This window comes from Eulemur rufifrons, chromosome 16 (genome assembly GCF_041146395.1).
Source record: "Eulemur rufifrons isolate Redbay chromosome 16, OSU_ERuf_1, whole genome shotgun sequence".
NCBI classification, from domain to species: domain Eukaryota; kingdom Metazoa; phylum Chordata; class Mammalia; order Primates; family Lemuridae; genus Eulemur; species Eulemur rufifrons.
The window spans coordinates 43,263,113-43,335,201 of record NC_090998.1 but is presented as its reverse complement, the minus strand read 5'-3'; the positions used below and the strand labels follow the sequence as shown (position 1 = coordinate 43,335,201).

General features: G+C 32.7%; 8 protein-coding genes across 8 annotated transcripts; 1 reads left to right on the top strand and 7 right to left on the bottom strand.

Annotated features, from left to right (window-relative positions):
* Positions 1–460: 460 nt before the first annotated feature.
* LOC138396996 (olfactory receptor 6C3-like) lies at positions 461–1,399 on the bottom strand. The gene has a single exon (XM_069490843.1). The coding sequence runs from the start codon at positions 1,397–1,399 to the stop codon at positions 461–463; it is 939 nt and encodes a 312-aa protein (XP_069346944.1).
* Positions 1,400–10,168: 8,769 nt separating this feature from the next.
* On the bottom strand, positions 10,169–11,104 carry LOC138396924 (olfactory receptor 6C3). The gene has a single exon (XM_069490710.1). It carries the CDS (start codon positions 11,102–11,104, stop codon positions 10,169–10,171), a length of 936 nt encoding a protein of 311 aa, XP_069346811.1.
* A 7,644-nt stretch (positions 11,105–18,748) lies between these two features.
* Positions 18,749–19,693, bottom strand: LOC138396965 (olfactory receptor 6C1). Its single transcript, XM_069490788.1, has one exon. The coding sequence runs from the start codon at positions 19,691–19,693 to the stop codon at positions 18,749–18,751; it is 945 nt and encodes a 314-aa protein (XP_069346889.1).
* Positions 19,694–27,033: 7,340 nt separating this feature from the next.
* LOC138397101 (olfactory receptor 6C3-like) lies at positions 27,034–27,972 on the bottom strand. Its single transcript, XM_069491014.1, has one exon. It carries the CDS (start codon positions 27,970–27,972, stop codon positions 27,034–27,036), a length of 939 nt encoding a protein of 312 aa, XP_069347115.1.
* Positions 27,973–35,682: 7,710 nt separating this feature from the next.
* Positions 35,683–36,627, bottom strand: LOC138396966 (olfactory receptor 6C1). Its single transcript, XM_069490789.1, has one exon. It carries the CDS (start codon positions 36,625–36,627, stop codon positions 35,683–35,685), a length of 945 nt encoding a protein of 314 aa, XP_069346890.1.
* A 7,963-nt stretch (positions 36,628–44,590) lies between these two features.
* On the bottom strand, positions 44,591–45,529 carry LOC138397034 (olfactory receptor 6C3-like). The gene has a single exon (XM_069490886.1). The coding sequence runs from the start codon at positions 45,527–45,529 to the stop codon at positions 44,591–44,593; it is 939 nt and encodes a 312-aa protein (XP_069346987.1).
* A 10,890-nt stretch (positions 45,530–56,419) lies between these two features.
* Positions 56,420–57,397, bottom strand: LOC138397292 (olfactory receptor 6C6-like). Its single transcript, XM_069491237.1, has one exon. The coding sequence runs from the start codon at positions 57,395–57,397 to the stop codon at positions 56,420–56,422; it is 978 nt and encodes a 325-aa protein (XP_069347338.1).
* Positions 57,398–64,039: 6,642 nt separating this feature from the next.
* On the top strand, positions 64,040–64,987 carry LOC138397291 (olfactory receptor 6C6). The gene has a single exon (XM_069491235.1). The coding sequence runs from the start codon at positions 64,040–64,042 to the stop codon at positions 64,985–64,987; it is 948 nt and encodes a 315-aa protein (XP_069347336.1).
* The last annotated feature ends 7,102 nt before the right edge of the window (positions 64,988–72,089 follow it).

The window sequence follows — 72,089 nt, the reverse complement described above, 5'->3', positions numbered from 1 at the left end:
TTTTCAAATATTGAAGTGGATATTTGTATTTTATTCCCACCCACTAGTGATTGTGGTTATTTGTTTTCACAGAAATGCCAAATAGAATGGAATTTCCTAAAAACATTCATTTCTATTACCTGGTAAGAATGAAAAGTTCCAAAGTCCGTATCTATTGTGATATTCTCTCCATCAAACTAAATACCCTGTCTCTTCCAAGGCAGACCACTCCTATTCAAAACCATAATCATTAACTAGGATTTTTCACTTCATACAAATACATGTGAATAGAACAGTTTAATGTTCATAAAATTATGAAGAAATATTCAGCTTTATCAAATTTATTGAATGCAATGTGGGGAAAATTTTAATATGAAAATGGCAAAAACCATGTATAACTATACTGAAGCAAAGACTGTTTTGAGAGGGTATGCATAATAATAGAAAGCTTTTACAAGAATCTTATTCTTTTAACATTCTTTCATTTACTAGAAGAAAACAGAACCTTTTGGATGGTGTCCTTAAAGGCTTGCTTTACTTGCTGGTTTCGCAGGGTATATATAAATGGATTCATCATAGGAGCAACAGAAGTATTGAGAATAGCTACTCCTTTGGTCAAGGACGCTTTTTCTTTTGCAGAGGGATTAGCATACATGAATATGCAGCTTCCATAAGAAATGGAAATGACAATCATGTGAGAGGAGCATGTAGAAAATGCCTTTTTTCTCTGACTAGCAGAAGGAAGTTTCAAAATTGTGCTAATGATGAACATGTAGGATAGAATGATTAATGCCAAAGTGAAAAGCAGAATCACTATTGCAGAGTAAAAGCCAATCACTTCTAGGAGCCATGTGTCTGAGCAGGATAATTGTAATAGGGGGAAATAGTCACAGGCAAAGTGATCAATGACATTGGAGCCACAGTAATCTAACTGGAGAAAAAGAATAACTGGTGGAAAGATATTTAAGAATCCTGCCAACCAAGCACAAAAGACAAGCAATATGCAGACTCTCTTGTTCATGATGGTTGTGTAGTGCAGGGGTTTGCAGATGGCTACGTAACGATCATAGGACATAGCAGTTAGAAGGTAAAATTCAGTTATACCCATGAAGATGAAGAAAAACAACTGAGCTGTACAATTATTATAGGAAATAGTTTTGTCTCTGGTGATAATTGTGCCCAGAAATCTAGGGATGCAGACAGTTGTAAAGGTTACTTCTAATACAGAGAAGTTCCTGAGGAAGAAATACATAGGAGTCTGTAGATGGGAGTCCACCAAGGTGAGAGTGATGATGGTCAAGTTTCCAGTGATGCTTAATATATACATGATAATTAAAAAGAGAAAAATCACAATCTGGAGCTCCGGGTCATCTGACAGCCCTAGAAGAATGAATTCTGTGGGTACTGTGTGGTTTTTCATTGCTGATCTTTATTTTTCCACTTTTAGAATAGAAAATGTGTGTTCCTCCTATAGAATTAAAACAAAAAGTAAAACACTATTGAGGATAGGATATAACATTTTAAAAGTGTGTATAATTATGAACAATCTATGAAATATTAAAAAAAAACTCATGTGCTTTCTATCAGCACCTCTCTTCAATTCCCACTCTACCTTTCATTCAAGTAAAAAATATTATCTGACGTTAAAAATCAATCTGTCTCCATTGAAAATACACTACTACAGGCCATGGATAAAAAATTCTGGTGTTAGCATTTATACAGAAGCTAGTTCTAATGTTTTTTTCAAAATTGAGCTTCTAATTGTTTTTAAAAATATTTAAAACATATGAAAGTATTCCAATTGATTTTTTCCCTTTCCTCAATATGATAAAAAGGAACCTATAATGTAGCATAATCTAAATACAGAATTTGAAAATTTACAGAGCTTATTTAGACCGACTGTAAAATGTGATATTTTGAGAAACTGAGTCCACAAAGTTTAGAAAACTTTCACAAGGTTAAAAAACCAGTCACCATAGTTATCATCTTTTTTGAAAATGAACGTTATCCATGTCTATGTTTTGTTGGCATTCTCTCCTAGATTACTGAAGGGTTTGATTGATGCTATTATCTTCCATGCCTCATTTTATTGCCTCTTCTAGCAAAAAAAGCTAGAAGAACAAGAAAGGGAAATTTCTGTTGCTAAAACAAATCAGTGTCTAGAAACATTTGAATTCATACAAAGCGCAATTCAGCTTTTTATCTGCGATATTGCTATAGCAAATGAACAAGTAGACTGTTGAAATAACATATACTGGGAATAACATTTTCTTAATAATAAACAGTTATTTAATTTTTAATATTATAAGAGTTGTAAGCCCACAATCATGTGCAAATAGTATTTTAAAACATAAAAATAAAGTACAATAATATGTATTATATTTAAGAGTAACAAATTTACTTACTTCCTGATTCTTCTTGATAATTTATTCTGTAATTCTACCATCTGGCTTTCTTAAATAGTCATATAATTTCAGAGCTGGCAAATCGATTTGGTAATTTATTTGGTTTTCTTTGTACTTTCAAAACAAGTGTGGTGATTTAACTTTTTCATGGCCTTCAGAAATTATAGCTCTTCTTATTTCTATAATATTGGACCCACAATATCCTTAATTTCTGATATTGTAAAATTGTTGAAACATTTTATTATATTACAATTCTTGCTTTTCCTCTCTCATGCAAGATCCTTTCTCATATAAACACAGTTATATCCAGATTAACTAGTAAAGTACTCTACCATTTTCTGTTTTCCATGTAATGAACAGTTGTTAAAACATTTACCTTTGCATTTATGCAAACATTTTAAACAAATATTTTGTAACCCTATATATACATAAAATCTAAGTAATACTTCTCTTAGCCTTCAGAGAATGTTACATTTTCCTGAAAATGCTAATTTGAACGATAGAAAATAAGGAATGTGCCTGTCTATGTATGTTATATAAATGGAACTGGACTTATTTTATCTATGTCTTTCTTGTTGGCTCATGGGAATTCATTAAGTAAACAGAGAGTGCCAAGGTGAGGCATCATTAAAAGATACAGATAAATCATTGACATTGGTCTTTTTATAAATATTGATAAAGAAAGTATAAAAACATAATTATTGATATAAATGAGGCATATAGACAACATATGACATTGAGTGTATAAAAGTTTGATTTAGAATTTGATTCCTCTATAATTGTACAAGTCCATGTTTTTCTCTTAGAAATTCAGGAGAATTAGTATGTTTATATCCTTTAAATTTTGGCAACTCAGAAAAGAGATCTTTATCATACCACAAAGAGATGGTAGAAAACACTGCTTTGGATTTCTAGTACGACTTAATAGTCTTCTGAAATGGACTATATTAAGAACCTATGTAGAGTTTTATACCCTATATTGCTTCTTTGATTTTAGAGAAACCCTTCCCATACCGTATGACTAATGTCATAGCAATATTTGATAAAAATCACATTTATTGCCTTCTCACTACTTCCCTTCACTGTATCATTTACTGTTGTTAAATCTTTGTTTATAGTTGTATATATGACATCTTCTCATTGAAAAAATATTTATGAACCAAAAAAATAAATATTTGAAAATCTAGGATTAAATATTTTTAACATATTCATTTCTAAGTATTCTGCATTGAAGATGCAAGTTTCATGAGTAGAAAAATATATACTCATTTACTATATATATCATATATATGTAATATAAATTTGATATTTAATAATTTCTCCTTATTTTCTTTAAAAGTGTAAATATGGACATACAGCATGTAGCATTTAATCCCAGAAGAGCTGATCACTAATAGAATTGAAAGTTGAGAATATTTGAAAGAGCAAAGGAAAGGAAATAGGAAATAATGAATAAACCACTAGTTAACACATAAAACAATACAGAGGCGTTAAGATGTGGTGAGTTTATAACTGATGCATTTTGAGATAGGCATTGAAATTATAATTTCAACATATTTATGTAGAAATGGCGAAAAGTATTGAGTACTTATGAAAATTTTACTCCTTTGCTTTTGTTTTTTATCCAAATAATGATCATTTTCATATTTTCTTTCATAAACTCTTTAACAGTAAAACATATAGCAATTATTTTTTGAGATTGATTGACTACAAGGCATTGACTAAACATTTAACTTATTTCATTTTTCCAAACAGACAACAAAAAATCTATGAGGTAACCTATATTCATATAAAGAGCTGGATGAAGAAGAAAATGAGTTGTATTGTCTCCATCATCACAGCTGTATTTGTGAGCAATGTAGTCTTTACTGATTTTTTAGAGGCAAAACGCCAGCATTATTTAAAGATTTAACTTTAAAAGAGACTTCCCTGAATGTGTTCTTCCCACTGGGAAACTCTTCATTTCTTCGACTCCAGTAAAACATTTCATTTCTTAATTTCTGTCACCTTCATTATTATTTACAAGTACAATATAAGAAAGCCAAATGAGTCAGGAAAAAACTCCCTGAAATGGGAACACCTCCAAAATTTGAGTCATTGGAGTTAAATCTGACAGATTTCTGAGTTTCCTCCCTGGCTCACGTTCATGCTTTCCAACCTACTACTTCTCTTCTGAAGCCACAGATAATAGACTCTTTGCCATGTCCATTCTTAGATATTAGAGATTACAGAGGACGCAGAGTAGGAATTCAGTAGACTGGAATTATATTATGGGTTATGGAAGCCAAATTGTATGAATATCTAAAATAAAACATTTTTTTCCCACAAAACATTTTTTCCTTGAATATTTCTCCTATCTAAATCTGCTTGTTATTCTTTCTATATTCTGCTTTTTTACCCATACTGTGTTTTTATATTTTTCCTTTTATCTACGTCTTGTCATTTGCTACAAAAATGGGTGAACCTTGAGAACATTTTATGTGAAATAAGACAGTCACAGAAGGACAAATACTGTTTGATTCTACTTACATGAGATATATAAAGAAGTCAAACTTAATTGAAGCAGAAAGTACAATGTTGGTTGTCAGAGACTGGGGGAGGGAAAAATGAGGACTTGCTCTTTATTGGGTATAAAGTTTAAGTTATGCATAGCAAAAAAGTTTGAGAGATCTGTTGTACAACATTACCCTTACAGCTAATAGTACTGTTCTGTTCATTTTAAAAATTTTAAGTGCGATCTCATGTTATTCATTTTTTACCACAATAAAAATGTGAAAAAAAACCCAACTCTCTCATAGAAAATATGAAAAATTAAAAAAAGTATTATCAGATATTCATTATTTCCTGTTCTGTGTGTGTGTATGCATATTGAGATTGGAGTTCTATTTTCCCAACAATTTTAAGCACTTATACAGCTTTCCTTAGCACCTCATCTATAGTTTTGAAAAGTGCCCCCTCTTAATTATCCTTTAGGTTTCAACTCAAACAGAACTTCTGAGCAAACTTGATTCCTAGTCACAGTGAGCCAATCCATATGTACTCACAGTACTATTAATAACTAAATATTTATATTATAAAACTCCATCTATGTATTTATATATTTATGTATTTGTTTTGGGATTAAAGGAGTGAAGGATGTGCCATCCTAAAATATGCCAGACTGTTATATTAATTAGAGTTAAAAGCAATGGAGAAATTTTAGTTTTAGTTTTAGTTTAGCGAGCTGACCTCTCTCTTCCTACATGCAGCTAGCCATAAAGATTCCTGTGGGAGGGAACTCCTGCCATAGCAGGGCAAGAAGATAGCCTGATCACCAGAGACTGGGAATTGGAGACTGCAATGGACCTAAATAAATATACTTAATGGAGTAACCCTTATCTTCCACTAGTTTTACACCTCCCATATATCTCCTAGTAACTTGTCTAGAAAATTTACTGTCCCTAGGCAGATTTTCTTTGTCCTGTCATTTCTTCTGAAATTTATCATTCTTTGCCTAAAAAACATAAAGGTATCTTGCTTTGGCCACTTCTTTGTACTTCACTCTCTTGTGAAGACACCAAGTACATGTAAAACTAATAAAATTTATGTTCCTTTCTCTTATTAATCTGCCTGGTGTCAATTTGGTTTCTAGATCCAGCCGAAGAACCAACATAAGAGTTTAAGGGGGGTTAGATATGATCTCTGACTCCTCTGCAGGATTATAATCCTGATCAGAAATTAATCTCCTTTAGGGAAAACTGTGGCATAGTTTGGGATCTGCACCATTGCCTAGCACAGTCACACCACCAGGTGGATATTCAATAAATGTTTTATGAGTCAATGACTGAATTAAATAACTATAGTCTTATAAAATGAAAAATAGGGTCAATTGGTCAAAATTTCCAGGAAAAACATATGTAAACTGAGATACTAGAAACAATTATATTTGTTGACATCCATAGACAAAACAGAAAAAAACAATTTTATAATATTATAAATTCCTAAATTTCTGGAATTTTCAGAATTTGTAAGAAGTTTTTAAACCTCATGTGTATAGTTAATTTGCAGAAAATGTCTCAGTGCTTAATGAGTGTAAAAGTGGGAACAATTAAAGTTGTTTAGTATCATCTAAAATAATCAGAAAAGATCTTTTAAAATAAATCTTAAAAATTAATATAAAATATGACTGAAAAAATACGTCAACTTAATTCAGTGGAAGAACAGGTGTAAGATATGGCATAAATCAATCTAATGGAGGAGAAGAACATAGCAACAGGAGCTCTGAAGGAATTTGAATCCCTGAGAGAGGACCACTCTATTTTCAATGAGAGTTTTTGCTTTGTGAATAATGACCCTTTTGATATCTACAAAATAATAATAGATAACAGTTAATAAGCAATTACCTGCCAGCCATTTGAGTTCTCTAGAGTAGTTCCCCCTTATTTGTGTGGGACATGTTCCAAGACCCCTAGTGGATGGCTGAAACCCACAGATATACTGTGCACAAATTTCTTTTCCTTTCTTCACAATTTCACAGATAGGAGACTTGTTTTTACCGTAGATCTTAGCAACCTCAGCAAACAATTTTCTTCTTTACTTATTGAGAACTTTTTCACCTTTTCACTTAAAGGCAGCACTTTACAGCTTGTCTGTGGCATATTTGAATTGCCAGCATCACTACTCTTGACCTTTGAGGCCTTATTAAGTAAATACTACAATAGTGCAACAGTTGATCTGAGGGCAAAGGCATGATTCATGTCCTTGGGACGGAGCTGAACAGCACAGGCTTTGATCATGTTATTTACAATGATGTGCAATTTAAAACTTAAGAATTATTTGTTTCTGGAATTTCCCTTTAATATTTTCATACTGCAGTGGCTGTAACCATGGAAAGCGAAACTATGGTTAAGTGGGAACTACTGTATATGTATTAGGTCATCAGATGTACATAAGTTTATGAGAAAAACAAGGCTCAAGAAAATGATTTCCTCAAGGACACAGTTTATCCTAACAGCCAAAGTTCTTGTCACAGCACTAATTCGCCATGCCGAGATAAAAAACTCCTCACCATGAGAGTGAAACTATAGTGACAATAGTGAGTCCATCCAGTCTTGATTCCTTGTTGAATAGCAAATTACATTGGTCTGTACCCAAATAAATAGGGAAGAAGACATATTGTTTCAACATGTATTTAATTAGCACAATTCTCCTTGCTGTTAATATTTATTTTATTCACAAATTTTTTAATTATTTTTTATTTCAGCATATTATGGGGGTACAAATATTTAGGTTACATATATTGCCTTTGCCCCACCCCAGTCAGAGCTTCAAGTGAGTCCATTCCCCAGACAGTGCGCACTGCCCCCATTAAGTGTAAATATACCCGTCTCCTCCTCCCCCCTCCCATCTGCTCGACAGCTGATGAATGTTACTACTATATGTGCACATAAGTGTTGATCAGTTAATATCAATTTGATGGTGAGTACATGTGGTGCTTGTTTATGCATTCTTATGATAATTCACTTAGTAGAATGGGCTCCAGGTCTATCCAGGATAATACAAGAGGTGCTAGATCACCATTGTTTTTTGTGGCTGAGTAGAACTCCATGGTATATATATACCACATTTTATTAATCCACTCATGTATTGATGGACGCTTGGGTTGTTTCCACATCTTTGCAATTGTGAATTGTGCTGCTATAAACATTCTAGTGCAGATGTCTTTTTAATTTTATTGGCTTTATTGATGGCTGCTTGCAAGGATGACTGCCTCTGCCTGTTGGGATGGCAGTTGTTCCAAGCTCCTGATAGCCAGATAAAGCCATGGGTTCGCAACAAAATATAAGCCGTTCATACCATAGGCTTTGCAGACACTAATGTTGCTTTTGAATAACATTTCTTACTTACACAATACTATCCATGTAGTTTATAATTGATCTCTCAGTAAACAAATAATATCAAAACTCAAGTTTCAGCTTCAAAGGCTAGCGTGTCTAATTTTCTTAGGTTCTTACTGATGGTAAGTTGAAGGTCAAGTGTTATAACTCAAAAATTCAACAAACAGTCCTCAACTCATTTAACTGAAGATTATGTATCTTATTTGTTTGCTAATTATTGATATGAATGTGCAAAATTGAAACAATATTTTGATGTACACCCAAATGCACATAGATGGATAATACTTTTTGCTACAGTTACAGAGATGAACTTTATACTTAAGAAAAATATTTTAATTTAATAAGTTTGATCAGAATCACAGCTTTTGTCCAGACATAACAGTTTAAACGCATAAAATCTAGTCATATTATTTGTGTGACAGCATTGATCAATTCCTTTAGCAACTAGAAAAATTATTACTGTGTATTTCATAGAGAGTATAAGGAAATAAATGAGTTTATGTACTTAGTAATATGTTTGACATTTTTAAGTGCTAACTAAATGTTAGATATTAGCAGTGTGTCTATTTATCTCAAGCTTTGTTATACTGTATTTTTTTTACCTGTTATTCTATCATGGCTATTATCCTGGTATAAGAAATAAAAATAACAATCTATCTTCTTTATTGCTATGATTTTGTAAACTACTAATGAAGTTAACAAGCCTATTATTATTTAGATCTTAATATATTTATGCATCTGTGAAATATATTTTTTCATAGAGATATAACACATAGTCCATTTACTTCTTTTTTTCTCTCTTACTAGATCTACGTGACAGTAAGAACAAATCTTTTCAATCACTGAATCATTTCTTTAGTAGAAATTCACATTTATGAATAGATAAATAAGTAAATAAATGACATATATGTATTTGAAACTATTTAAAACATAGGCATATGTTAATCCTTAAAATATCATGAAGATTAAGTTCCTCAGAAATTTATTCACATGTTAATTTCTTGTATTGGAATTATTTGATTTCCATATTGTAGCAGCAGATAGTTGAGAACAAAAGATTAAAATTCTTTGACTATATTAAAATCTGTATAATTAAACTTTCCATTATTTCATAAACATTTAATTGTTTTACATTTTACTTTGTAAGTTATAGTAGTATACAACTTTAGAAATAAAGTGTGTTAGACAAAGTTTACAAAGATAATATCATTTGGAAGATCATGAGAGAAAAGTGAACATTTGAAGTTTAAATACTACCACAGTACAGCCAGTAATCAGTGACTTATACCTCAAGCCAAATGATTAATTATTGAATTGATGTTTGTATAATTAAAATAATTACAATGCATCCTAAATTTATTTTTATATTTACAATGAGAAATTGACTTTACAAAGAAATATTAATAGTAGTGGCATGCACTAAATGTCACAAAGTGTAAAAGTCTACATGTAAAGTACAATGCAATAGAACATACTGCCTCTAGGGACTGAATTTAATGGGTAGTGATACAGAACATGTAGGGTTTAAAAACTTGTTATATCATTGTCAATATTAATCTTGAAAATACAGAAAAAATTAAAGTTTGAGACTCTATGTTTGAAGTACAACATGATAACATATGTGCCATTTAGCAACTGATAGAATTAAAACAATTTTACTATTTCAGACATTTTGAGAAAATCTATAGAGTAAATAAATTTTACTATGTCTCTAAGTAAATCAATAAACAATGCAGTTGAGAAATGGGTGTGGAAGTGGAAGGAATGGACTGGGAAAACTATCAAATGAACTATAATGTGGCATATAAAGAAACTACAAGAAAGCAAGGATACTGATGCAGATACTCAGAAATTTCAAGATTGTACTTAATTGCTTTTTAATAGTATACTTTAGTTTTGACAAAAAAATCATTTCTTTGCATAAAACACAACTTTATGGACCACTTCTTTGAAGGCTTGTTTTACTTGCTGGTTCCTCAGGGTATAAATGAAGGGATTCAGCATGGGAGCAACAGAGGTATTGAGAATAGCTACTCCTTTTGTCAGTGATGCCTTTTCTTTTGCAGAGGGATTAGCATACATGAATATACAGCTTCCATAAGAAATGGAAATGACAATCATGTGAGAGGAGCAGGTGGAGAAAGCCTTTTTTCTCTGACTGGCAGATGGAATTCTCAAAATAGTCCTGATAATGTACATGTAAGATAAAATTACTAATGCCAAAGTGAATAGCAAAGTAACCAAAGCAAAGTAAAAACCAATTATTTCTAGGAGCCATGTATCTGAGCAAGATAGTTGTAAGAGGGGAAAATAGTCACATGCAAAGTGGTCAATGACATTGGAAGCGCAGTAATCCAGCTGGAGGAGAAGCATAAGGGGTGGGAAAATGGTCAGAAACCCACCCAACCAGGCACACAGCACAAGCAGGGTGCAGAGTTTCCTGTTCATGATGGTTGTGTAATGAAGGGGCTTGCAGATGGCAACATAGCGGTCGTAGGACATGGCAGTTAGAATGTAAAATTCAGTCACTCCCATGAAGATAAAGAAAAAGAGTTGGGCTGCACAGTTGTTAAAGGAAATGGTCTTATCCCTGGTGATAATTGCCCCCAGAAATCTAGGGATACATACAGTTGTGAAGGAGATTTCTAAGAAAGCAAAGTTCCGGAGGAAGAAATACATAGGCGTCTGTAGATGGGAGTCCACCAAGGTTAGGGTGATGATAGTCAGGTTTCCAGTGACACTTAATAGATATGTGATAAATAAAAAAAGGAAAATCACAGTCTGAAGGTCAGGGTCATCAGAAAGGCCTAGGAGGACAAACTCTGTGATTACTGTATGGTTCATGTCTTTCTCTGACCCTCTGTCTCTCTATTTGTTGTTCTCTCTCTCTCTCCTTTTTTCTTCTTTTAAAGATATTTAGGTAGAAAGAGAAATAAAGGGAAGAGATGAAAGATATAATTCATCCTGATTGAATATCATCATCTCATCATCATTGATATAGTTCTAAAATATCTTCTATAATCTATGGCAATTTTATTTTGACTATCTTGTTTGCATTAGGTTTTAATATGTATTTCTGGGTCCAGTTTATATACTAGTTCTTTTATTTTAAATCTAGCAGGAGAAGTTAGGAAATCTTCATAAAGTAAGCCACATTATTGAGAGATGGTGAATAAAATCCTTAAATCTTGCATTGGGCTCAATTTATGCAAAATATCATCACCTTTTTTGTTGAAACAATCACATGAAATCCATGTTTTTCTTTCTTTTTCCATTACACATATATTAAAGGATACCACCACCTAAAAACAAAATGGTAAAAGTGAAAATTAGAAGACTAAAGGAACAAACCTTTACTCTTTTTATAAGAAACTAAATATTTTTAGCAAATAAAATACTTTTATTTTAATAATCATTTATATAATTTATTAATTTTATTTTAAATATTAATATTTTGTTCTAATTGTCAAGATAATATAAGAAAACTCTATATATTATATATATTTACTATAAGATAGAGTAAAAAGGTAATTGTTTTATCTAACAAATAGGAAGATACTTATTCATTTGTTGGATTGTCTTATATTTCCATCAGAATCTTTGATGTGTTCTATGACTTACAAGAAGTGTGTGTGTGCGTGTGTGTGCGCGCGCGCGTCTATGTGTATATATAGAGAGAGAGGGAGAGAGAGAGAGAGCAAGATGCATTTTTATTTTTGAGCTTAAAGGGACATGCAATATTAATCTATTTTTCATTTTTCTCTGATGCACAAATTAGAAAAATAACTACTTGCCTTAGATCTTAGCAGCAATGTCACTCGGATTGTAGCACAGTACATTTTCCATTTGAACATCCTCCCTCCTGAGCAGTTAAGTTTTATGGAAAAATGTTTTATTCCCTAGTAATTTTGCCCACATGAGATCCACTCATCTTTTTGAATCCACTCATCCATAAGGATATCCAGAAATGTATAGGAAAACCTTTCACATTCATCCTAACATGTTCAGTGAAACCCCAGCTATTCAAACACTGTGCGGATATACTATTCTGTAGATTTGGTTGCTAAAATCCTGACCACTATCTCCTCTATATTTTAGATGGTAAAATTTCTGCTATTAAGGATGGAATGTAAAATCATTGCTTCTCCTCCAGATACTACCAACATTCACACTAATCAAATTTGATTTATTTTTTCTCTATTTTATAATGAGTAATATTTCAGGAAATAAAAACAGAACATTAACATCTTCAGAAGATGTGGAAATACACTATATTCCTCTTCAATGATGTTGATCTAGATGTTCAACAAAGTAATATTTAAAGAGAGAACAGAGAATGATATGACAATATTGGGTATTATGACTATAGATTTTTTAAACTAGGATCTGGCTTCCCTCTGGTTTATTTAGATCTAAAATACTTCAAGCATATTTATTTTGACCTCGAAAGATTTGATCTCCTAGGAACAAGGCAAAGTCCAGGCCACAACTCTGCCATATTATAAACCATGAGGGATTTCTGGAAGCCATTCTTAGATTTCCCAGTAGCCTCCTAACTCTTCTCCATGGTCACTCTCCCTTGAGGATGGTTACATGCATATTTTTATCCTACAGACGGCCTAAAATGTTGCCTTCTATAAAATATTTATTTATAGTAATTACCTAATATTTTATAATTATATAATATTTCATGAGTAATAAAAATAGCCAAGAAATCTACTTTCTTACAACTAGAACTCTTAATGTAATTGATATTTAACCATCTTTTGAAATACAAAAGTTTTCTACATATGCCTTCTTTGTTGTTTATCCTTAGGCTTTGTTGGGTGTTGGGGCATCAAGAAACAAAAGATTATTCCATATAATAAGTTAAAGAATAACTATTATAATGCATATACTGTGCTCACAATTTTTGAAATACTATTACATAGTTTAATTAATTTAATTTTCATTACAAATTGGAACATTTAACTGCAATGTCCCTTTTGCCCACTGTATTGTTCATCTTGGCCTTTACATTTATTTATCACCTCTTTAACATTCTAATGAGAAACACCACAAAATGACAAACTTTTATTTCTGTGAAATTCTGGTTAGTAGATTATAACTAATTATTTTCCTTAATGTTGTTCTTTATGTTTCCCAAAGTTTTGGCAGTAAAATATATGTAATCAGATAAGCCATGTATTTGATATATTATTATATAAATTAATAAAACTTATTAAGAACTACTTTATACAAAAAGTGTTATACACTTAATAAAATAATAAACATGTATTTAAGATAAAAATATGATTATGAATTTATATAATCAAATATTTTATTTTTTCAACTTTATTGAGGTATATTTGATGGACAGAAATTTTTGTATATTTAAGGTGTAAAATGTGATGTTTTGATATAAATACACCTTGTCCATCATCTAATAAAACAGTTATTAATACAGAACTATGTCATGGCTGGGGTGCAAGTTTATGAATTGCTTTGTTGCTAAATAAGCACTTAGTAAAAGGGGTATTTTGTCAGATGTGTCTCTACATCACAGGGAGTGTTATCCTTACCCACTTAGTTCTTATGGATCGGTTTTGTGGAAATAGTAGAAATGATGCTATGTTTTTATGATAAAATCCCAATTAATAGCAGCAAGAAATTCTATCACTATTCATGGAGAGCAAATGTGCAGTGGTGTCTCACTTGATGGGATCCTCACTCTATTAATTTCTGTAGCTGCTATTTAGATTTTAGAGGCTTAATCCAGGTTTAGGTTTAGGGTTTTTTTTCCGAAACTACTCCAGAAAGGAAATTTACAAAATAAATGAGCAGTTATTGGTGATCAATGGCTGGATCCATTTGTTTATAATGTGCTACAAAATGGTTATATTCTAAATCTATCATTTGCCATTTGTTTATTCATTGTTACAGATCACATAGAAAAGCCCAGAGGAATGCTACTTTATTCAGTATTCCAAGTTGGTTCTCTAGTATCTTTTTGTACATACTATTATAAACACATGGATTTATAATTTTTGTTTTAGTTCATGTTAGTGTTTGGCATACATATTTCAGGGAAGATTTAAATTGACATTCCTACCTGTTTGGGTGGCTTAGCCAGGGGAAATTCCTCAAATTGGCTTCTGACTCTTGTGGACATTATGCTTTTACTTTTTGATTGCTTCCTTCTTATCTAGCATAAGTTACTCCAGGCTCATGTTGCACTCTCCTACGTTAGCCCTAGAATCAATCATTTCTCCAAAGAGTCCTCCTTACATTGATTGGGAAATGTTGAATCAAGATAAGAATCTGGGCACTAGTCATGATGATTTTTATGAGGTCAATCATTTGTTCTAGGTATTTTCAGTAGATAGTACCAGCAAACATGTATTTTTTATTATAAAATATTTTATGAGTGCATACTAAAACATATAATTGAAATTTTGAACTGCAGGATTTTTATATACTTCCTTTTATCTTTCCATTTATATTTCTTTTCTCTGATATTAGAACCCAGGCTAGAACATTAATTTTCATTTCTCTTTTTTCCACATTGTGCATGCAACAGTATTAGAATAACACTGAGGGCACTACCACCCACAATATCATTCCTGATAACAGTTTAAGATTTTTTTAACTATTCTGTTTGTGCTTAGATCACATCCCACATTGATGTACAGCCCAATTACTGTATTTTAAATCAGTTGAATAATTCTGTTCATGTGGTTACCTTACCAACTAAATAGATACTTAATTATATTTAATTCACTTAAGTTTTATTTTTTCAAGGATTCTTTTTTAAAAATTTAATATACCTGTAATTATTAAATCTTAACATGGGTCCAAAGTCGAATATTCAAAACTAGTTATATTCCAAAAAGTCTATCTTCAAACGTTGATCCTTCAGACCTATTTCCTTGACTGTAGAAAAAAGTTTAAATATTATGTCATACTGTTCCTTATTTTTTTATTTTTAATCATAAACAATTACATGTGCAAATTACTGTTTCCCTTTCTTAGGGAAATATTTTTCCCATTTTCTTTAATCAACATATTTAATATATCCTGAAGACCATGATACAAGTGTATAAATATACCTCTTATTCCTTTTACAGCTGCAGTGTATGGATATACTGTAGTGTATTCAAAAAGTCCACTAAAGATGAAAATGTTTTTTCTTTCTAGTCTTGCTATTACAAATAGTCATATAACAAATAGACTTGTGAATTTGCATTTAGTATTTTTTTGCCATTGTTTCCTTAAAATAATTTCCTAGAAGTGGGTTTTCTTGTCAATTAATAAAGGCATATGTGATTTTACTAAATATTATCAAATCCCCCCATCAAGTGACTACTCCTCCACAGCTTCACCAACAGAGAATTTTGCCACATTTTGATGTTTTTGCCAATAAATCAAAAATAATTGATAGATCAATGCAGTTCTCATATGGTGAGATAGAGACAGTTTTTTCAAAAAAATTAAGCTTTATTTGTGTTTGTCATTTTAAAAAATATTTCATTATGACTCTGATCCAATTTTTTATATTTTTTATGCTTTCTTTATGTTTAGAAGGGAGATAAAATATTGTTTCTAAACAAAGTTGAAAGTTATGTTCTGACACAGAATTATGTTTTTATTTGCCTTTGGGTATAACATTAAAAAATATTTTATTGTGTTAAGAACATTTAACATGAGCTCTACCCACTTAGCAAATTTTAAGAGTGTAATGCAGTATTTCTAATTATAGGAACAATGTGCAACAGATCTCTAGAACTTATTCATCTTGCATAGCTGAAATATTATTCTCATTAATTAGCTATTCCCCATTTCCCCTCACCCCAGCACTTGGTAACCATAGTTGTTTCTTCTGGTATATAAGTTTGACTCTTTTAGATGCCTCATATGAGTGGAGTCATCCTTCTGTGACTAATTTATTTATTTAGTATAGTGTCTTCAAGTTTCATCTGGCCGAAAGGCAGAGGGAGATGCTTCAGGTCAGAGGGGGGTGAGCAACCTGAATCTCGCTTCTGTCTGCTTGACTGTGGATTCCAAAATGCCCATCTTCCATGAGCAGGCTCTTTGGCATGGTGGGACATCTGCACTGCCCCCACCCCAGGCTTCCCCAGCAGCCTGGGAAATGACCACTGACTCCTCTTGTGATGGTGCTTGTGCCAGCCTTTGGGGGGCCTGGATGCAGGCTTGCCTGACCCAGTCCTACCTGGCTTTGCCTCTGCCCCCATCAACTATGGTGGTGGCAGATCACAAAAAGGGGACCCTTGGGAGGTCCAGGGGCCTTTTCCAGCAGCTTGGACATCTGATAGACTAGGGCTGGGCATAGCTCCCACAAAGAGCACCATATCTAGCTCTCTCCTGCCAGCACCATCTACTGGCAGGGAGGTCAACAAGTACAGCCAAATTCATTATTTGCTGATTCAGTTGTACAGAGCTCCACCAACTCTAAGCCACAATTACCAGATACTGGTATGGAAACAAAACTGAATGTCCCAACATAATTCTCACTGTTGAAGGCACAATTTGGGGAAAGAGGCAAGATTCCAGAGACTCCCATGCCTCTTTCTCAGCAGGAGGCAGAAAACCTGTCCACACATATGGCATATTACCAGTACAACCTACAAATAAGTAACATTTGAGTAAACCACCACACTGAAACTCTCTATTACTAAGGAATTTATTCAGAGCCTTGACCATATGAAAGTACACACCAGCAAAGCCAAAGGTCCTTACCTAATATACACTATAGTCTCACCCTTAAGAGGGGGAAAAAGTCCCATCTAAACAAAAGTAAAGTCAAAAACAAGAAGTGACAGCTTCTCCACATGAAAAGGAACCAATGTAAGAACTCTGGCAGTATTCAAAAACAGAGTGTAACAAACCCCCCAAAGGATCACACTAGCTCTCCAGCAATGGAATCCAACCAAAAAGGAATTTTTGAAATGTTAGATAATCAATTCAAAATATGTATCACAAGTAAGCTCAAAGAGATCAAATAGTAAGTTGAAAACCAACACAAAGAAATAAAAAATGATAATTTAGGACATGAATGAAAAATTTACTAAAGAGATTAATATTTTCTAAAAAAGGAATGGAACTTCTGGAAATGAAAGACTCATCTAGGGAATTAAAAAATATAGTTCAAAGCTTTAACAACAGAGTAAAGCGAGCAGAATAAAGAATTTCAGAGATTGAATATAAGGCATTTGAATTAATGTAGTCAAAAATAAATTTAAAAAAATCAAAAGAATAAAATATTCAAGAAACATGCAATTATGTAAACTGCCCAAACATAAGAATTATAGGTATCCCTCAGGGAGAAGGAATAGCAAAAAGCATGAAAAACCTATTTGAGGGGATAAGGAAGGAAAACCTCCCGAGTCTTGCTAGAGATTTAGACATCCTGATGCAGGTCAAACTCCTAAAAGATTCGTTGGAGGAACTGAAAGTAGAGCATTCAATCCTTTGGATTCATGGAACACACACACGTTTTGCCTAAATACCCTATGCACTTATTAATGTGTTATGTAGAATGTGGCAAGATTTGGGGATAAATAATAATATTATATATATGTACTGAAAAAATTTGCTGTGTTGTGAAGCTTTTATTTGCTACAAAATTTAACCTTAAATGATTTTGTTCAGGTATAAAATGGTTTGGATATGTGTACTGTTTCAAAGTAGTCCAAAATTTGAAAAAGAGATTTATGGATTATTTTTTTAGCTAATGATAGACAGAAAGGAACTTATTTCCTACTCAATTACAGGTAATAAACTTTCCTTAGATATTTGAAGTGTATTTGCTATGTTTAATGAAATCTACATATGTATATATGCAACGTATCTATCAATCTATCATCTACCACTCTATATAGAGAGATGTTATGGGATTCAGAAATATGAATATCTATTTAGATTTATACCTAGAAAGGTGTATACTGATAATGGCATATATTTCTTTACTAATAGGTTAATTCTGTGAACAAACTCAATTCAATAATAATTAAACATATTTCTTGTTTTTCAAATAATTGCATTTACCTTTTTGTTAAATTGGGTGGCATCTTTTCACCTATTTCCTAGAACATCTATAACATAGAGAAAGAAATTTCCATAAAAATAGTTGAAAATTATAAAACCATAATTTCTTTGTATGGCACATGAAATACCAATATTTATAAGCCATTCCAACATGTATGGGTATCACTTTATTTCCTGAATAAAATGAATACATAATTTTAATTTTAAAAACATTATTGAAGAGTTTGTGATTTAAAAAAGTATTCAAAAGAGGGGAGTCAGAATGACACAAGAACAGTGTTTTAAATGGAACGTGACATATATAAACAAATAGGAATGCAAAATATGAGAAAAAAAGAGATGAACAAGGAGGTAGAGAGGCCAGTTTGATTAGAAGAAGCTGTTTAAAACTCATATTTATGTTTTAAATTGGCCCTTAGTGTGCCCCTAATCCATCACAGTGCATCATTTTATGTACTTGTGAAAAAATCCAGTCTTCCCTGCCATGTTGATGATGGCTTGCTTGACTTGCTGATTCCTTAGGCTGTAAATAAAGGGGTTCAGCATGGGAGCTATTGAGGTGTTTAGCACAGCCACTGCCTTGCTCAAAGATACTCTATCCTTTGCTGAGGATTTAATGTACATAAAAATGCAGCTGCCATAAGAGATGGAGATGACAATCATGTGGGAAGAACATGTAGAAAAGGCCTTTGTCCTCTGACTGGTGGAAGGAATTCTCAAAATCGTTCTCACGATGTGCGTGTAGGACAGAAATATTAATGCCAAAGTGAACATTAGAGTAAACACAGCACAGGAAAACCCCATTATCTCCAAGAATTTTGTATCTGAACAGGAAAGCTGCAGCAGGGGAAAATAATCACAGGTAAAATGGTCAATAATATTAGAGCCACAGTAATCAAGCTTTAAGAGCAACATGAGTGCTGGGAATATGATTAAGAATGAAACCAGCCAAGAAGCAAAGACGAGCAGTGTGCAGACGCTTCGATTCATGATGACCCTGTAATGCAGGGGCTTACAGATGGCAACATAGCGGTCGTAAGACATGGCAGCCAGAAGGTAAAATTCAGTGACGCCCAAGAGAATGAGAAAAAATAACTGAGCTATGCAATTATTAAAGGAAATGGTTTTATCTCCTGAAATAATGGTACCCAGAAACTTGGGTATACTGACAGTAGTGAAGGAAACTTCTAATAAGGAGAAATTCCTGAGGAAGAAATACATGGGGGTCTGGAGGTGAGAATCCAGCAGGGTGAGAGTGATGATGGTCAGATTCCCAGTGATGCTGAGCAAGTAGGTGATGAGCAGAAAGACAAAGATCACAGCCTGCAGCTTTGGGTCATCTGACAATCCCAGGAGAATAAACTCTGCTATTTCTGTGTGGTTTCTCATTCTTCAGTTGCTTATTTGTTTTCACCTGCCAGACCTATAGGAAAAAGCAAAAAGAACAAACTTGAAGAGTTGTGGATTAACAAATATCCAAGTATGGGGCTAGAATTTGGCTGAAATAGTGTGTCACATTCATCTTAAGGGAAAGTTAACAGCTCTTCAGGGATAATTACAGTGATCCTTTAATTTCCTCTCTTTTACAGGCAAAAAATTCTTTGGTTAAGTCAGGTTAAAAAAAAGTTCAGTATCACACACCTTGAAGTGGTAGGGCGGTGATTTCTCATCAGAATTTTCTGACTCCAAATCCTCCCTGTTACTTTTCAGAGACTTGTCTACAAGGTCCTTTCCTAATGAGAACCACAATTGTGTCATTGCACCAATCAGTATACAAATTTCCCGTTTATATAAAAGCCTAATTTTCAAAAATGGGAAAGATACTTAGTTGATTGTTTTTACAGTGACTATTTCATCCTTAGCTATGTATCAACGTGTGCTACACTTAGCTTTTTCAATGGCTACTACTACTTCATTCGAAGGCAGCAATACTAAAGCCATTGCTATGAGCAACCTCAGATATTAGGGGTAGAAGAGAGAAAGAAGTAGAGAACAATATAAGCTAGAAAGACTTAAAACTGAAGTTTATTGCATGTGAATTCCTTGCAATATTTAATGATCTTTCAGCCTACCTATGTATCATTTTTATGACCTTTATTTTTATACAATCTATTTTGCCATCTACTTAAAATTATTATTATTAATGTTTCAGAAGAATGCCCTCAGTTAAAGAGATAGATAAGGGCTCACCAAAAAGCTTGTTTAATACTTTATTTATTTGCACTTTTAAATGGTAAGTTTTATTTTTCTGAATAAAGTTTAAGTGATATTGGCATAGATATTTGCATAGGAAAGAGTGAGGATATCTAGTTTTGAATTTACTTACTAAGAATGAAAATTATTTAACATATCTGTGCCTCAGTATCCTCATCCATAAATACATGCTTTCTTCCTGTGTACACAAGTCTATTTTATAAGGTTGCTCTGAGCATTAAAACTGTTAATATTTATGTGGAGCATTTAGAAAACTGCTTAATATTTAATCAAAGCGGGGTGAGGGGGAGAAAAAAAATATTTAATGAAAGCTATATGAAGCTTTGTTCTATTGGAAAAATGTTCCCTAACCCCTAATCTGAAAATCTTTGGATTAGAATGGTATCCTACTTAAAAAGCTGTGTCTTAGATAAATGATAATAAATATATTTTGCACCAAGAGACTCACATAAGAGCAACAATAACAACAAAAAATAGGGAAGAAGTCACTGGGTTGTACAGTATCTGTCAGGCATTCTAGATGAATGAATCTTACCTTTGTCCTTCTTCCTTGTGTATATGGTGCTGACCTCTCCCTCCATGGTGTATCTGCCTCTTCCACATCATCAGCATCACCAAATACACACACACACACACACACTCCCCTTAGTATTGTGGGTAGCACATTGTAATGACATCCCAAATCACCTACCTTCTTATTCTCACAACACCAGGTTTAAGACCCATTGTATGCATTCCATAAGAACCTTATTCTCATTTTTCCCAACCCATCACCCTTGTACTATAGTGAAATCTCCTGTGAACTTCTCCATTACTCTGTGCATTTTTGAGGGTTAGTACAGGATCTTATCTTCAATCTATTTCAACATAATCCCATGCTAGTATTATTATAGTAGCTTTAAAAGGAACACTCACTTAATTGATTAACTAATTAATTAATGTTGAGTTTGTTGTTGAATCACATGTTGACATCAGTTAAAGTTCTATATTTCCTGCTAATATTCTAGACTAGATATTACTTAGATTTTTATCTTTGTTTTACAAGATATATTTTCCTACATTACATATTATATGAGATGTGTTTACACACTTGGGCCAAATTCCTTGTGTAGTGTAAATTTAAAACAAAGGCTAATGTCTTTTGTAACAACCTGAATGGAACTGAAGACCATTCTTCTGAGAGAAGTATCACAAGAATGGAAAAACAAATACCACGTATACTCACTATTAAATTGGAACTAATTGATCAATACCCACATGCACATATTGTAGTAAAACTCAGTGGAAACCAAGCAGGTGGGAGGGTGGAGGAAAGGACAGATAAATTCAAACCCAATGGGTACAATGCACCCTATCTTGGTGATGGGCACACATGAAACATTGACTCAAACTGCACAAAAGCAAATCATGTAACCAAATGTGTGTACCCCCATACTATTCTGAAATAAAAAAAGAAAAAAAACCCAAAGGATATGTAAAGGATACCACATTTTATTTATAAATAAAAGTAGAAAAAACTTCATAAAATATTATTTCTAAATTACTTCCCTTAAATTTCTTTACAGTTCATACCTTCAATTCACTTTACTCCTGCTCCAGTAACATCACTCTTATTACATTAGGGTTTATTTTTCATTAAAAGCACAAGTTTTTATAGCACCTTGAAGTCACAACATACATTTTTATCATATAGATAAGATTTGTTTTCAATCTCAGGATAAATTTCTGCAATAACTTACTAACCTTGAAGTCTCAGGTTTTTAAGAATATGTATTATATTATTTCATTTTTTTTATTTTTGAGACTGGTCTTGCTCTGTCACCTGGGCTAGAGTGTCGTGGCATCAGCCTAGCTCACAGCAACCTCAAATTCCTGGGCTCAAGCAATCCTACTGCCTCTGCCTCCCAAGTAGCTGGGACTACAGGTATGTGCCACCACATCTGGCTAATTTTTTTTTCTATTTTTAATTGCCTGGCTAATTTTTTCTGTTTTTTTTTAGTAGAGATGGTGTCTGGCTCTTGCTCAGGTTGGTCTTGAACTCCTGACCTCAAGTAATTCTCCCACCTTGGCCTCCCAGAGTCCTAGGATTACTGGTGTGAGCCACCATTCCTGGCCATATTATATTATTTCTGTTCCATAGTGAATAATGTACCAATGCACTGTATTACTAATCTTATTTCACCTTTTTTGCATATCTGTTTTTCTCTCAAATTTCCTGTGAGTTTTAACACTTTTCTAAATAATAATGCCATGACTCACTCTTTTTGCTCCTGATTGCAGCTCTGATGGAATGTGGAAAGAGCTGTGAGGAAAGGTATAACTAGGTATTGGAGGGGTTCATGAGAGTATCCCCAAAATGAACACTTCTACAGCCTGCATTCAAAATCCAAGAAATCCCAATATCAACAATTGGGGATATACTATACTTTTATATAAAAATGTTTATGAAAATCCATTGGATTGTATTCATATATCAATATAAAATAAACTTGGTAAAATTTATCAGCACGTACAGTCCTATGAGGAAATTAAACTTCAACATGTAACATGGTGTACATGCTTTCTAGAGCCTCAAAAGATCCCAAGGATATATTCGTGTAGAGAACTAAGAATGTCTCCAAGCATTTAATTCATTATCTCCGATTTTTATTTTTGAACACAGGTCCGTATTTTCTCCTGGAACAACATTGCTTAGGTTATTAAGCTTTCATTTCCTTCCACTTATTTCATCCAAATTACTTCTTACTTGCTTTCTAAGGATTCTTGGGACATATTCTTTGAGGCATTCAAAATGAAAATTAACAGTGATATTTAGTATTTGTTAATTAAGATGGCCATGAAACATCTTCAGGGCTTTCATTCTCAAGACATTCCCATATACTGCCCTTCGCAAATCTCTATCATCAATAAATATTAACAATGACCTTCTAAATAAACTACATAAAATATTGGCAATTTTGTTGATGCCTAGGTAATGAAGGGTCATCATATTAAAGGGTTTGTTAAGTATGGAGAATCTAGATACAGTGCTTTGAGAGCCTGAGATAGAGACTTTAACTGGTTCCATTTTCTTTCTAGGGGTGTGTGTGTGTGTGTGTGTGTGTTTGTGCTTTGTATTTAATTATTTTTTTTTTTTATGTTTCAGTGTGTGAAACCTCCCTTAGTAATGCAATTGCTTTGAAGGTCTAATTTTTTTCCACTCTTTCTATGTTTACTCAATTCTTTTTCTTCAGTTAAACCTTATTAGAGGTCATTAGAAAAATTTCACAGATCATCTTTCAAAAAAGTGTATTTTGTTTATCTCACATTACCTTGTTTTTTTATTTTTTATGAATTTAAAAACATTGAGAGTTTAAGTTAATACATCAGAGAAAATAAAAATTATTTAGTTCAGTATTATAGGCAATATGTAGCTCAGCTTCATAATCACACTAAAATACACTTCTGGCTCTGCTCAATCTAGTAGACCGTGGGGCATGGCACAGGGATTGCTTTGAAACCTTCTGCTGGCCTGAGTAAACAAAGACTCCTCAGGAGAACCACTGAATGGCTGGAAGAATTTTTTTTTGTTTTAAAATTGTTTTGACCATTTTTATAATGATTTTTGATGACTCTTTCCCTGGAGAAATAACGAATAATTAATATTTCTTAATTTCAATAATGGAAGTTTCAATTCTCAGCATTCTTATTGGTACATATAGAAACAAATTAAGGGAATAGAGAAATCATCAAATCACACTTAATGAATATTTCATAAATAGTAACATGGTGAATATCTACTCATTATAGCATGTTTTCAGTTCTTTAATTATCCATTTACAATTTAAACAAGGAAGAAAAAGGAAATAAATTAATAATAAAATTATGCTACCACAACACTATTTCTTATTTATGACATTATAAAGTTGATTTATATATCATAAAAAGCATACAGAATTTGCCCTTAGAAAGACATGAATTAAAAATATAAATGGTCCGCTTAATGGATTTATGAGTTTGGATGTGTTGTTTAATCTCTTTAAGATTTTCTGTGTTTAAAATGGACTCCAAATTTCAAGAGTGTTCTTGAGAATTGATATAAAGTAAATATGTTTTTAAAAAACAACATGGCACTTAATAGGCTCTAAGAATAGCTGTATTATTTATTTTATTTTTTCTTTTAGTTGGAATTAATTCCCAACTCTGGGATGGATATTCATAGTAGTTGTGATTTATTAAAGGCATTATCTATTCTAATGACAAATGACTTTCATATTTCATTTCGTTTAGCCCTTATAACATACTTATGAAACTTTCATCGTTACACTCAAATGAAAAACTGAGATTCAGAGAGATTATGCAACTTAATTCACACAGCTAGGAAATGTCAAATACAATCTCAGACTAAAAATCAAAGGCTCTTCTCTTCAACATGGTACTACAAAGCCCGTATTCAATTAAAAACACAGAGACACAGAGAAAATAATGTCCTGCTTTTAATTAACAGGTAATGAATAAATTGATATAATAAAACACTGATCCTTTTTATATATTTTTAATATGTCATTTCAAAGTATAACCCCAATATATCCTATTTAATTTGATTAAAAGTTGAGCTGTGAATGATGAAACAATGGTAAGATTTGTGAGACTTCCATTGCCTTCTATGTGTCTAACTTACCTCTGACTTTCATAGAGTTTCAATAATACTCAGAATGACTGGAAATTTAAAAAGTTTAGCAAATGTCATTGTTGTAATCCAGGGAAACCGGCATTTCTGAAAACATTATTTCTGTTTCCTGTTGAACAAGTTTGCTTCCTGTTGTCAATGTTTTTGTCTTAATTTTCTCATTCTATCCACAGTTTCTATATTTCTCTGACTAGAGAGTGAGAAAGGAGCAAAAATGTAAAGTAGGAAAAAGGTATCAGAAGGTATTTTAAGGCTGTCTGGCATGGTTTCTATATAGATTTGAAGTAGCACAAGCTACTTAATGTTCTATCTATTCTCTCTGCCTCTGGCTCAAGGGGACTAATGAATCAAAATTGCCAGAATAAAAATGTACACAAAACACTAAGGAATATAAAATGTAATACACATTAGTATTTAAATTGAAAAAGGCAGCTTGGAGGACAGTGTCCAATGAGACAGAAAAGGAAATAACAACAAACAGTAAAACTAAATGTGAAGGTTTTTTTCCATTGACATCATTTTCCAGGTAGAAATAATAACCAAATATCTTAATTCATAATGCAGATCGCTAATAACATGATATTATAAAAACTGCGAATCTACTACACTGTACTAAATATGTCGATTTTTCCTTTATTTTTAATCTGCCTTCTAATAACTTTTACTACCACAGAACTTCTAACTATATATATATGTAATATATATATTATTATTTCCCTACTCATTCTATTTCTCACCAGCAATGGCAGTTGAAGATTTCTTGATCTGATTGATTAATGTTATAATTTATATGCCAAATATAATTTTAGGAGTTAATACCTTCCCTGACTAGGCTATACTAGTATAATCATGCCAGATGAGATAGTGTCACTGAAAAAAAGCCTGTAAAATTGTGCAGGTCTTTAGTAAAAGCTATACAAAATCTGAAGGTCCTCACAGAGTTTTCCCATTGTATAAAAATAGAGCAAAGACTAGTTTTTGGGTTTTTTTTAATTTAGAGTATCATACTGGTTACTATAGCTCAATGACCTTAGGCAAGTTACCAATATTTCTCAGCATCAATTTACACAAAAGAGATAACCACGTCTATGTTGCCATATAGCTATAGAGATTAAATAAGATACAGTAGCAACCATATGTATTCCAGCATATGGCATAGAATAAGTCCTCTCTCTAGAAGAGCTAATATTTTGGAAATTCCTTTCAGATTTTCAGGTTACAAAAGAATACTGGTGACTGCCTACATATTTATCTTTTTTATTTCCAAAAAGAACTACTGATGAATAAGGAGAACACATAAAACTAGACATAGCACATGCCTTCAGCACAACTAGGAAACAGAGAATATTATGAACTTCAAATTACTTGTAAGTAGGGAAATAAATGCCCAAGTCCATGAGACGAGTGGGAATAATCAGACAGATATGACAAGAATATGTTTGTTGTAGATATTTATTTCTTATACTGTAGAACTTTTAAAAAGAAACTGTTATATTAGCAACACAGAAGAGAAATTTTAAGATTAAGTATATTGAAATTGTTTACTCTTTTAAACAATTATGATGTAAATCATTCTTATTATTCAGAATAACCAGCAAAGTGGTTTATGTTCTAGAATCAATGGTTTTCCATTCAAAATTATAAGTCAATGATTACATTGAACCTTCAGATAATTTTAAAGGAAGACACAATTTAGTCACTTTCAGGTTACAAAGAAAGCTGAAGCAAATGAGCTCAGTACTGCAGGTAACTGTGAGAGGGATGTGTAGGATGGTGGAGGAGGTAAAATTTCGTTTTTCCTTTCTTAAACCTTCACAGTGGCATTCATTCATGTGAATATATATTTTCATTTGTTTCTATGAAACACTATTTTATGAACCAAGGCTTTGAAAGCTTCTTTTACTTGCTGGTTTCTCAGGGTGTAAATAAAAGGGTTCAACATGGGGGCTATTGAAGTATTGAGAACAGCTACACCTTTGGTCAATGATGCTCTTTCTTTTGCTGAAGGCTTGACATATATGAATATGCAGCTTCCATAAGAGATGGAGATGACAATCATGTGAGAGGAGCAAGTGGAGAAAGCCTTTTTCCTTTGACTGGCAGATGGAATTCTCAGAATGGTGCAGATGATGCATATGTAGGACAGAACCACTAACGCTAATGTGAACAGTAGAGTAACAATAGCAAAGTAAAAGCCAATCATCTCTAAAAGCCACGTGTCTGAGCATGAGAGTTGTAACATGGGGAAATAGTCACAAGAGAAGTGATCGATGACATTGGAAGCACAAAAATCTAACTTGAGGATAAGCATAAGTAGTGGGAAAATGGTCAGAAATCCTCCCAGCCATGAACTAAGGACAAGCAAGGTGCAAATTTTCTTGTTCATGATGGTGTTGTAACGAAGAGGCTTGCAGATGGCAACATAGCAGTCATAAGACATGGCAGTCAGAAGAAAAAATTCAGACACACCCATGAAGATAAAGAAAAACAATTGAGCTAAACAGCTGTTATAGGAAATGGTCTTGACTTTAGTAATGAGCGTCCCCAAAAATCTGGGAGTGGAAACACTGGTGAATATAATTTCTAAGAAGGAGAAATTCCGGAGGAAGTAATACATAGGGGTCTTTAGATGAGAATCTGTTAAGGTAAGGATGATGATGGTTAGGTTTCCAGCAACACTTAATATATAAGTTATAAATAAAAATATAAAGATTACAACCTGAAGCTCTGGGCGATCTGATATGCCCAGGAGTACAAATTCTGTGATCATCGTGTGGTTCCTCATAATTTTTTTTTCTTTCAACAAAATCTATTGGTGAAAAATAAGAAAAAAGAATAAGTGAAATGTGAAGGAACTGAAATTTTAAATGTTGCAATTACCAGCTACAATGTAAGAAAGCAATGGATCTTTATCCTTGTAGGAATTTCTGCAATATCTTACTCATTCCCATTAAATCAGAAAAATTGTATGCATCCTCTATTGAAAGGAAACATGTATTCATAGATCTATGGTAAAAGTCTTCTCATCAATTATTTTACATAAAGCCTCTACATGTAATCAAATTTTCTATATGTGCTTGTATTTATGCATTATAGATCTCTGCAACAATATTTTTCAATTATGTCTGTAGTTTGGATAATAAGACATTGTTTTTCAGCACATGAAGATTGTGTGCTTTTAGGACTGAATATCCAATTTTTAGTTTGAATTCTGATGTCATTTGCAAACTTATATATTTTATTGGTGGAAATTGATGACTTAATCACAATTCCTGAGATTACTAGTAACTATGATTATTTTTATTCTGAATATATATGTTTTTAATATGACTGACAGAAATAAATGTGTTTGAAATAAAAGAATATAGTAGTACAGTTTCTGTGACTGTAAACAAGAGTAGAATTCTTAATTTATAGAAAAGAAAGCAGAAGCCAGACAAATTAAATTATACGTAAAGCTCAATAATATGGTTCTACAACATACAAATCAATTTATATCATTTTTATGTTTGTTATTTAAATTAAAAATGGACTATTTTTTAACTAAATTCACTTAGTCATTTTACTCTTAAAAATACCTGAGGACAAGAAGGAACTCATGGGGAGTTTTTTGATACCAAAATATTGCATTGACTCCTTTCTCGAAGACTAAATAATTAGAATAAATAAAAATTTTCTTTGGGGTGTACTTTATAGAAACCACAACTCTCTAAAATGTAATCTATGTGAGCTTTATCTGTCTTGTTCTTTTTCATCCTTAGCAAACAGCATTCTGCCTGTGATATAAGTTTTCAGTATTTGTTGTATTACTTTCTTTCCATATCATGAACTCGGACACTCAGGAGGTGATAAGGATCAGAGCAGTTAGTGTACATTGTTTCTCCTTTTTATTTTTCTGACAATCAGCAATCTCTTCTTTTAGGAATATACACAGTTTTGTCATTAACATATGAGCAAAACTGGCAGAAAGAACAAAAAGCAGAGATTGTTACTATGGTTTCAACAATGGCTGAAACATATTAATATGTAAAATTAATAATAATAAATATGTTAGTGATAAATTGGGGAGCCCTGCAATTTATTCCAACAAAATAAACTTTTGGCTGGGAGAAAGACAAAAATTTATCCATTTGTCAATTTATTGACAAATATTGAACATACATTCTGATATGTCTGATGATACCAATCAGAAATATATTTGTAGATTTAATCATTGATTTACTTAAAATATGAAATTTATTGCTTTTGTAACAGGCTTCAGGAGACTTTTTTGGTCATTTAGTTTACCCTTGCCTCTGTCTATTACATGAAAGCCTCTCATATTGAGAATATTGGTTGAATTGCATATAAGATTTTTAACAGCCTCTATTTTCACTAATGTGAAAAATCAATTTCTCTTTTATATTTTCATACAAACATAAATATTGCTCTGTCCTGAACTCCAAGAAGCTACTATTATAATCCTGAAAGTTGTTTTCAGTTAATTTCTAGGGAATACTTATTTAAGAAGTAGGAATGTAAAACATTTCAAAGCTCTCTGGATAAGGTAAAGATTGAACACTACACAGAGATAACACAAATTTTACCTTCTCTGGTCACCATATAAATCCCTGAGAAACTAAAGTGAAGAAAGGCAGGATGCAAAGAGAGATCAGTTCAAGAGTTGTAGTGATGTCACGGCATTCCTTTCTGGAAAGCCAAACAATAGAGCAAGATAAACGCAAAGTGCACCAATGAGCTTACACAGTCAACCTGGTTTCCTTTGGCTATACTTAATTTTCTTAATATGCACATGGCACTCAGTCTACACTCAGAAGATAATTTATTATCAATTCCTTTGGGGTTGGTTTAATCCAGGGCTGAACTACTCCACAGTGGCCTTTTCTTTGAGGGTAGTACCAGTGTTTTTTTTATTTATACATCTCCACCAGCACAGGCCAGAATGAATAACTAAACAAAACACTTTAGTGGCTTCAAAAATCAGAAAAGTACTTGAAAATTTAGCTTTTTGTTTTTTAATTTTAAAATTAATATCTGCTTAAGGTATGAGAATCAAGTGTCACAGTATTATATAGTGACATATGGAATGGCCCTATGTTTCCGACCCATCTCCATTTTCCCTCAAATTTTCAAATATACCAGTATTAGATATTTATAATGTATTCCACCAGATATTTTTTCTATGTATTCACCCACAAATACAGTCACATTTACACACTCAAAGAGAAGTGTTTTCTTGTACAGCAATGCAATTTTACTACACAAAATATTCTGCAATTATTTTTTTTTCCCTTAGTTAACAACACATAATCGGTATCATTCCTTGTCAATCTATCCAAACAGAAATCATGCTCTTGTAACAATTGCATAGAATATCGGGGGGACTTATATATACTTTAAGAATTTCATTATAGATTAAGTCTTACGGAATTATGTTGTTGTCATTTTCACATCACTAGTTACAATGCTACAGTGCATTCTTATTCGTTTGCACATGCACAAGTATTGGTATAACATTTATGTGAGCACTACATTTTGATAGATACTTCAATATTTCTTCCCTAAAGAATGAACTCTTTGTTGTTGTTTCAAATATTGTTCATTCTTTCTATATTTTTGCACCCATTAACTGTCCCCACTTCATAATAAATAAAATAATTAAATTAAATTAAAAAAAATTTTTTAAAAAGAATGAACCCTTTTCATTGCATCCTAAGCAACACTGGGTATTATAAATTACTTAAAAGTTTTAGAAACAGAGATATAAAAATTATGTCACAATTAATTTAATAATGAAAACCAGATAACAGTGTCTGGGGTTTGAGGTTAAAGAAATCTAATTTCTTTCAAGCTTGCAAAATTTATTTAATCCTTATGAGGATCAGTTTCCCTTCTCAGAAATAGTCCTAACTGATAGAGTAGTGTAAACATGGAATGAGATAATGTGTAAAAGTGCTTAGCAGAGTAGTTCAGGTATAATAAATGCTTAGTTTATAAATGTTACGTATTTTTTAAATTTCATATTTACCAATGAATAGAAAGATTGAACTTTTTAAATATTTGATATTCTTGCCCACAAATTACCTATCAATAAGCTTTGTTTACTTTCCATTGGATTTACTGTTTTATTCATTTGTAGGAGATAGGAATATAAACCTTTGGTGTGTCTTACCTGTTGCAACATGTTTTCAGAACCTATCCTTATTTTTTAGCTTTTTTGTGAGGTGCCTTAACACTGAAAGATTGGACAGCTTATCATGAGTCCTTGGTAGCCTCTTTTTCTTAGGACATCCTTTCCCACTATCTCAGATTTGCATAAATATGCTTTTGCTTTTTGCATTTACTTCTTTAGTCCATCCAGAATGTATTCTTATGTGAGATATAGGTTTCTTTTTGTTGCTTTTTGATGGATAGCCAACTTCCTCAACACCGTTAGGCTAGAGACGATTTGGGAGTGGAGAGTGAGTTACTAAGAGCACCAATGCTGTGTTATCCTGTGTTAATACCATTTCTAGCCCAGAGTTCTCACTAATAAGATCTACATGAAGTCTTTTGGCTGGGAATGAAACAGAATCTATTGAAATATAACCTTGATTTGAGATACTCCTCACTTTTTAGTTTTCTGAGACCTCAACATAAAGTATATAATTTTAACAGGGCCAAGATCCTATAAGATTTGACTCCCTCTTACTATTTCACAGTCACTTTATACCATCTACTCTCACCTCTCACTTTCTCTATTTCAAGGCACCTGTAGTTTTTATTTGTTTTGATAAACTGACACTTTCTCTTCTCCTTCAGGACATTCACATATGTTCTTCTGGCTGCTGGAAGTGCTTCCTCAGTTCAGTTCTACTCATCCATTAATTCTACTTTAATTTTGCTCTCTTTATAGCTGTGTTCTTTGATTTTTCTCAAATTCTCATGTTTCCATAATCCCTTATGTTTTATCATTGTAATAGTAATCCTATTTTAATTGCTAAGCAGATGTCATCCTTGCTCAGTTGTAAATTATACAGTGTAAGTTACACATGTGAATATTTAAATTTAAACATGACTTAATTACAATTAAATAAGATTGAAAGTCAGTTCTTCATTTTCACTAATTATAATGCAAGTTCTCAATAGTCAAATGTGGCTAGTGGCTAATGCATTGAACAGCATAGATTACAGGACATTTCCCTTAATGCAAAAAATTCTTTTAGACAGTTCTGGGGAAGCAGTTATTTCTCCTTTTATTACTCTTAGAGAATTAGCTAGGTACATGACATCTTTTGCAGACCCTAGCCCATGTGCAACCTTTGCTCTGACCACATCAAATTGTTCACCATTGTAATTGCTAGTCATTCTCTCTTCTCTCTCTCTCTTTCATGCGCGCACACACACACTCTTAAGGTTTCATCTAAATATCAGGTAATCTATGAAATCTTCCATGTTTTCAAAGCCAGAATTATCCATTCCAACCATCTATACTTTTAAGTGGGGCATTTAGTCTGTTTATAGTGAATCTTAATATTAATATGGTAGATACTGTTTCAGTCATTATGTTGACTGTCACCTAGTTGCTTTGTATTCTCCCTTATGTTACTGTTTTATAAGAATTGTGAGTTTTTGCTTTTGGGTGTTGTTACTCTGGTGAGTATCAACCTTTTTTTTTTTTTTTTTTTAGTATTTGGAGCTCTTTTCAGCAACCAAAAAGGAATTTTTGAAATGTTAGATAATAAATTCAAAATATGTATCACAAGTAAGCTCAAAGAGATCAAATAGTAAGTTGAAAACCAACACAAAGAAGTAAAAAATGATAATTTAGGACATGAATGAAAAATTTACTAAAGAGATTAATATTTTTTAAAAAAGCAATGGAACTTCTGGAAATGAAAGACTCATCTAGGGAATTAAAAAATGTAGTTCAAAGCTTTAACAACAGAGTAGAGCAAGCAGAATAAAGAATTTCAGAGATTGAAAGAATTTATGAAGGAGACCCCTAAGGCAATCACAGCAACAACAAAAATAAATAAATGGGACCTGATCAAATTAAAAAGCTTCTGCACAGCCAAAGAAACAGTCACGAGAGTAAACAGACAACCTACAGAATGGGAAAAAATTTTCGCATACTACACATCAGATAAAGGACTGATAACAAGAATCTATTTAGAACTCAGGAAAATCAGTAAGAAAAAATCAAACAACCCTATCAAAAAGTGGGCAAAGGACATGAATAGAAATTTTTCAAAAGAAGATATAAAAATGGCTAACAAACATGAAAAATTGTTCAATATCTCTAATCATCAGGGAAATGCAAATCAAAACCACAATGAGATATCATTTAACTCCAGTGAGAATGGCCTTTATCAAAAAATCCCAAAACTATGCATGTTGTCGTGGGTGTGGAGAGATAGGTACACTCATACACTGCTGGTGGGACTGTAAACTAGTGCAGCCCTTGTGGAAAGCAATGTGGAGATACCTTAAACAGATTCAAGTAGACCTACCATTCGATCCAGCAATCCCATTATTGGGCATCTACCCAGAAGAAGAAAAGTCATTCTATAAAAAAGACACCTGCACCCGAATGTTTATAGCAGCACAATTCACAATCGCAAAGATGTGGAAACAACCCAAATGCCCATCAATTTATGAATGGATTAGCAAAATGTGGTATATGTATACCATGGATTATTACTCAGCTATTAGAAATAATGGCGATATGGCATCTCTTTGGTTCTCCTGGAGAGAGCTGGAACCCATTCTATTAAGTGAAGTATCCCAAGAATGGAAAAAGAAGCACCACATGTACTCACCAGCAAACTGGTTTCCCTGAGTGCACATTTGGGATTAACACCAATTGGGTATCGGACAGAGGTCGGGGCTGGGTGGAAGGGATGGGTGTATACCTACTTGATGAGTGCGATGCGCACTGCCTGGGGAATGGACACGCTTGAAGTTCTGACTGGGGGGGATGGGGTGGGGGGAGGGGATGGATGCACACCTACATGATGAATGTGATGTGCACTGTCTAGGGAATGGACACAATTGAAGCTCAGACTCGGGGGGATGGGAAGGCATGGGCAATGTATATAGCCTGATCTTTTGTACCCCCATAATGAGCTGAAAAACAAACAAAAAATAAAAATAAAAATAAATCAAAAGTAATGAATAAAACATTCAAGAAATATGCGATTATGTAAAATGCCCCAACATAAGAATTATAGGTATTCCTGAGGGAGAAGAAGGAATAGCAAAAAGCATGAAAAACCTATTTGAGGGAATAAGGAAGGAAAACCTTCTGAGTCTTGCTAGAGATCTAGACATCCAGATATAAGTCAAACTCCTAAAAGATTCGTTGGAGGAACTGAAAGCAGAGCATTCAATCCTTTGGATTCATGGGAACACACACACATTTTGCCTAAGTACTCTAGAGACTTATTAATGTGTTATGTAGAATGTGGCAAGATTTGGGGATAAAATAATAATTTTATTCAGTATATATATTTAGTGTATATCTATATATTTCTTCAGTAAATCTATGTATTTTATTCTGTGTGTATATATGTATACTGAAAAAAATTGCTTTGTTTTGAAGCTTTTATTTCCTACAAAATTTAACCTTTAATGATTTTGGTCAGGTATAAAATTATTTGGATACATGCTCTGTTTCAAAGTAGTCCAAATTTTGAAAAAGAGATTTATGGATTATTTTTTTAGCTAATGATAGACAGAAAGGAACTTATTTCCTACTCAATTACAGCTAATGAACTTTCATTAAATATTTGAAGTGTATTTGCTATGTCTAATGAAATATACATATGTATGTATGCAGGTATCTATCAATCTGTCAATCCATCATCCACCACTCTATATAGAGAGATGATATGGGATTCAGAAATATGAATATCTATTTAGATTTATACCTGAAAAGGTGTATACTGATAATGGCATATATTTCTTTACTAATTTAATTAGTTAATTTAACTAATTTAATTAGGTTAATTCCGGGAACATACTCAATTCAATAATAATCAAACATATTTCTTGTTTTTCAAATAAATGCATTTACCTTTTTGTTAGATGGCATCTTTTCACATATTTCCTAGAACATCTATAACATAGAGAAAGAAATTTCCATAAAAATAGATGAAAATTATAAAACCATAATTTCTTTGTATGGCACATGAAATACCAATATTTATAAGCCATTCCAACATGTATGGGTATCACTTTATTTCCTGAATAAAATGAATACATAATTTTAATTTTAAAAACATTATTGAAGAGTTTGTGATTTAAAAAAGTATTCAAAAGAGGGGAGTCAGAATGACACAAGAACAGTGTTTTAAATGGAACGTGACATATATAAACAAATAGGAATGCAAAATATGAGAAAAAAGAGATGAACAAGGAGGTAGAGAGGCCAGTTTGATTAGAAGAAGCTGTTTAAAACTCATATTTATGTTTTAAATTGGCCCTTAGTGTGCCCCTAATCCATCACAGTGCATCATTTTATGTACTTGTGAAAAAATCCAGTCTTCCCTGCCATGTTGATGATGGCTTGCTTGACTTGCTGATTCCTTAGGCTGTAAATAAAGGGGTTCAGCATGGGAGCTATTGAGGTGTTTAGCACAGCCACTGCCTTGCTCAAAGATACTCTATCCTTTGCTGAGGATTTAATGTACATAAAAATGCAGCTGCCATAAGAGATGGAGATGACAATCATGTGGGAAGAACATGTAGAAAAGGCCTTTGTCCTCTGACTGGTGGAAGGAATTCTCAAAATCGTTCTCACGATGTGCGTGTAGGACAGAAATATTAATGCCAAAGTGAACATTAGAGTAAACACAGCACAGGAAAACCCCATTATCTCCAAGAATTTTGTATCTGAACAGGAAAGCTGCAGCAGGGGAAAATAATCACAGGTAAAATGGTCAATAATATTAGAGCCACAGTAATCAAGCTTTAAGAGCAACATGAGTGCTGGGAATATGATTAAGAATGAAACCAGCCAAGAAGCAAAGACGAGCAGTGTGCAGACGCTTCGATTCATGATGACCCTGTAATGCAGGGGCTTACAGATGGCAACATAGCGGTCGTAAGACATGGCAGCCAGAAGGTAAAATTCAGTGACGCCCAAGAGAATGAGAAAAAATAACTGAGCTATGCAATTATTAAAGGAAATGGTTTTATCTCCTGAAATAATGGTACCCAGAAACTTGGGTATACTGACAGTAGTGAAGGAAACTTCTAATAAGGAGAAATTCCTGAGGAAGAAATACATGGGGGTCTGGAGGTGAGAATCCAGCAGGGTGAGAGTGATGATGGTCAGATTCCCAGTGATGCTGAGCAAGTAGGTGATGAGCAGAAAGACAAAGATCACAGCCTGCAGCTTTGGGTCATCTGACAATCCCAGGAGAATAAACTCTGCTATTTCTGTGTGGTTTCTCATTCTTCAGTTGCTTATTTGTTTTCACCTGCCAGACCTATAGGAGAAAGCAAAAAGAACAAACTTGAAGAGTTGTGGATTAACAAATATCCAAGTATGGGGCTAGAATTTGGCTGAAATAGTGTGTCACATTCATCTTAAGGGAAAGTTAACAGCTCTTCAGGGATAATTACAGTGATCCTTTAATTTCCTCTCTTTTACAGGCAAAAAATTCTTTGGTTAAGTCAGGTTAAAAAAAAGTTCAGTATCACACACCTTGAAGTGGTAGGGCGGTGATTTCTCATCAGAATTTTCTGACTCCAAATCCTCCCTGTTACTTTTCAGAGACTTGTCTACAAGGTCCTTTCCTAATGAGAACCACATTTGTGTCATTGTACCAACCACTGTATAAATTTCCCCTTTATATAAAAACCTAATTCTCAAAAATGGGAAAGATACTTGATTTTTTTTACAGTGACTATTTCATCCTTAGCTATATCAATTTGTGCTACACTTGACTTTTTCAACTGCTACTACTACTTCATTCGAAGGCAGCAATACTGAAGCCATTGCTATGAGCAACCTCAGATGTTAGGGATAGAAGAGAGAAAGTAGAGAACAATGTAAGCTAGAAGGACTTAAAACTGAAGTTTATTGCATGTGAATTACTTGCAATATTTGGTGATCTTTCAGCCTACCTATGTATCATTTTTATGACCTTTATTCTTATACAATCTATTTTGCTATCTGGTTAAAACAATAAATATTATTAGTAGTGTTTGAGAAAAATGCCCCCAATTAAAGAGATAGATAAATGCTCACCAAGAAAGCTTGTTTAATAGTTTAATTTATTTATTTGTACTTTTAAATGGTAAGTTTTATTTTTCCAAATAAAGTTTAAGTGATATTGGCATAGATATTTCTATAGGAAAGAGTGAGCATATCTACTTTTGAATCCAGTCCACTTACTAGGCATGAAAATTATTTAACATATCTGTGCCTCAGTATCCTCATCTATAAATGCATGCTTTCTTCCTCTGTATACAAGTCTATATTATAAGGTTGCTGTGAGCATTAAAAATGTTACTATTTGTGAAGCATTTAGAAAAATCCTTGATATTTAATGAAGGCCATATGAAGATTTGTTCTATGGAGAAAATGTTCCCTAACGCCTAATCTGAAAATCTTTAGATTAGAATGGTGTCCTACATAAAAGGCTATGTCTTAGATAAATAGTAATAAATATATTTTGCACCAGGAGAATCACATAAGAACAACAATAACAACACAAAAATAGGGAAGAAGTCACTGGGTTGTACAGTACCTGTCGGGCATTCTAGGTGAGTGAATCTTACCTTTGTCTTTCTTCCTTGTGTTCATAGTGCTGACCTCTCCCACTATGATGTATCTACTGCTTCCACCTCATCAGCACCCCCAAACACACACACACACACACACACACACACACACACCCTAGTACTGTGATAGGACACTGTAATAACATTCTAAATCACCTACTTTCTTATTTTCAGAGGACTGTGTTTGGGACCCATTGTATGAATTCCATAAGAACCTTATACTCGTTCTTCCCAACTCGTCCCCCTTGTACTGTACTGAAATCTCCTGTGAACTCCTCCATTACTCTGTGCATTTTTGAGGGTTAGAACAGGATCATATCTTGTAAGCTACTTCAATATAATCCCGTGCTTAGTACTATTATAGTAGGTTTAAAAGGAACACTCATTTAATTGATTAATTGTTAGTCAATTTATGTTGAGTTTGTCATGTTGCCATCAGTTAAAGTTGTATATTTCCTGCTAATATTCTAGACTAGATATTACTTAGGTTTTTACCTTTGTTTTACAAGATATTTTATCCTGCATTACATGTTTTACGAAATGTGTTTACACAAGTGGCTCAAATTCCTTGTATAGAGTAAATTTAAAACAAAGGCTAATGCCTTTTGTGACAACATGGATGGAACTGGATACCATTCTCTAAGTGAAGTATCACAACAATAGAAAAACAAACATCACATGTACTCACTATTAAATTGGAACTAATTGATCAACATGCACGTGCACGTATAGTAGTAAAACTCAATGGAAACCAAGCAGGTGGGAGGGCAGAGAAAGGGACAGGTAAATTCATACCTAATGGGTACAGTGCACGCCATCTTGGTGATGGGCACACATACAATGTTGACTCAAACTGCACAAAAGCAAATCAATTAACCAAACTTTTGTACCCCTGTAATATTCTGAAATTAAAAAAACACAAAGCATATGTAAAGGAAACCACATTTTATTTATAAATAAAAGTAGAAAAAACTTCATAAAATATTATTTCTAAATTACTTCCCTTAAATTTCTTTACAGTTCATCCTTTCAATTCACTTCACCCCTTCTCCATTAACATCACTCTTACTACATCAGGGTTTATTTTTCATTAAAAGCACAAGTTTTTGTAACACCTTGAAGTCACAAGATACATTTTCATCATATAGATAAGATTTGGTTTCAATCTCAATATGAAATTTCTGCAATAACTTACTGATATTGGAGATTCAGGTTTTTAAAAATATGTATTATATTCTTTCTTTCTTTCTTTCTTTGTTTTTTTGAGACAGAGTCTCACTCTGGCGCCTGGGGCTAGAGTGTCCTGGCGTTAGCCTAGCTCACAGCAACCTCAAACTCCTGGGGTCAAGCAATTCTCTTGCCTCAGCATCCCAAGTAGTTGGGACTACAAGCGTGTGCCACCGCACCTGGCCATATTATATTATTTCTGTTCTATAGTGAACAATGTACCAGTGCTCTGTATAACTAACCTTATTTCACTGTTTTTGCATATCTGTTTTTCTCTCAAATTTCCTGTTAGTTTTAACACTTTTCTGAGTGACTCACTCTTTTTGCTCCTGATTGCAGCTCTGATGGAATGTGGAAAGAGCTGTGAGGAAAGGTATAACTAGGTATTGGAGGGGTTCGTGAGAGTATCCCCAAAATGAACACTTCTATAGCCTATATTCAAAATCCAAGAAACTTTAGCAGTAGGTCATCCAATATCAAGAATTGGGGGTGATAAATAGTATACTTTTATATAAAAATGTTTATGAAAATCCATTGGATTGTATCTATATATCAATGTAAAAATAAACTTGGTAAAATTTATCAGCATATATAGTCCTATGAGAGAATTAAACTTCAATATTTAACACAGTGTACATGCTTTCTAGAGCCTCAAAGGATGCCAAGGATATATTGATATCAAGAACCAAGAATATTTCCAAGCATTTAATTCATCATCTCACATTTTGATTTTTGAATACAGATCCATATTTTCTCCCAGAACAACATTGCTTAGGTTATTAAGCTTTCATTTCCTTCCACTTATTTCATCCAAATTACTTCTTACTTGCTTTCTAAGGATTCTTGGGACATATTCTTTGAGGCATTCAAAATGAAAATTAACAGTGATATTTAATATTTGTTAATTAAGATGGCCATGAAACATCTTCAGGGCTTTCATTCTAAAACATTTCCATATGCTGTCCTTCCCAAATCTCTATCATCAATAAATATTAACAATGACCTTCTAAATAAACTACATAAAATATTGACAATTTCTTGATGCCTACGTGTGAAAGGGACATTATATTAAAGGGTTTGTTAAGTATGGAGAATCTAGGTACAGTGCTTTGAGAGCCTGAGATAGAGACTTTAACTGGTTACAGTTTATTTCTAGGGTGTGTGTGTGTATGTGTGTCTGTGTGTGTGTACGTGTGCACACACGCACCTGTGCTTTGTATTTAATGATTTCTTTTTATGTTTCAGTGTGTTGAAATGTCCATTAGTAATGCAGTTGCTTTGAAGGTCTAGTTTTTTTTTCAATTCTTTCTATGTTTACTCAATTCTTTCTTCTTCAGTTAAACCTTATTAGAGGTCATTAGAAAAATTTCACAGATCATATTTTTAAAAAGTGTGTTTTGTTCATCACATTAGCCTTTTTAAAATTTTTTATGAATTTGAAGACATTGAGAGTTTAAGTTAATACATCAGAGAAAATAAAAATTATTTAGTTGAGTGTTATGAGCACTATGTAGCTCAGCTTCATAATCACACTAAAATACACTTCTGGCTCTGCTCAATCTAGTAGACCTTGGGGCGTGACACAAGGATTCCTTTGAGACCTTCTGCTGGCCTCAGTAAACAAAGACTCCCCAGGAGAACCATTGAATTGTTGGAATAATTTTTGTTTGTTTGTTTTAAAATTGTTTTGACCATTTTTGTAATGATTTTTGATGACTCTTTCCCTGGAGAAATATGAATAATTAATATTTCTTAATTTCAATAATAATGGGAAGTTTCAATTCTCAGCATTCTTACCCGGATGTATAGAAACAAATTAAGGGAATAGAGAAATCACCAAATCACACTTAATAAATATTTCATAACACTGTCTAATTCACCAATGTTTTAGTTCTTTCTTTATGTCTTCCAATAAGACTTAAAAATTTTTCCATATCTATCTTATATTATTTTGTTAGGTTTATTTCATATAGTTTTATTTTTATTGTTAATGTAATTTTTTACAAATAAATTTTATAACTGGGTCTTTTTGATTAAAAAAAGAGACTATTTTGTATTGTTTTTTAAATTGTACAATGTTTCTGAACTCTCTTTTTATTTCTAAATACTTGTTTATAAATTCTCTTGGTTTATTTAAATGTGAAAATCATAAAATATGAGAATGATGATTTTATTTTTTTATTTTCAATTATTAAACTTTTGATTATGCTTTGGCTAGAACCTCCTTCACTGAGTTGGAAAGAAGTAGCAAAAGTGGGCATCCTTGTTTTGTTATTAATTGCAAATGAATGTCTCTAATGTTTTCCCATATATCATGATTGTTATAAGTTTTGGTAGATATCATTTACTGGGTCAAAATATTTCCTTCAAGTTTAAGTTTGGTTTGTAAGTTTTTATTGTGAATGAAGATTGACTTCTATAAACACTTTTTCAATTTGTATTAAAAAAATAAATAAATAAAAATAAATAAATAAATATTTCATAAATAGTAACACTCATGGTGAATATCTACTCATAATATCATGTTTTCAGTTCATTAATTATCCATTTACAATTTAAACAAGGAAGAAATAGAAAAGAAATAATAAAATTATGCTATCAGAATACTATTTCTTATTTATGACACTATACGGTCAATTTATTATCATAAAAAGGATACAGAATTTGCCATTAGAAAGACATGAATAAAAAATAAAAATGGTCCATGTAATGGATTTATGAGTTTAGATGTGTTGCATAATCTCTTTAAGCTTCAACTTTCTGTGTTTAAAATGAAATCTAAATTTTAAGAGTGTTTTTGGGAATTGATGTAAAGTAAATATGTTTTTAATAAACCATGTGGCACTTAATAGGCTCTAAGAATAGCTGTATTATTTATTTTATTTTTTTTCAGTGGGAATTAATTCCCAACTCTGGGAAGGATATTCATAGTAGTTGTGATTTATTAAAACACTATCTATTCTAATGACAAGTGATTTTCATATTTCATTTCATTTAGCCTTTATAACATACTTATGAAACTTTCATCCTTACACTGAAATGAAAAACTGAGATTCAGAGAGATTATGCAACTTAATATACATAGCTAGGAAATGTAAAATACAATCTCAGACTAAAAATCAAAGGCTCTTCTCTTCGACATGGCCTATATTCAATCATACATAATAAGTGCGATGTGCACTGTCTGGGGAATGGACATGCTTGAAGCTCTTACTTGGGGAATGGGGGGACAAGGGCAATATATTAACCTAAACTTTTGTACCCCCATAATAAGCTGAAATAATAAAAAAAATAAAGAAACTCCACAGAGACACAGAGATAGTAATTTCCTGCTCTTAATAGGGAATGAATAAATCGATATAGTAAATCACTAATCTTTTTAATATATTTTTAATATGTTAAGTTTCAAAGTATAACCCCAGTATATCCTATTTAATTTGATTAAAAGCTGAGCTGTGAGTAATGAAACAATGCGAAGATTTGCAAGACTTCCATTACCTTCTATGTGTCTAACTTACCTCTGACTTTCATATAGTTTCAATAATACTCAGAATGACTGGAAATTTAAAAAGTTTAGCAAATGTCATTGTTGTAATCCAGGGAAACCAACACTTCTGAAAACATTATTTCTGTTTCCTGTTGAACAAGTTTGCTTCCTGTTGTCAATGTTTTTGTCTTAATTTTCTCATTCTATCCACAGTTTCTATATTCCTCTGACTAGAAAGTGGGAAAGGAGCAAAAATGTAAAGTAGGACAAAAATATCATAAGGTATTTTATGACTGTCTGGCATGGTTTCTACATAGATTTGAAGTAGCACAAGCTACTTAATGTTTTATCTGTTCTGTCTGCCTCTGGCTCAAGGGGACTAATTCAGTGAATCAAAATTGCCAGAATAAGAATGTACACAAAACACTAAGGAATATAAAATGTAATACACATTAGTATCTAAATTGAAAAAGGCAGCTTGGGAGACAGTGTCCACTGAGACAGAAAAGAAAGTAACAACATACAATAAAACTAAGTGTGAAGGTTTTTTCCATTGACATCATTTTTTCAGGTAGAAATAATAACCAAATATCTTAATTCTTAATGCAGATCACTAATAATATGATATTTTAAAAACTGGCTATCTACTACATTGTACTAAATACAGCGATTTTTTCCTTTATTTTTAATCTGCCTTCTAATAAATTTTACTACCATAAAACTGATAACTACATATATTATTATATGTTATATACATATGTGTGTGTGTATATATATATTTCCTACTCATTCTCTTTTTCACCAGCAATGGCAGTTGAAGATTTCTTGTTCTGATTGATTAGTGTTATAATTTATATGCCTAATATAATATTAGGAGTCAGTACCTTCCCTGACTAGGCTATACTAGTATAATCATGCCAAATGAGGTAATGTCACTGAAGAAAAGCCTGTAAAACTGTGCAGGTCTTTAGTAAAAGCTATACAAAATTTGAAGGTCCTCACAGAGTTTTCCGATTGTATAAAAATAGAGCAAGAACTAGTGTTTTGTTTTGTTTTTTTAATTTAGGCTATAATACTGGCTACTATAGCTCAATGACCTTAGGCAAGTTACCAATATTTCTCAGCATCAATTTACACATCTATAAAAAAGAGATAACCACATCTATGTTGCCATATAGCTATAAAGATTAAATAACATACAGTAACAACCATATGTATTCCAGCATATGGCACAGAACAAGTGCACGCTATAGAAGGGCTAGTATTTAGGAAATTCCTTTTAGATTTTCAGGTTACAAAAGAATACTGATGACTGTCTACATATTTATCTTTTTTATTTCTAAAAATGAATAGGGATAAATAAGGAGAACACATAAAACTAGACATAGCACATGCCTTCGGCATAACTAGGAAATACAGAATATTATGAACTTCAATGACTTGTAAGTAGGAAAATAAATACCCAAGTCCATTAGATGAGTGGGAAGAATCAGACAGATATGGCAAGAATATGTTTGTTGTAGATATTTATTTCTTATATTGTAGAACTTTTAAAAAGAAACTGCTATATAGGCAACACAGAAGAGAAATTTTAAGATTAAGTATATGGAAATTGTTTACTCTTTTAAACAATTATGATGTAAATCATTCTTATTATTCAGGATAACCAGCAAAGTGGTTTATGTTCTAGAACCAATGGTTTTCCATTCAAAATTATAAGTCAATCATTACATTGAACCTACAGATGGTTTTAAAGGAAGACTAGTCACTTTCAGGTTACAAAGAAAGCTGAAGCAAATGAGCTCAGTACTGCAGGTAACTGTGAGAGGGAAGTGTAGCATAGTGGAGGAGGTAAAATTTCATTTTTCCTTTCTTAAACCTTCACAGTGACATTCATTCATGTGAATATATATTTTCATTTGTTTCTATGAAACACTATTTTGTGAACCAAGGCTTTGAAAGCTTCTTTTACTTGCTGGTTTCTCAGGGTGTAAATAAAAGGGTTCAACATGGGGGCTATTGAAGTATTGAGAACAGCTACACCTTTGGTCAATGATGCTCTTTCTTTTGCTGAAGGCTTGACATATATGAATATGCAGCTTCCATAAGAGATGGAGATGACAATCATGTGAGAGGAGCAAGTGGAGAAAGCCTTTTTCCTTTGACTGGCAGATGGAATTCTCAGAATGGTGCAGATGATGCATATGTAGGACAGAACCACTAACGCTAATGTGAACAGTAGAGTAACAATAGCAAAGTAAAAGCCAATCATCTCTAAAAGCCACGTGTCTGAGCATGAGAGTTGTAACATGGGGAAATAGTCACAAGAGAAGTGATCGATGACATTGGAAGCACAAAAATCTAACGTGAGGATAAGCATGAGTGGTGGAAAAACGGTCAGAAATCCTCCCAGCCATGAACTAAAGATGAGCAACGTGCAAATTTTCTTGTTCATGATGGTGTTGTAAAGAAGAGGCTTGCAGATGGCAACATAGCGGTCATAAGACATGGCAGTCAGAAGAAAAAATTCAGACACACCCATGGAGATAAAGAAAAACAATTGAGCTAAACAGCTGTTATAGGAAATGGTCTTGACTTTAGTAATGAGCGTCCCCAAAAATCTGGGGATGGAAACACTGGTGAATGTAATTTCTAAGAAGGAGAAATTCCGGAGGAAGTAATACATAGGGGTCTTTAGATGAGAGTCTGTTAAGGTAAGGATGATGATGGTTAGGTTTCCAGCAACACTTAATATATAAGTTATAAATAAAAATATAAAAATTACAACCTGAAGCTCTGGGCGATCTGATATGCCCAGGAGTACAAATTCTGTGATCATCGTGTGGTTCCTCATAATTTTTTTTTCTTTCAACAAAATCTATTGGTGAAAAATAAGAAAAAAGAATAAGTGAAATGTGAAGGAACTGAAATTTTAAATGTTGCTATTAACAGTTCGAATGCAATAGAGCAATGAATCTTTATCCTTGTAAGAATTTCTGTAATATCTACTCATTCCCATTAAAGAAGAAGAATTGAACACATCCTCTATTGAAAGGAAACACGTATTCATAGATCTATGGTAAAAGTCTCCTCATCAGTTATTTTACATAAAGCCTCTACACATAATCAAATTTTCTATATGTGCTTGTATTTATGAATTATAGATCTCTGCAACAATATTTTTGAATTATGTCTGTAGTTTAGATATTCAGACATTGTTTTTCAGCACACGAAAAACTGCGCTTTTAGGACTGAAATATCTAATTTTTAGTTTGAATTCCGATGTCATTTGCAAACTTACATATTTTATTGGTGGAAGTTGATGACCTAATCACAATTCCTGAGATTACTAGTAACTATGGTTATTTTTATTCTTAATATATGTTCTTTTAAATATGACTGACAGAAATAAATATGTCTGAAATCACAGAATATAGTAGTAGAGTTTCTGTGACTGTAAACAAGAATAGAATTCTTAATTTATAGAAAAAGGAGAAGCCAGAGAAATTAATTAATATATAGGTAAAGTTCAATAATATAATTCTACAACATACTAATCATTCATCATTTTTATGTTTGTTATTTAAATTAAAAATTGACTTTATTTTTAACTAAATTCATTTAGTCATTTTTCTCTTAAAAATACCTGAGGACAAGAAGGAGGTCATGGGGAGTTTTTTGATACCAAAATACTACATTGACTCCTTTCTCAAAGACTAAATAATTAGAATAAATAAAAATTTTCTTTAGGGTTTACTTTATAGAAACCACAACTCTTTAAAATGTAATCTATGTGACTTTTATCTGTCTTCTTCTCTCTTTATCCTTAGCAAACAGCATTATAAGTTTTCAGTATTTGATGTATTACTTTCTTTCAATAGCATGAACTGGGCACTCAGGAGGTGATAAGGATCAGAGCAGTTATTGTACATTTTTTCTCCTTTTTATTTTATTTTTCTGACAATCAGCATTCTCTTCCTTTAGGAATATACACAGTTTTTGTCATTAACATATCAGCAAAACTGGCAGAAAGAACAAAAGGCAGAGATTGTTACTATGGTTTCAACAATGGCTGAAATAAATTAAAATGTAAAATTAATAATAATAAATATGTTAGTGATAATTTGGGGATCCCTGCAGTTTGGCTGGGAGAAAGACAAAAATTTATCCATTTGTCAATTTATTGACAAATATTGAACATACATTCTGATATGTCTAATGATACCAATCAGAAATATATTCATAGATTTAATCATTGATTTACTTAAAATATGAAATTTAGTGCATTTGTAACAGGCTTCAGGAGACTTTTTTTGTCATTTAGTTTACCCTTGCCTCTATTACATGAAAGCCTCTCATATTGAGAATATTGGTTGAATTGCATGTAAGATTTTTAACAGCCTCTATTTTCACTAATGTGAAAAATCAATTCCTCTTTTATATTTTCATATAAACATAAACATTGCTCTGTCCTGAACTCCAAGAAGCTACTGTTATAATCCTCAGAGTTGTTTTTAGTTAATTTCTAGGGAATACCTATTTAAGAAATAGGAATATAAAACATTTCAAAGCTCTCTGGATAAGATAAAGATTGAACACTACACAGAGATAACACAAATTACCTTCTCTGGTCACCATATAAATTCCTGAGAAACTAAAGTGAAGAAAGGAAGGATGCAAAGAGAGATCAGTTCAAGACATGTAGTGATGTCACAGCATACCTTTCTGGAAAGCCAAACAATAGAGCAAGATAAATGCAAAGTGTACCAATGAGCTTACACAGTCAACCTGGATTTCCTTTGGCTGTACTTAATTTTCTTAATATGCACATGGCACTCAGTCTACACTCAGGAGATAATTTATTATCAATTCCTTTGGGGTTGGTTAAATCCAGGGCTGAACTACTCCACAGTGGCCCTTTCTTTAAGGGTAGTACCAGTGTTTTTTTTATTTGTACATCTCCACCAGCACAGGCCAGAATGAATAAGTAAAGAAAACATTTTAATGGCTTCAAAAATCAGAAAAGTACTTGAAAATTCAGCTTTTCATTCTTTAATTTTAAAATTAATATATGCTTAAGGTTATGAGAATCAAGTGTCACAATATATATAGTGACATATGGAATGGCCCTATGTTTCCAACCCATCTCCATTTTCTCTCAAATCTTCAAATATACCAGTATTAAATATTTATAATGTATTCTACCACATATTGTTTCTACATATTCACCCACAAACACAGTCACATTGACACACTGAAAGAGAAGTTTTTTTTTTGTACAGCAATGCAATTTTACTACACAAAATATTCTGCAAATATTTTTTTTTCCCTTAGTTAACAACACATAATCGATATCATTCCTTGTCAAACTATCCAAACAGAAATCATGCTCTTGTAACAATTGCATAGAATATCGGGGGGACTTATACATACCTTAAGAATTTCATTATAGATTAGGTCTTATGGAATTATGTTGTTCATTTTCACATCATTAGTTACAATGCTATAGTGCATTCTTTTCGTTCATTTGCATATGCACAAGTATTGGTATGAAATATATGTAAGCAGTACATTTTGATAGATACTTCAATATTTCTTCCCTAAAAAATGAACTCTTTGTTGTTGTTTCAAATATTGTTCATTCTATCTAACTATATTTTTGCACCCATTAACTGTCCCCACTTCATAATAAATAAAATAATTAAATTAAATTTAAAACATTTTTAAAAAGAATGAACCCTTTTCATTGCATCCTAACCAACACTGGGTATTATAAATTACTTAAAAGTTTTACAAACAGAGATATAAAAATTATATCATGATTCATTTAATAATGAAAACCAGATAGGAGTGTCTGGGGTTTGAGGTTAAAGAAGTCTAATTTCTTTCAAACTTGCAAAATTTATTTAACCTTTATAATCATCAGTTTCTCTACTCATAAATAGTGCTAACTTATAAAATAGTGTAAATATTGAATGAGATAATGTGTAAAAGTACTTAGCAGAGTAGTTCAGGTATAATAAATGCTTAGTTTATAAATGTTACATATTTTTTAAATTTCATATTTACCAAAGAATAGAAAAATTGAACTTTTTAAATATTTGATATTCTTGTTGACAAATTAATTACCTGTCTATAAGCTTTGTTTACTTTCCATTGGATTTACTGTTTTATTTATTCGTAGGAGATAGGAATATAAACCTTTGGTGTTTCTTACCTGTTGCAACATGTTTTTCAGAAGCTATCTTTATTTTTTAACTCTTTTATGAGGTGCCTTAACACTGAAAGGTTGGACAGCTTATCATGAGTCCTTGGTAGCCTCTTTTTCTTAGGACATCCTTTCCCACTATCTCAGATTTACATAAATATGCTTTTGCCTTTTGCATTTACATCTTTAGTCCATCCAGAATATATTCTTATGTGAGATATAGGTTTCTTTTTGTTGCTTTTGTTGCTTATGTGAGATATAGGTTTCTTTTTGTTGGATAGCCAACTTCCTCAACACCGTTAGGCTAGAGACAATTTGAGAGTGGAGAGTGAGTTACTAAGAGCACCAATGCTGTGGTATCCTGTGTTAATACCATTTCTAGCCCAGAGTTCTCACTAATAAGATCTACATGAAGTCCTTTGGCTGGGAATAAAACTGAATCTATTGAAATATAACCTTGATTTGAGATACTCCTCACTTTTTAGTTTTCTGAGACCTCAACATAAAGTATATAATTTTAACAGGGCCAAGATCCTGTAAGATTTGACTCCCTCTTACTATTTCACAGTCACTTTATACCATCTACTCTCACCTCTCACTTTCTCTATTTCAAGGCACCTGTAGTTTTTATTTGTTTTGATAAACTGACACTTTCTCTTCTCCTTCAGGACATTCACATATGTTCTTCTGGCTGCTGGAAGTACTTCCTCAATTCAGTTCTACTCATCCATTAATTCTACTTTAATTTTGCTCTCTTTATAGCAGTGTTCTTTGATTCTTTGATTTTTCTCAAATTCTCATGTTTCCATAATCCCTATGCTTTATCATTGTAATAGTAATCCTATTTTAATTGCTAAGCAGATGTCATCCTTGCTCAATTGTAAATTATACAGTGTAAGTTACCCATGTGAATATTTAAATTTAGACATGACTTAATTACAATTAAATAAGATTGAAATTCAGTTCTTCATTTTCACTAATTATAATGAAAGTTCTCAATAGTCAAATGTGGCTAGTGGCTAATGCATTGAACAGCATAGATTACAGGACATTTCCCTTAATGCAAAAAATTCTTTTAGACAGTTCTGGGGAAGCAGTTATTTCTCCTTTTATTACTCTTAGAGAATTAGCTAGGTACATGACATCTTTTGCAGACCCTAGCCCATGTGCAACCTTTGCTCTGACCACATCAAATTGTTCACCATTATAATTGCTAGTCATTCTCTCTTCTCTCTCTCTCTTTCATGCACGCACACACACACTCTTAAGGTTTCATCTAAATATCAGGTAATCTATGAAATCTTCCATGTTTTCAAAGCCAGAATTATCCATTCCAACCATCTATACTTTTAAGTGGGGCATTTAGACTGTTTGTAGTGAATCTTAATATTAATATGGTAGATACTGTTTCAGTCATTATGTTGACTGTCACCTAGTTGCTTTGTATTCTCCCTTATGTTACTGTTTTATAAGAATTGTGAGTTTTTGCTTTTGGGTGTTGTTACTCTGGTGAGTATCAACCTTTTTTTTTTTTTTTTTTTTTAAATATTTGGAGCTCTTTTCAGCATTTCTTATAGGGCATGTCTACTGGTGACAAATTCCCTTAATGTTTGCTTGACTGGGAAAGACTTTATTTCTCCTTTACTTATGAAACTTAGTTTTGTAGGATACAAAATTCTTGGCTGGCAGTTACCCTGTTGAAGAATACGAAAGATGAAACCCCAGTCCCTCTGGCATATAAGGTTTCCTCTGAGAAGTCTGCTCTTAGTCTGATGGGTTTTCCTATGTAAGTTACTTGATGCTTTTGTCTCACAGCTTATGGGATTGTCTCCTTCGTTTTGCCTTTGGCCAGACTGATGACTATACTCATGAACACTGTGATTAAGTCCTGGGAGTGTGGGAACCCCAGGCCCACAGACACATTTTTAGACCCCTTGAGTCTGAGCACTGACTGAGACCAGGAAAAGCATGCTGGTTCCTGGCTGGCTGGGTGAAACCAAGCCAGCTGCTGGGAGTTGCAGTTCAGTGGGGAGGGGGAGAAGAGGAAAAATGCGACTCTATGTAGAAGAAGGTAGGTGGCCAGCTCTGTGAAAAGGCTGGCAGGGATGGACTTCCTGGTCCAAAACCCCCTTGGTTCCCTCCAAGCCGACTGCCACGGCACCAAAACTCCAAGCTGGAGCACAGGAGATCACCTGAGTTTCTATGTCCCTCGCTGGACAGGCAGCCAGGCAGTAGCAGCTTCAGGTGGGGCTCAGAGCATTGTTTCTTAAAATATGCATTGATTCTATAAATTTCTCTTTAATCACTGCTTTAGGTTTATTCCCAATTTCTAATATGGCATATTTTTCTTTTCTTTTTTATTAATATTGATGTATTTAGGGGGTAGAAATGTTTGTTTTTGTTATGTGGATGAACTGTAGAGTGGAGAAGTCTAGGCTTTAGTGTATCTGTCACCTGAATAGTGTGCATTGTACTTGAGAGGTAATTTTTCATCTTGCACCCCTGTCCCACCTCCCCTTTCTGAGTCTCCAAAGTCCATTATGTCATTCTTTTTTTTTCCCCCCTCAAAGGTAATCACTATTGTTTTTTTTTTTTTTAATTTCATCTTATTGTTATGGGCGATACAGAATTGCAGGTTACATACGTTGCCCATGTACCGCCTTTCCCCCCAAGTCAGAGCTCCAGGTGTGTCTGTTCCCCAGATAGTGCGCGTTGCACCCATAATGTAGGTATATATCCCTCCCTTCCCCACCCCTCCTTACCGAGTCAGCACCTTCAAGCGTTACCATTCCCCAAACGGTGCGCAATGCACTTATTGTGTAGGCATACCCCCATCCCCTCCCCCACCCCCCACCTCAGTCTGGTATCCGATTGGTGTCGTTCCCAGATATGTATTTAGGTGATGATCAGGGAAACCAATTTTCTGGTGAGTACATGTGATGCTTGTTTTTCCATTCTTGGGATACTTCACTTAATATAGAGAGTTGGGTTCCAACTCTCTCCAAGAGAACCATAGAGATGTCGTATCTTCATTATTTCTTATAGCTGAGTAATATTCCATGGTATAAATATACCACAGCTTACTAATCCAATCATGTATTGATGGGCATTTGGGTTGTTTCCACATCTTTGCAATTGTGAATTGTGCTGCTATAAACATTCGGGTACATGTGTCTTTGTACAGAATGACCTTTTTTCCTTTGGGTATATGCCCAATAATGGGATTGCTGGATCGAATGGCAGGTCTACTTGAATCTGTTTAAGATACATCCATAATGCTTTCCACAGGGGTTGCACTAGTTTGCAGTCCCACCAGCAGTGTATGAGTGTTCCTGTCTCTCCACATCCATGCCAACATGTGTTGTTTTGGGTTTTTTTGATAAAGGCCATTCTCACTGGGGTTAAGTGATATCTCATTGTGGTTTTGATTTGCATTTCTCTGATGATTAGGGATGTTGAGCATTTTTTCATGTTTGTTAGCCATTCTTATATCTTCTTTTGAGAAGTTTCTATTCATGTCATTTGCCCACTTTTTGATAGGGTTGTTTGATTTTTTCTTGCTGATTTTCCTGAGTTCTGAATAGATTCTTTTTATCAGTCCTTTATCTGATGTGTAGTATGCAAAAATTTTTTCCCATTCTGTAGGTGGTCTGTTTATTCTCGTGACTGTTTCTTTGGCTGTGGAGAAGCTTTTTAATTTAATCATGTCTCATTCATTTATTTTTGTTGAGCTGTGATTGCCTTGGGGGTCTTCTTCATAAATTCTTTGCCTAGGCCAATGTCTGTAAGAGTCTTTCCTACATTTTCTTCTAGAATTCTGATTGTATCACGCCTAAGGTTTAAGTCTGTTATCCACCGTGATTTGATTTTTGTGAGAGGTGAAAGCTGTGGGTCCTGTTTCAGTCTTCTTATGTCATTCTTTATAATCATGCACACCTATTGCTTAGCTTCTAGTTATAAGTGAGTGTATAACACATGCAGTGTTTGGTTTTGTGTCCCTAAGTTACTTCACTTAGGATAATGGCCTTCAGTGCCAACCAAGTTGCTGTAAAACACACTATTTCATTACTTTTTATGACTGAATATCATCAGCTGATATATAGATACCACGATTTTCTTTATCCACTATCAGTTGATTGGCATACGTTGTCTCCATATCTTTGCAATTGTGAATTGTGCTGCAATAAACATCAAATGCAGGTGTCTTTTCATAAAATGACTTCTTTTCTTTTGGGTAAATCCCCAGTAGTGGGGTTGCTGGATTGAGTAGTATATCTACTTTTATTTTCATGTAATTGAAGATATTTTTATTTTTCCCTTGAGACTTCTCTTCTATGCATGGGTATTTATAAGTGTTTAATTTTCAAATATAGTTCAATTAATTCCTAAATATTAGTGAATTTTCTAATTTATTTGTATTATTGATTGCTAGTTTAATTTGATTATGGCCTGAGAATGCAAATTGCATGTTTCCTAGCCTTTAGATCTGTTCATTTTATGGACCACAATTTTATCTATCTTGGTGAATGTTTCATGTTCCCTTGAGAAGGATTAGTTAACTGACTACAGTAAGTGAGACATGAAGATAGAGAAAAGAAAAATAACATAGTGTTTATTATAAAAAATCTCAGTCTTGGAGAGCCTATAATGATATAAATATAATCACTCATCCCTGTGAACAGAGAATAGGATAGGTAATTCTGCTTTCTTTATATATAAAAAACTGAATATTAGAGTTTAAGCGAATGTTGTCAGGCAGAATCAGCACTTTAATCTGAGTTTATGAACTGAAAGTTCAGGGTTCTTTTTATTATAATCAAGCATTTTGGTGAAATTATAGGATATACATTGTTATTTGTATTGTTCAAAACAGGGTTATATTCATATGGAATTGTGTAGAATGATAATCCTAAATTTTCACTAAGTTCTAAATTTATTGTAATAAAAAGAGATGGGTGACATATTCATTTTATGATTTCAATTTCACTATCAAAATTTTAATATTTGATTATTCCATTATTTATTATTAGAAGTCATAAGCATTTAAGATAATTCACCTGTCTTTACAAAAAATAGCAAATGCTTTTCTTATTTTGGGCATTCACTTGTCCTGTTTTGCACAGGTGTCATTGACCAAGATACTTTATTTGTTTACATCTATGAAGAGTTCTAATTTTATTCAAAATATGACATGTAATGTTAAATAACTCTTCATAATCTGTAATTTCAAACTTATTTAATCCTCATTAAACATATAATAAACTTAACATCAGTATCCTATATATGCACATATAAAAGCACACATTCTTTTTATATAGAATCATATATTTCATGAATCAAACATATAACTTTCCCTTCACTTTGATTCCATTCTATTCTACTTTATGCTATTGTTAATGGTTGAGAATATTAGTTAATTTCAAATTTCACTAATATCTCAGAGTTACATTGCCAAAGAGTGTTAACTTCTATAACTCCCCATTTCATACTCATTTAAACACTGAAGCATGTGTTGCTGGTTATACATACACAGATAGAAACAAAGAATATTGGGAAAAAAGTCATAGTTGTACAGATGTAAGATATTTATACTAATTCAACTAATTAAATTAATTCCATTAATAATATCCATATATATTTCATTTAAATTATTGTCTGAGAACACTTCCAGTTTCTCACATCAGTGGAAAAGAAATATTTAGACTGATAGACTAACAGATTGTGAAGATGGATCTAATCATTGTTTAATCCCATGATATTTTTATTAGGTATGTAACTTATTAATTGAATTGTGGTTTTATTTTTATTTTATTAATATAGTAACAAATTATTTTTATATATTAAATTACAAACAATGTATATACTGTTAGGTGCCAGAGTGTACACTGGAGTAAATGCAAGTAAAAAGGTAACCACAGTGATCATGATCAACCACAACGGCTTTTTATATATTATATGTAACCCTATATATTTTAGGGATCTCTTTGTAGGTCATTATTTTCTATCTGACAGGATATCAGTGATACTCCTTTCTTAAAATGCATTAAATATATGGGTATTTGTGCTGAAGTGAGAAGAGAGGGAGGTCCAAGAAGAATGATTTTTGAAATCTCATTTCATTTATCCCAAATACCCAGAGATGTTCAACAGTTCCCCTCAGTTTGGTCTCAATATCTCTGGAGCCATTTCCTTGAGCTTCAGATTCATTCCTGTTATTGCATTTTAACTTTCAAAATAACTCATTAGCCCTCTGACTCGTATCTCTAACTCAAAACATCTGTGACCCCATTCTCAACATATTTAACTGAGAAATATTTATAAAATATAAATCCAATTGCATAGATTCTTTAAAAAAATCCCAAACTCTAATGTGAACCACCTGCCTCAGAATCACCTTAGACTGGTTTACATTTCTAGAATGTACTCCAAGTGAATTATAAAGATATTTTAGGGATGAGAACATGGAATTTGTATTCAAATAAGCTAAGCAGGTGGGTGATTCTTATTTACTCTAAATTTTCAGGTCTATAGACCTTCCAAATTAAATGCTAGTACCTTTCAGGACATACAACCTTTTTATGACTTGAAGCTAGCCTTTTTTCTTGCACTGTTGCATATTATTCCAGCTTAAACAACCTTTCCCTCCAAGGGCTGCTAACATTTATTGAGATTTCAGTCTGGGCCAGATGCAGATCTAGAATCACTTTATGCATACTACCTCATTTCATTTTCAAGTAGCCTTATAAAGTAAAGATTATTATTATGATTATATCCATTTTATAAATAGGAAAACATAACAGAAAGTTCGAGAAACTGGATCAGGCTCATATTTAAATCCTGGCTGATTGGCTCAAAAGTCTACACTCCAAATTGTCATGCTTGTGATACTAGCTAGTGACATTTTAAGAATCTTCTAGTACCCCAGAGGTTGTGCATGTTGTTAAACTCAAGCCCATTACATTCTTTTATTGTTTCTTTCCTGTATATCACAACTCTCACAAGAATTGTCATTTTCTGAACTGCATTTCTGACTCACTAAAATAATTAAATGCTCATTAGTATGCTCCCACAATTCTGTATATAGCTGTATCATAAAAAATTATACAACTTGATCTTTATTCGTTTCCTTATTTGTCTCCTCCACTTCAAGCTATGGAATCTTAATGGTATCTAGAGTAGTAGCTGGGATAGGGTAAAACTGTAATAAATAGAGGTTAAATTAAATAATTAAGTAATTACATTTAATCAGATGAATTAATACATGATATGTTAATATGTAATTAGAATAGGATGTTTGAGGGGATTTTGTTTTGTTTTTTGAGGAAATTAGTACCATGTCTTGGAGAGTAAATTAAATTTAACATTTGTATTGAAACTTGAGGCTAGGACTCTTACTATCACACAGAAAGGAGTGCTAATCATAAAGGGAAATAGGAAAGGTAAATCATGCTGAAAGTTTTGGTTAAAATGTTATGAGAAGGTTAATTAATTCAAGGAAAAATTAAATAAAATAAAAACTTATGTAAAAAATCCTATTTACTTTTTTCTGCAAGATTTTAAAATTAATATTTCTTCATTTTTTAAAATAGAAAAGAAAATCTTTTGGAGTGTGTCCTTGAAGGCTTGTTTCACCTGCTGGTTCCTTAAAGTGTAAATGAAAGGGTTTAATAGAGGGGCAACAGAGGTATAAATAACTGCTACACCTTTAGATAAAGTCACCCTTTCCTTTGCTGATGGCTTCCTATAAATAAAGATACAGCTGCCATAAGTAAGGGAGACTACAATCATGTGAGAAGAACAAGTAGAAAAAGCCTTTGTTCTTTTCTGAGCAGAGGGGATTTTTAGAATGGTTTTCATAATACATGTGTAGGAAAGAATCACTAACAGCAAGGTGACAACCAGTGTTACAGCAGCTGAGACAAACGAAATCAACTCTAGTAAATGAGTGTCTGTGCAAGAAATCTGCAGCAAAGGGGATGTGTCACATATGAAATGATCAATTGCTTTGGAGGCACAGAATTTCAGTTTCAGTCCCAAGATCAAAGGTGGAAAGGTAATCAAAAAGCCAGCTGTCCATGAACTGAGTACAAGTTGGTAGCACACTTTGTTGCTCATAATGATCGGGTAATGTAGGGGTTTGCAGATAGCTACATAACGATCAAAAGACATGGCAGCAAGTAGATAAAATTCGGTGACTCCTAATAAGAGGAAAAAGAATAACTGAGCCGCACAACCATTGTAGGAAATGATCTTGTTTTTAGTCACTATGGTTACCAGGAATCTGAGAATACAGACGGTTGTCAATGAGATTTCCAAGAAGGAGAAATTTCGGAGGAAGAAATACATTGGAGTCTTGAGGCGGAGATCCAGCAGGGTAAGGAGGATGATAGATAAGTTCCCCATCACACTCAACATGTAGTTTAGAAAGAGAAATATAAAAATCACAATTTGCAATTGTGGGTCATCTGTCAATCCCAGCAGAATGAACTTTATCTCCTTTGACTGGTTCATCATTTCATATTTGAGTCCTATTAAATAAACGAAGGAAAAGAACCCCAAAAGCAGAAACAACAGGATTTTTAAAAGCTACAGACACAGGAAAAACAAGTTCAGAAATGTAAACAAGTTGAAAAGGCTGTTTTCAGTTTGATAAGGCAGATGATACTTAAAATTATAGCAGAGATCACCTAAGCATCTTCTCATTGACTGTTCATTTAAGCCAATGTTATTTTTATAACAATAGTAAATTCTTTCTTTTCTTCCCTTTTAAACTTTAAGGGTAATTTAAATTTTGGCTGATCATTTCCAAATGAATTCTTCTTAAATGTTCTAAATAGAGAGAATATAAGTATTACTGGGAACATATTTTCTGTGTATATTTAATAATGTATTGAAAAATATCTAGACAATTCTGCCAGTGTCCATTTACAGGGATTATTCAAAAACCCTTAGCTCAACAGAAGATTTTTAAAATATTTTAAAAGAACATATAAAAATATTAACTGTTATGTATTTTCTCCATGATTAAAATTTTCTAACATATGTCATTAATTATTTTGCACTAATGTAGTCTTCTCCACTATTCCTTCATCTTATTTACTTTATTATTTTTCTCTGATTTCAAATACATCATTCCTCTCATAATCAGTTACATTAAGCTTGTTTCTATATAATCAGAAAGTATTAAATATTGTATTTACATGGAAATAGAAAAAATATGACAATTCACATATCAATGGAAATTACTTGGCTTTTACTGAAGAATTCTTTTCATTATGATCTAGATATTTATTCTGAATTACAATTGACATAATTTGTACAGGATATATTGGTATAATTTTTCCCCTATGAGAATATGGTAGAAAGAAAAGTCAAATAATAAATGATAAATATTCTCACTTTTATAATGTTATAAAATATTCAATTATTCCAAAAGGAAATTTAATTACAATATTTTTCTTTAGTAGCTTTCAGAGAAGAGTTGCATTCTGGATATTATATGCATCTGTTAATACTTACCACTTCCAATCACGCTTACCTCTTTCATACCAGATAAAATTCAGATACTATGTTTTTCTTAAATATTTAAACCTAGATAAACATTTTATTTATAAAAATTCTAAATAAAAGTGTGATGTCCTAAGCAAAATAAAAACATTTTGGGAAATCTCTCATATAAAAGGAACCCAAATTTTATAACAAAGAATTGCTGTCTCCAATTGCACATTAATAATGGCTCCAGTTTTATAATTTTGCTTAGTTTTATCATTTGAAGTGACTCAAGGGAATTAGTTGAAATAAAAAGAAAGAAAAAATGCCCTCTGGAGACTGGTATTCAGGGTGTATCAGTTAAGTAAAACAAAGAAAGAAGTAAATTAAAACCATTGTGAATAGCTTCAAGTGCAAAGCTAAAGGGACATTCTCCCTCCAAAAAAAGTTAGAAATTATTTAAACTCTATACAAAATGCCAACAAGAATTTCAGATATTACAATGCCCTGGAAAAATTCTACTGGTAACAGGGTTTACCCCAAATAGGAAACTCACTTTTTATTCCATTACAAAATATATTAGGATTTCATTAATTTGATTGTTACCCCCAAATTGGGGAGGTGTCAGTATGTAAATACTTCTGATTTATTTTGAAACAATATAAAACTTAAAGAAAAATTACAAAAATACAACAAGCAACTTGTATTCCTGAGCAATTTGAAATGCCCCATGTCCTGCTTAATACACTAATGCATATTTACTACAGAAAGAATATTCTACTACAAAACCACAATGCAGCCATCAATATCAAAACATTTATATATTACTGATGTTAAAGATGACATGATCTTATATATAGAAGATCCTAAACACTCCTCCCCCCAATAAAAAACATGTTAGACTAATAACCAGATACAAAATCAATGTACAAAAATCAGTTGCACTTTGTACACTAAAAAACAAGCATTCTAAAAAGGGAATTAATTAAACAATTCCATTACAATAGCTTCATAAAAAGAATAAAATAATTAGGAATAAATTTAACTAAGGAGTTAACAATCTTGATAACTAAAAAGTATGAAACATTGACAAATGAAATTTAAGAAGACACAAGTATCTCAAGAATGGAAAAATAAGCACCACATGTACTCACCAGCAAATTGGTTTCCCTGATCATCACCTAAGTGCACATTTGGGAATAACACCAATTGGGTTTTGTACTAAGGTGGGGGTGGGGAGAGGGGATGGGTGTATACCTACATGATGAGTGCATTGCGCACTGTCTGGGGAATGGACACGCTTGAAGCTCTGACTTGGGGGGATGGGCGGGACATGGACAATATATATAACCTGAACTTTTGTACCCCCATAATAAGCTGAAATAAATAAAAAAAAAAGAGGACACAAGTAATTAGAGAGATATCCCATGTTCATGGATTAGAATATTTAATATTGTTAAAGTATCCATACTAACCCAAACTGATTAACAGATTCAAAGCAAACTCTATCAAAATTACAATGATATTTTTTACAGAGATAGAAAAAATAACTAAAATTGATGGGGAACCACAGAGGACTCCAAGCAGCCAAAACACTTGAAAAAGAAAAATAAAGCTGGAGGCATCACATTTCCTGATTTTAAAATATATTACAAAGCTAAAGTAATTAAAAGAGTGTTGAACTGGCATAAAAACAGACATGTAGACAAATGAAACAAAATAGAAAGCCCGGAATTAAATCTACAGATATATAGTCAATTGATATTTTAAAAGCATGCCAAAAATACACAATGTGTAAAGGATAGTCTCTTCAACAAATGGTGTTGGGAAAACTATATGTCCACATAGAAAAGAATAATATTAGCCACTTATGTTACACAATACACAAAAATCAACTCAGAATGAATTAAATTACATAAAACCTAAAATTATAAAACTTGTAGAAGAAAATATGGAGGATATCTTGATGAGACTGGTCTTGACAATGATTTCTTGGGTATGACACTGAAGGCACAGGCACCAAAATAAAAAATAGACAAGTAAGATTGCACCAAACTAAAAATCTTCTGCAGAGCAAAGCAAACAATAAATAGGATAAAAAGGCAACCTATGGATCTGGAGAAGAGATATTTGTAAACCATAAAGCCCTGCTGAGGGGTTAATTTCCAAAATCTATAAGGAACTCCTACAACTCAATAGAAAAAAAATCTCTAAATAACCCAGTTTAAAAATGGGTAAAGATCTTGGGTACACATTTCCCCAAAGAAAATAGACAATGGTCAATAAGTAATTGACAAAGTCTTCAGCATCATAAATTATCAGACTGTATAGATCAAAACAACAATGAGTCATCACCTAACACCTGTTAGGGTTACCATTATCAAAAAAACAAAGGATAATACTGTTGGTGAGGGTGTGGAAAAATTAGTACTCTTGTACAGTGTTGGTGGGCTGTAAAACAGTGCAGCCACAAGGAAAAACAAATTAAAGATAGAACTACCATAAGATCCAGCAGTCCCACTTCTAGATATATGTTCAAAAGAATTGAAATCAGTATTGCAAATTGATATCTGCACCTCCATATTTCTTGCAGCATTATCCATCTACTCATGTACAAAGATAACTATATATATATAAATACATATATATATACATACATGTATATATATGTTTCTATTTATGTATCTGTGCGTATGTGTATCCATATGTGGTTAGTAACTATCTTATATCTTACTGAGCAGTGCAGACCTAAGTAGTCTTCTAAATAGTCTGTTAAAATAAAAAGAGGCAAGTGATATCCAAACAATTTTAATGGAATGATGATTGAGGTTGAATTTAAGGATGAAGTTCACCTTTTCTAGTACATATGTTGATGAACTTTTCCAAACATATGTAGTCATACAACCACCACCACAATCAAGGTATAAAACGTTTTTATCATCCTAAAATGTTCCCTTATGACACTTTTTTTTTTATCTTTCTGTGCCTAGTTTATTTCACTTAAAATAATGTCCTCCAGATCCATCCATGTTTCTGCAAATGACAAAATTTCCTTCTTTTTCATGGCTAAATAATATTCCATTGTGTACATACACTTCTGTAGCCAATACCTTCTTCTCACTCTCGGCCTCTGGAACCACAGATCAGATTTCTGTCCCTATAGTTCAGTCTTTTCCAGAATCACGTAAATGGAATAATATACTATTTTTGTGTGATTACAAACCATTTTGTGTCTGCTTCTTTCACTTAGTATATTGTTTTTAAGATTAATTTGTGTTTTTTATGTATCAGTAGTTTATTCCATTTATGTGTAAAACCAGCTTGGGAATTTCCAATGTTTCCCCAGACAGTTAACTGCTGATGTTCCTGTTAAATATTTCACTGATTTTTCTAAATCACTTGTAATACTCCTCTGGGATACTTTCTCTTTGGCTTTTTATTTACCGTGATGTATTTTATTGCCAACAATTAGTGCTTTGTTAACTTTGATCCCCAGAGTAAATTTTATTTTATTTCAATAGATTCTCTTGAGTCTGTAGTAAGTAGACAATGATAAAACTGCAGCATTTTATAGCTGTACAGTTGGCAATATGATATTTCTTCCTTGGAAGAGTTGTTTATCTTTTCATCAGATGATTTCCTAATTTTATTTTTAATTTTCCAATTTTTATCTTATTTCATTTTAAATAATATATATCTACTTTGAGGTTTTGAGTGATGGCAATCTCAATTGTAAGAATAAAATTTTACAAAGTTAACTTATTGGGAATGGAAGATGGATGTCCTTTGAAATTATTAATACCTGAGTCCCAAGTTTCATAGTGAGTATGAATTTGAGGAAACGTGGAAATTCTTTACCGAAACACAATATGTACACATTGCCTCTCTCCACAAAAATTATTGGTAGCAAATTTCCCCATTGCGTAATAAAATATGGTCATAAAAATGAGTAAAATTGTCATTAATTATGTTAGCATATATCTCTTCCGTGCACACAGAGGGAAATGAATAATAGATCCAAAACGGTAAGTCAACTATACTTTAAACTTAACTCAAAATCAGAAATTAAGGCAAGTGCACAGTAAATCCAATTCAGGGAGTTAAATTTGACTACTGAAGTTTCATATTTTACCAATGTTTTTTAAATGGGTAATTAATTTTATGGTTATGTACTAATAGGCATTGTGACCTATTCTATTCATATGCTATTGCATCTATGCTTTATTTTCTCTGATTGTCTTTGTGAATTATATATATCTCTGGGTGAAGTAATGTGGAAAACATACTGAGCAACTCTTTTCTAGAATTTGAGATAACATAGTTCTAGAGCAGTTTGTTAGACCCACATAGTGTAGAAATTGACTAATTCCTAGAAAACTTTTCAAATCAGAAGTAGAGCAAAAATGGGAGTATTAAAGATAACAAGGGCACAAATACTTATTTTTACAATAAAAGCTTGCAACCACTTAGCAGCCAAAGCCTGCAAATCTACAGTTGTCATTTAAAAACATTAAATCTATTCACTAACACCTGTTATACAAAATCACATTATGCCTGCAAAATGTTAGTGATATTTTTATCCAAATCAGTTTAATAAAGTAATACATGGAAAGTACGGCAATATTAATAAGATAAATGCAAAAAAGTCAACAAATAGAGTTCTTTAGTAATCTATTTCATTTAAAAGTCCACACATAATGCATAAAATGAAGTAGGCTGACATATTTACTATAACAAGGGTAGTACAGCATGGGACTAAATAGAATTCTTATATGTAGAAAGGATAGGAAGTAATATTTTTTCTGGGATAGTCAATGTAAAGAATATCAAAGAAGCAAAGCAAAATATTAATACATTAATACATTCATACAATTAATGATACAGAGCCAAATTATGTAGCCACATTTCAAAAAGGCTAATTGAAAAGAAGATACAATATTTTCAATTAAAATTTATAACTTGTTTGTGTTTGTCACGTTTTGCTTTGTTTTATTTGTCTTATATGCTGGTAAATTACTGTCCATTTGAATATTGGAAAGCCAATCAAGAAAATTAATAATAATAATGGTATACTATCAGTACAGAGAAAACTTCAAAACAACTGAAACTTGAATCTCTAACTACTTATTGGAAATCAATACTGCCTTAGTCAATGACCAGCATGGGAATTATAATGTAACTCTAAATCTTGGTTTTCAAACATTATCCTGATACTCAGTCTAAAAGGGCAAACCAGCTTAGTGCAATTTGCACAGGTATGATAAAAATAATAGAAAAATAAATTTTAAGTAATATGATTTTATTTAAATTATACATGCAGGGTTCACTTAGGAGTGACAAGCTAAAATGCATATTAACCAAATATACATATGTTATTCTATTTCTAGAGGGAAATTTGTGAGGACTGTTACAAAGTGAACTAATAGATTAGAAGGAATTTTGAATTAACCTATGGCAAGTAATTATGTGTCATCTGCAATTTTTTTCCCTATTATTTATTTATTTATTTTTTTCCTAAGCCTTCCAGAGAAGAGATCATCTGCAATTTTAGGCTGGAGGAATCATTTGCATATGAGTAAGTTTGAAAACATATTTCTTTTTCTGCTTTAGGAAACTAATTTTGTTTTTATTTTCCTACATAGATTAGATTAAGCTCACAAAAGAGAAATGAAGAACCAAACAATGGAAATAGAGTTCATTCTGTTGGGATTGACAGATGATCCCCAATTGCAAATTGTGATTTTCCTGTTTTTGTTTCTCAACTACATGCTGAGCCTGATGGGGAACTTCATCATCATCCTCGTTACCCTGCTAGATCCCCGTCTCAAGACTCCAATGTATTTCTTCCTCCGTAATTTCTCCTTTTTGGAAATCATATTTACAACACTGTGTATTCCCAGATTCTTGATAACCATTGTAACTAGGGACAAAACCATTTCTTACAATAATTGTGCAGCTCAATTATTCTTTATCCTTCTACTGGGAGTTACTGAGTTTTACCTCCTTGCTGCCATGTCCTATGACCGCTATGTTGCTATCTGCAAACCACTGCATTACCCAATCATTATGAGCAGTAAAGTATGCTACCAACTCGTATTTAGCTCTTGGGTAACTGGATTCCTAATTATCTTTCCCCCATTAGTCATGGGACTCAAGCTGGATTTCTGTGCTTCCAAAATAATTGATCACTTTATGTGTGAAACTTCTCCTATCCTGCAAATCTCCTGCACAGATACACATGTCCTAGAATTGATGTCTTTCATCTTAGCTGTGGTGACACTTGTGGTCACATTGGTATTAGTGATTCTCTCTTACACTTGCATCATTAAGACCATTCTGAAATTCCCATTGGCACAAGAAAGGACCAAAGCTTTTTCCACTTGTACTTCCCACATGATCGTTGTCTCCATGACTTATGGTAGCTGTATCTTTATGTATATTAAACCATCTGCAAAAGAAAGAGTGACTGTGTCCAAAGGTGTAGCTTTGCTGTATACCTCAATTGCTCCTTTATTAAATCCCTTCATTTATACTCTAAGGAACCAGCAGGTGAAAGAAGTCTTCTGGGATGTATTACAGAAGAATCTGTATTTCTCAAAAAAAAAAATGTTTTAAGAATATGATATGAATTACATCCTTACCACAAAAACTGGAAAAACATGTTTCATGTATTTGTTTTAATCATGTTTTTCTACCTCATCAGTTATCTAATGTAAGAGATTTTCTTGAAGAATTTTCTAATTCAGTTCTACCCTTACATTCGATTCTTTCTTATGAAACATTTCACACTGCTGCAATAACTTCCTTCAATTCCTTAATCCAAACTTAAAATAACATCTCTTTATGGCCTATCAGTTTCCAGAAACCATGACTTTGAATAAAATGTGTCTCGTGTAACTTGCTTTATGTAATTTGTTAATCAATTCTATATATATATATATATATATATATATATATAAAACATCTATCTAATTCTGAAATTTATGAGGGGTTCAATCCTTACTTTTAAAAAGCTTTCCTTGCTTAACGGATGTAAACAGATAAACCAAATGTAGTCATGCATCACTTAATTATGGGACTACTTCTGAGAAATGCATCATTAGGCAATTTCATTGTGCAAACATCATAGACTGTACTTACACAAACCTAGATGGTATAGCCTATGATACACTTAGGCTAAATGGTAAAGCCCACTGCTCCTAGGCCACAAACCTGTACAGGATATTACTGTACTAAATACTATAGGCAATTGTAACACTGCGGAGAATTAGCTATGCTACCCGTAAAGAGGTTTTTTTTCCGGTCGGGTCTCTCAGGCAGGAGTCGTCGCAAAGGATGAAAAAATAGTAGGAAACAGAAATAAAAAATAATAATAGGCAGAGCAAAGATATAGTTTATAAAGTAAAGGTTTATGAAGATAGACAAAGGGAGGGTGTCCGGAAGGTATATATTTCTCCCGCGAAAATATAACAAAGACTGAACTTTTTACATGGGTACTTATAGGGCAGATATATGCTCGGGTTGCCAAGGGCAATGGGATTTACATAATAACAGGCAGTTTGGTTTAGGGTCAAAGTCTTCTAAAAGGCTACTACAGATCCTATAACTAACTCTATCTAGGTGAACAATGAGTTACAAAATCTTCTTAGGGTAAACTTCTAAGTTTTATGACAAGGCTATTACTTTAGCAAAAATCAGAGACATCTTGGCTCCGGTAATTGTGTTCTTGGAGACAGGGATGATCTCAGAAGTCAACATGAGCTGTGCCTTGTGCTAATTACTTTAACCACATGGTTCTGTCTGGGCCCAGCTTGGGCATTAGCATATCTATTTGATCAGCTGTCATCTCCCGTGGCCTTTAATCAGTTCTGGCAACCTATGCCCTAGGTGAAGCCTGTCTTGTCTTTCGAAACAGGTGAGAACCATAGGTCCAGCCTACAGCTGTCTCTTTGAAATGCAGCTGTTACTGACCAATGAGATGCCCTCCTGAGGCAAGGCAGCTTTTGAACTAACATATTTATTTTTTCTTTAAGGCAAAGCCTTATTTTGACTTCTGAAATCAAATCTTGTCTCCAAAAATACAGGGAGCATTTCTATAACTCAGTATTCTTAGGCTCAACATAACACAATGGTAAACATTTGTATATGTAAAAATATCTAAACATAAAAGATACAGTAAAAATATGGCATTATAATCTTATGAGACCAACTTCTTTATTCTCTTTTTTATTTCAGGATATTACAGAGATACAAGTGTTTAGGTTACATATATTGCCTTTGTCCTGCCCGAGTCAGAGCTACAGGTGTGTCCATCCCCCAGACAGTGCGCACCACACCCATTAGGTATGAATATATCCATACCTTCCTTCCCCTGCCAACCTGTCTGACCCCTGATGAATGTTGCTTCCTTATGTGCATATATGTGTTGATCAGTTAATACAAATTTGATGGTGAGTGTATGTGGTGCTTGTTTTTCCATTCTTGTGATACCTCACTTGGAACAATGGGCTCCAGCTCTATCTAAGATAATATAAGAGGTATTAGTTCACCATTGTTTTTTGTGGCTGAGTAGTACTCCATGGTATACATATACCACATTTTATTGGTACTGGGCACTTGAGTTGCTTCCACCTCTTTGCAATTGTGAATCGTGCGGCTATAAACATTCTAGTGCAATGTAAAAATGTCTTTTTCCCTTTGGGAAGATGTCCGATAGTGGGATTGTTGGATCAAATGGTAATTCTACTTTTACTTCTTTGAGATATCTTCATACTACTTTCCATAGAGGTTGTACTAGTTTGCAATCCCACCAACAGTGTATAAGTGTTCCTATCTCTTCGCATCTACACCAACATTTCTTTTGGGTATTTTTGATAAAAGCCATTCTTATTGGAGTTAAGTGATATCTCATTGTGGTTTTGATTTGCATTTCCCTGATGATTAGAGATGTTAAGCATTTTTGCATATGTTTGTTGGCCATTAGTCTATCTTCTTTTGAAAAGTTTCTGTTTATGTCCTTTGCCTGCTTTTTAATGGAATTGTTTGATTTTTTTCTTGCTGATTTTCCTGAGTTCTGTATAGATCCTAGTTATCAGCCCTTTATCGGATATATAGCGTGCAAATATATTTCTCATTCTGTAGGTAGTCTATTTGCCCTAGTGATAGTTTCTTTGGCTGTGCAGAAGCTTTTTAATTTGATCAGGTCCCATTTATTTATTTTGTTGATGCTGTGATTGCTTTTGGGGTCTTCTTCACAAATTTTTTGCCTAGGCTTATGTCTATAAGAGTTTTTCCAATGTTTTTTTTTCTAGAATTCTTATGGCTTCATGCTTTAGGTGTAAATCTGTTATACATTGTGAGTTGATTTTTGTGAAAGGTGAGAGGTGTGGATCCTGTTGTAGTCTTCTATACATGGCTATCCAATTTTCTAAGCACCATTGATTGAATAGGGATTCTTTTGCCCAGTGTATGTTTTTGTCTGTTTTGTCAAAGATCAAATGGCTATATGAGGATGATTTTATATCTGGGTTCTCTGTTCTGTTTCATTGGTCTATGTCTCTTTTCTTGTGCCAGTACCATTCAGTTTTGGCTACTATAGCCTTGTAGTATAGCTTGAGGTCTGGTAGACTGATGCCTCCTGATTTGTTCTTTTTGCTTAAGGTCACTTTAGCTATCCAGGGTCTTCTCTGGTTCCATATAAAGCTTAGAATTATTTTTTCTAGATCTGCAAAAAATGATGCTGATATTTTAATAGGGATTGCAATGAATCTGTAGATCATTTTGGGCAGTATAGACATTTTAACAATGTTGATTCTGCCAATTCACGAGCATGGTATGGTTTTCCATCTGTTTATATCCTCTGCTATCCTTCCTTAGTGTTTCATAGTTCTTCCTGTAGACGTCTGTCACCTCCTTAGTTAAATATATTCCTAGGTATTTTATTTTCTTTATTGCTATTGTGAAGAGTTTTGAGTCTTTGATTTGGTTCTCAGTTTGACTGTTGTTGGCGTATAGGAATGCTACTGATTTGTGTACATTGATTTTGTAACCTGAGACTTTGCTGAATTTATTTTTCAATTCAGTAGCCTCTTGGCAGAATCTTTGGGGGTTTCTAAATATTAGATATACCATCAGCAAAGAGTGATAGTTTGATCTCTTCTGTCCCCATTTAGATGCCTTTGATTTCCTTCTCTTGTTGTGATTTATATATTAATACATGGTTCTGAAAAACAAGGAGTCCTAGAAAACCTAGATATAAAAAGTTGTTCAAAGAAGATGACAGAGAAGAGCAATGCTAATCTAAAGGCAGAATACATTAATAATGTTAATAGGAAGTAGGCATTTTGAGACTTCCATTCATTTTTTGATTAATTAAAAAATATTTTATTGAATGACTGCATTACATTAAATTCTTTGTTAGGGAATAATGAACAAAATGTTCATTTTGCTTTAAAAATGCTCATAGTCCATTAGTAGAGACAGTCAAGAAAAATAAAGTTCCAAGTAAATTGCTGTCATATGGGTAAGCATACTGAACCATTCCTAGATGCTTATGTGATCCTATGTGACTATAAAATATAGCAATGAAGGTCCAATTATATAGATGAAGAAAAAAGGCAACTTTGGCTTGGGAACTTTGGTACAAGCATCTTGATATCAGAGAGAGATGTAGGGCATGATGAATACTAAAGAGCTGTAAGTATTTAAGGATACAAAGATTTACTGTGTCTCAAAGCAGACTGATGGAGAATTACTAAGTAATATCTCTGAGTGAGATAATGAATTATGAATCATGTATTCTACAGCTACAGGTGAGGCTGGTGATGTGGATAAGTCAGTGTTTAATTCAAAAATGACAGAATATTTCCCATAGACATGAAGGAAAATAAAATACACTTAAAGTGCACCACAATTATGTTTAATTCTGAAATTCTACATTTCACTTGTATATTTTTATTTTGCAAGATTTCTACCCTCCATAAAAAGTTGGTACAATAGCTGAGTTGCTGGCTCATAGACCTTATTTAAAATCACTATTTTGGTATGTATTGATTATTTGTGATTATTTCCTGTGACTCTCTATGCCTCATTCTTTAGAAGGAGAAAAAATACCCACTTAAAGGAACTGTTAAAACCTCAGAGGACTAGATAAAACATTTAACATAGTTTAAGACATAACATTCACATAACAAAAGTGTTTGTTTTATAGGATATTTTGCTTTGCATAATAAATTGAATCAATAAAATTAACTCTTCCCTGAAAAGCATGAAAAGGAAGTAATTGCTATTTTTTGCTTTCTATTTATTCTCTCATAATTCACCATAGGCCTCTTCCCTCACTTTTACAGCTCTGTGTTATTTGCAATTATGATTCTCTTTGCTGAGAATATCCATTTAATTACATTTATTATATTAACTGGAAATCCTTCCTGTATAATTCAGATCTTGTGAGCAACCCCATCTTTACATTGATGTGACACTTGGTATATGCTTTTATAAAAAAAATTAATTCTGTATGTATATGTATACCTTTTCAACTGTCATCTGAAATCCCATATCGTGAAGATGGTATTATTCTCTTAACCCAAATTGCTACCACATACTTACAACCTAGTTGCTTTAAAAAAAATTTTTAGACTAATATATGATTGAATTTTGATGATTATATAAAAATTATAAAGAGTTTATACATGGAAGATTCTTATTCTAGTTATAGAAAAGTATAAATATCCACATAGAGATATTGAGTTAAAAAATAGTATATGCATAATCTCTTATTTTATTACTTTCCAGATAATATCTTAAAATGTTCAATATGTATAATAGTAATTGTTTTGATTTTCCTGTTCATTTTGTGCATGGACTTGAATTGAGAAATAAACCTCAGTGTTTCCTGGATGTAAAATAAAAATACTTGAAACAGTTTGGCGTCTTCTAGAAATCTAGGGTGTACTTGGTAACATAACTTCTTTCAGATAGATAGACCTGGGAGAATAATAGACATGCAGTGGTGACACAAGAAAGTGACTCCCAATGCTGGGAATCACTTGAAGTCTTAGTGAGTTGTTGGCTTCATGCAAGAAAGAATTCAGGAGCGAGCCAACAGTATAAAGTGAAACCAAGTTTTAATCAGAAAGTATAGAAAATCTACTGCTCCCCAGACAGAGTAGAGGCTAGTTTTCCCAGTGGATGACTAAAGGAACGGGACCCATGGTTCCTTTAGCCCCTCTATTTAAGCAAAGGCTTAATTATAGGCTAAACAAGAGGAGGAATATTCACATTATTTCTTGGAAAGGGCTTAGTGTTTTCCTGGAATTAGGGTGACACCTTCCTTTTGACTAAATATGGTCAAACTGGGAGTGTCATGGTGTCAGGTTCATGATAGGAGTGGGAGGTTTCCTTAGAAATGTTCATGGTAATTTTATGGTAATAATAGTATAATAAAGCTATAAGGTCAAGAAGCAGTAGGTTTCTCCACAATCTTGGTTCTAACCAGTTGGAACTAGTCCTGCCACCATGTTGTTTTGATCAGGGTAACTGGAAACTTTTTTTTAAAGACTTCCTGACTCAGTCAGGCAATGCCTGCACAGTTAAGCAATGCCTAAAGAAATGCCTGAAGCATTGCCTGGCAGTTTCGTGTCTCAGTGGTATTAATACATGGATCAAAGTCAGTAGAAGAGCAATCCATGATTCATAATACAGATTGGAGGCAGAAAGAGATACGGAGGAGAATTTTGTCCCTGTTTGAAGATCTTCATAACCTTATTCTTAGTAACTCTTTTTAATTAAGAAATAATGTGATTTTTTTTATGACACACGAGATTATCAAGAAAGACATAAGAGTATAAGTAAGAGTGAAAACTAAGGTGATAGCGAAAGCTATCACATTTTTTTCAAATGCATGTGTGATTTTTAGGACTAAAATAAACCCACATTTAGCAATTATCATGATTGATCATTATTCTACTAAGAGAAAAGGCAGGAAAACTGACATTCTATATCTTTGTCAATGATAATATTTCCTGGTTTAAAGGCTGTTTACATTAATTTGTTGTGTTTATTAAATTAAATTTTAATTAGAAATTATTTATTCTCCTCACTAGAATTTGAGAAAAATTTAAGCAAAAAACCATATTTTTCATCACTACATCTTAAACACCTGTCATAAGATAATTATTAAGTATAACCAGAATGAGTTAATCATATATTAGAAAGTCCTTTAACAATGCTATTATTTAATATAAATTTCTATTAATAAATTATTACAAATGACAGAGTGAATAATACTAAGAAGTTTTATATAATACGTTTTGCATATGACTTGCCTAATACAAAGTACAGTGTGTAGAATATTATGATAAGAGATGTTATTTCTCTTGTCTTCTTCCAAATACTCTAAAGGTATTTCTGGATTCTCAGATTAAATTTTAGTTCTCCACAAAGCTAAACTCTCACCAGCTTATCAAAATTTCGTGTATTTTCCTTGATATTTTTTACAATTTCTCTTCTCTCTGTTTTTGTTTCAATTTTTAGAGTTATTTAATATACCTAAAGATTACCTCTGACCCAAGAAGAATAATAATTTTTGATACCTCATAAAGTTGTTGGCAGAATTAAATGAGACAATACATAGAATATTATTGGAATATGTCTGCAATATAGTCATTACTGAAAATCTTCATCTTCTTCTCTCCTGTTACTACTTCTCATCATTACC

Bases quoted from the DNA above. Each gene is read 5' to 3' on its own strand.
- LOC138396966 (XM_069490789.1), bottom strand. From the start codon at position 36,627: ATGAGAAACCACACAGAAATAGCAGAGTTTATTCTCCTGGGATTGTCA.
- LOC138396924 (XM_069490710.1), bottom strand. From the start codon at position 11,104: ATGAACCATACAGTAATCACAGAGTTTGTCCTCCTAGGCCTTTCTGAT.
- LOC138397101 (XM_069491014.1), bottom strand. From the start codon at position 27,972: ATGAGGAACCACACGATGATCACAGAATTTGTACTCCTGGGCATATCA.
- LOC138396996 (XM_069490843.1), bottom strand. From the start codon at position 1,399: ATGAAAAACCACACAGTACCCACAGAATTCATTCTTCTAGGGCTGTCA.
- LOC138397292 (XM_069491237.1), bottom strand. From the start codon at position 57,397: ATGATGAACCAGTCAAAGGAGATAAAGTTCATTCTGCTGGGATTGACA.
- LOC138397291 (XM_069491235.1), top strand. From the start codon at position 64,040: ATGAAGAACCAAACAATGGAAATAGAGTTCATTCTGTTGGGATTGACA.
- LOC138396965 (XM_069490788.1), bottom strand. From the start codon at position 19,693: ATGAGAAACCACACAGAAATAGCAGAGTTTATTCTCCTGGGATTGTCA.
- LOC138397034 (XM_069490886.1), bottom strand. From the start codon at position 45,529: ATGAGGAACCACACGATGATCACAGAATTTGTACTCCTGGGCATATCA.